Raw genomic sequence first — 72,089 nt, 5'->3', positions numbered from 1 at the left:
AGTCCTTATTTGGGCTAAGCCCCTCTGATATTTCCACTTCCAACAATATTTATATTTTACTTGAATTCATTATGTATTTTTTGGTATTTCTGGAAGGTAAACCTTAGTATTAAAAATTACAAGGTAAAGAAACAAATATTTATAAGAAACTTGAAATGGTGACTCCAAACAACATATAGGGCTCGATACTGGTCAAATTTTGAGGGGAAAAGTTATTATTGGACTGCAACCATGGGAAATGGGAACATTTTTATACTGCTTAATAAGGAAAACAGCAATAGTTGCAAATTCACAAGGAAAGAAGGTAGGAAGCAAAACAGAATTTTCCCACACTAAGATCCAGTCAATTTTCCCCCAAGAATTAAAAGTATCCACTTCAGTGGAGACCTCTTCTTACTTAAATTTAAAATTTAGGTCTGAAAGTACATCTTGCAAAAGCCAAAAATCACTATTCTATCATGCATTTTGAGAGTTGACTAAACTTATATTAAACAATTTCTCCTTTCTTAAGTGTTATGAAACAAGTGTTCTGAATTCATTAAGTTCTTGGGCACAACCAAAAGTATGTGTGATTTAGATCATCCCCTTTCTCTGCTATTAAAGCAATTGAAGTGCTCATATTTCCAGATTTCGGTGACAAAAAGTTATTTGGTTTGGTTAGCAATTTTCCCCACAAATTTGTTCACTTTAATTGCTGGTCCTTGAATTTTCCTAGTAAAGGTTTGGTCAGTGGCTTAGAAATACAGGCATTCATTCACACCTCTATTTAGAAAAGGACTTTCCTAGGGAAAGAAAAGATAGGGATATTCAGACTGGAAAACTCATCAGCAAAAAACCTCCAAAGTCAGCATTTAATTGTAGATTCCCTTATAAAATATGGTGTTCAGAAATTGGTGGTTTTTCTGTGGCCCTAACTAGTTGAAATCTTGTAAAGAAAAGGTGCATGTAGTGATTCTGTCTCCACACAGATTACCTGATTTTGTCAGCTGCTCTTACTCTGCTGGGCTGAAGTAAGCTATAAACTAGAGCTCCTCCCAGTTACCTACTCTCTCAACAGAAAAAGACCTGTTTTTTCATTTAAAAGAAGGTTTATTTTTCTGCAGGTTTATTTATGGGCTGGGGACAGCAATTCTGCTGATATGTGTGTGTCCTTTCTCTAAGCCTACCTCTCTTAAATCACCTGAAGCCTGACAAACACATCCTTCCTGAGGCACCATGAATAAGGACAATTCAGCTAAAATCCCACAGTCCTTCTCATTAAGGAGGGACATCTCCCCCTTCCTTCATACCTAGTCCTCTGTCCTGTGCTCTTAACACCTCTCAATTCCATCAATCTGCCATGGACAGACACCTCAGCTGATATCAAGCTGAAGGTTGTTTTACTGTGTTCATCTCTTGGGAATTGGTATGATTCCTGAAGTATAATAAAAATGACAATTCAAATATAAAATCTCACTTAAAATCAAAAGTCATTAGTGGGGTTTGGGAGACTTATTAGTAACCTCGATTCAAGCATAATTATTCATAGCTGTCACACTGCTTGTCCAAATGCCAAATATCTGCAAGAATTCTAGACAGTGTATATTGCACCATAGTTTCTGAAAATTGAGGTTTTTTGGCTTTCCCATGGAAAAAAACAATGCTGCATTTCCTATTTTCCTGCTTTGTTTCCTTCCCTCCCCTCTACTTAGCCCTGATGCCCTGTCCTATTAAGGGCTTCTTCCAGCTGTATGCCAGCACAGACCATCTGTCTAATGATGATTTTATACATGGATTACTTCCAGCACAGGATTGCTGCCCACGATGGTCCCTCCCAGAACTCTCTTCTCCCTTTTTATGCCCCTGTACTTCATGTTTGTTTACACTGACCACACTCATGCTATTTGTGGCCACAGAGCAATAAAAATGTTCCACCAACATTTATTAATCCATTGATAAATTATGTGAAATCACTCTGCAAAACCCACATACTTTTCAAGCTCAGCTATTTATGCTAAGACATTACTGGTGCTTACTTGTGTTTTTATTCTTCTTCCCCATGGCAGCTGAGCCACTCAAGGAAATTCACTGCAATGCAAAAAGAAAAGACAAGAAATCTACCTACTAGAAATGCTTCATTAGTATTTATTCATTGATTTCCTTTGCTTGAGAGAACAGTGAACTAGAAATATAATCGAGCTTTTTAAAAAAAGTTTAAATTGCACTTTACTCAAACTATTGCTTATGTGTTCCACCACCAATCTCTGCTACTGTTTGCCAGCAAAACAACTGCTCACTTTAAGGGACTTGTTCCAAGTGGGATCTTGGATATAAAAACCAAATATGAAAAATTATGCCATGAAGAACTTTGCTGTCAAAACAGATGGTGAAAGCAAAATGGATCTGAGAGAGCCTGAACGTAAAGTACAAAGTGACACTTGAATACTGGAACAGCCTTGCAGCCAATTTGACAATAAAACTAATTTTAAAAATTTTGAACTAAACAAAAATATTTTTTGCAAAGCATTGAGCTAAAAAGAACCTTTAATTTGTTGATTAATTACATGGCTTCTTACTAGGCAGTAGGTGCCAACCACAGGAAAATAAACAAGTATTTCAAAGCATAGTAAAGGTTTAAAGTGTTCAAATAAATGACCAGTGTGCATATATATTCAAATTGTTAAGTACAAAAAAGTTCAAAAATGCTTGAGTGATTTCTTAACTTGAAATAAAACGTCCCTGGGACTTAGATGTAAAGTATACTGAATAACTTTAAGTTTCTGACTGAAGGGATATTTGAAGAAACTTAGTTTTAATTGACCTTAGTTTAACTTCTTAATGTATTTCTTGCCAAAAAAGCCAGAGCAGAGTTCTATTGAAAAAGAAATTTATTTCTGTATTACAGTTTAACTATTTTAATCTTTATACAATTTCTATTATTTTCTATGTGTTAAAAGAATTCCTTTCAAGTTTTATATTGAATTTCAAGGATTTTAATACTGAATGTTTTGCTTATTCCCCATTTTCTTTTCCCCGATAGGATTATTTGTTTTGAATTTGGCTTGAATTTTGTGAATTATTTAGCCATGGATCCTGAATTTTTCAGCAAACAATAATAAAACCAACCAAACCTAAATCATTTTACATTTACTATTCTCATCAGACACAAAAAATGAATTAGAAACAACTCAGATCAAGAAACTGGTGAGTTGCAGTAGAAGAAATACATTTATTAACCAGGACTAGATTAGCAAACCTGTCTCCTGGTGCACATTTCACATCTACTCTCATTCAAAAATTTTGTTATCATTTGTCCTAAATGATACATATTTCCCAAATTCTCAACTTTTGAAATTACACTTAGCCCCTTTTAAAAAAAATTGAATACATTCTCTACATCTTCCCCTTCAGATCCACTGCAATGAGAAATTTTTCCCGAAAAAGAAGCAACATGAAACATGAAATTTGTAGCAGTTACAAAACTGACTCTGTCTTCTTACGTTCTTTCACCGATTCTCTGTGTTTTCTGTGGGCTTCTTTTGTTTCCATTTGTAGTAGATAAAGACCATTTAAAAGATATAGTTATCTGTTTTGTCCATTCCACCCCCCGGGTATTTGCAGAGACATCTACTCTAACCACGCTTTTCTCTTTTTTAGAATTTGTTAATTATGCAGGTGCACAAGTTCACATGAATTATCTTCTGGGGATTTTTTGTTGTTTTTTTTTTTCTCCTGAATAATAAGAGGTTCTGGCTGCATTAATTGCCCTACACAGAAAAGAGCCCTACTGTTCCTTACCAAAAGGAAGTGCACTGTGAATAAGCTCAGAAGCCTCTTACTCAGCCAGTGGAGACAGTAACACAAAATGTAGCCTCATTGCTTTGTAAAGCCTGGCTACGTTTTCTCATGAATTCCTCTGCCAGAAGACGAAGCCAAGCTTGCACTGTTGTGTCATTTAGCTTATATGTAAAAGGGTCTGGGAGCCCTTCAGTTGAAACTCTCTTCAAACCAGCAGATTACCATTCTTGCCAGTTTAGCTTAAATAAATTAATGATTGTTGCTTTCCCCCCCCCCCCACCTTCTGCATATAAATTCTTTTTAATGCTGCTTGTTCTGAGAGTTTTATACCAGTTACTTTCTGGACAATATAAGTAAATTCTGGGTTTTCCTGACTGCAAAAATATATTTGCAATATAGATGTGTGAGTGTGTATCTACATATTCACATGCAAAATTTGAGATAAGAAATAGATTGTTTTCCAACAGTCTCTATACCATAACAGTTCTACCACAATGCCTGTGGTTAGGAAGCCTGAGGTTGCAGCAACTTCAAGACAATTGTGTTGTTTTTTGCTTGTTTTTGTCAGATTTGCAAGCACTTTAAAGTTGTGCAGGGTTTATAAGCCCAGCTTTCAGTGCCTTCCTTGCATCTGGAAATTTAATTGCCACAACTTAAAAAATTTCTTTTGCAGTATTCAGGCACAACTATTTTTCAAGACTGTTTGCTCTTTAATTTCACAGAAATATATTGAACTGTGTTTTCCTCCTAAATATATAGTGGGTAAAATGTCAGTAAAGCAATAAACAATCTAGAAAGGAGTAACAGAAAATGTCAAAATCCCATTGGAAGTCTTAGATTTGCACAGCACATGAGTAGATGCAGGCTGCTATTAAAACTCAAACAATTACATTGAAGCTCAGCAGCCCATGATCATAATAAAATCTTCTGATATTTAATTCATTAGCAGAAAATGTCTGGATATTACTAAAATTAAATCACATTCTACCTTCTTTATGTTTATATATTTCTACTATTTATTATCTATATAATTTTCTCCATTTTTAAGGTGCATCAAAATATTATTACTCATTCCCTAACAAAGTTCAAACTCTGAATATGATTCTCAAACATATTTCTATCTAAACTAAAAAGGAAAAAAAAATTGTTTTCAGTGAAATCAGCCCATATACTCATCAAACATTGCAGCTGTAATTACAATTTTGTTCCCCACCATTACTGTAAAAGAAGATTATTTACTGCTGTTCCTTGCCTCAAGCATCTGATCAGAAATTAATTTTTTCCTTATCAGATTCTCCAGACAAGAAACTTTTTTCTGAGGAAATATCAGTTCTTTAAATTAAAGCTTATTGTCTTATAAACCTACATAATAAATACTTTGCTGATTGTTCTTACAGAGCACAGATTTTATTGGCTGCATTCATAGAATTGAAATACATCTGCAATAGGTGCTTAAGTACAGCTAAGACATATCCTGAAAGGTTTTGTCTGTGTTTACTTTATATAAATTTATTTCCTCTAGAAAATAACCTGTTAACACCACAGCAAATTATTACAGGTGGAGATTTAATGGAAGTTGCATAATGAAAAAGGAAATATTCCTGGTTTATCCAGGAAAAAATGGAAATTGCCAGATAAGTATTTGTTTCTCTGTCTATTAATAGTATCTATTTCTTAGTAATTAATATAGGAATGTATCTAGGCACTTTGCATGCAAAATTATGAAGAAATGTGTTGTAATTTTAGATGTTATGCTGCTGGGCTGAAAGGAGGAAAAATGACCATTTTTTCCACACATTGTGGAATATAAAGGTGAGTGGGAGGAGAAAAAATCTAAAAGGTGGATGTTCATGCTGTTTATCTGCATTTGTCTCACCCATTGTACTCTGCCATTTGTACAGTTATGACCAATATTTTCTAAAATACATTTTTCAAAGAGTTGAATAGACAGTTTCTTAACAAGTTCATGACAAAATACTTTATTAAAATATTAGAAATAATATTTTCAATTAATAGGAATTTCTGATTCCAGTAGAAGTTAATGAACAAAAATTACGAAAACTGAGGAAAAAATACTATTTTTTAGGAAGGGAGGCATATAGCACATACAGTACTTTCTAAATAAAAAATACAGAGAAGATTAAGACATTTTAAGATGTATGTCTTGCAACATCCATTCCACCACATCCCAAAAATGTCTTTTATATTCTACATATAAATAGGTATAAAAATCTTGTGCAGCAGGCTGGTACAATGGTTTCATTTTAAAGCATCTGGATTACGACCTTTATGACTTAAAAACCAGACTGCAACACCAGGCAAAATTATTAAAATGTGATACAGCTCTGACAAGGTGTTTCTTTAAGCACCATGATAGGAGTCACATGCCAATAGAGGTGACTAAGTCTAACATGAGGCATCATAATTCTTTGCTATGACTTAGTAAAGTGCCTTAATGACTTTCAGAATTAGATCTGCTCATTTGCTGGTCTAAATCACATTGAAAATATCTAGGATTTCTGACCAAAAATTCCTGTTGCAAAGCAAGTCTGCTGTACATGGAAAAAAAGCCCCAACATATTGTGTCAACCACAACAGATTTCCTTTTGTGAAGGCATCCACTGCTTTTCTCAAAAATCAGTCTCCTGTCTCTCAGTTGTCATTTGCAGATTGGGAGCAGAAAGTCAAGCACAGATTGATACATAGGTCCATTTCCATAAACACTGAAGTGAACACTAAATTGATCTTTTTTTCCCTTTCCATTCAAGAGAAAAGGATTGTCATAGTAAAACCTGGAAGTTTTAGAAAGGACAAGTCAATGTAGTATAGCTATGAATCCATGGAGATGTAACATTTCTCTGAGTATGAGAGACTTTTTTTGTTTGAAAGCTTGCTTAAATACAGCAAGAGAGTCCAATTAAATTTGGTACCTTTGGGACTGGAAAAGGATCAGAAATCCCAGTAAAGTTTAGCAGAGTTGAAACAAGGACATGCAGTCAGGTATGGGCTATATGGGTTTTTAGTACTTTTAGCTAAGCCTGAAAGATTGAGTGCACATAAAAACCCAAAGAACAGAAAAAAAGGAGATGTCCCAACTGTGTGATCTTACAGTGCCTAGGTGGCATAAAGTGCCAGTAATATGGAAAACAGGAGCCATGCAGAGAAAATAGGAGGAAGGCACTATGGTGATGACCACAGTGCCAAGTTTTATTTCACATTTATTCACCAAATTAGCACTGCAGGCTCTCCCTGTTCGCTAAGGGCCAAACCAAGACAGTTCCTTGTACAAACTTAAGCAAATGGAAGTCCCTTTTGTTCATTATAGAGTGAATTTGCATAATGACCAAATTCAAAACTTGATAAAGAATTATAGTAATTTAAAAGGTTCTCAATATACAGGTGCTCAGTTTCCACAGATATACCATTTATTGCACAAGCAGCAGCATTCTCAAAAGAATTAATAATTTTTGCCATGTGAAAAATGGAAATAGTAAAGGCAATCATTATGCTGCAGAATGATGCAGAAAAGAGATCAGCTTTGAAAAAACCCACTGCTGAACTATTAGTTATATCAATTGTCATTTCCACCCTCCCTGGAATAAATACAGAAGAAAAAAAAAAAATATCAAGGTGTGTTTCTCTCTAACAACATATTCACATACATGTGAAGTGAAGGAAGAGAATGGCTCGAGATCCCTTGTTCCAAAGACAAGTTCACTTGAATTGGCTGTTCACTGTGGTAATGTTGCACTAGAAATAACAGCTGGGCATCCATGTTTAATTTATAAAAAATCTAATTCATAATGTGTAAACCAAACAAAAATGGGAACCAGTGAAATGTGTCTACTGAATTTGCAGCTCATATTTTGCTTTCAGGTCTCAAATATGAAACATTTCTTGGTCAAGTTTCCAGCTGGGCCCATTTCACAGATGAAGTGTAGCAAGAGATACAAAAGCTATTATATTCTAGAAATTCTGTATTTCTGGTTTCCAGCTCTAATTTGAGGGCCATCTTTGAATTAAATGCATTTTCATTTTACATGTATCAATCTGATGTCTTATTAGACTTTGGGTGGGGGAAAGTCACTTAGAGAATGTCAGCACCCTTCAGTGCAGAAGAGCCAAATCACTGGATTCAAGATTTTCTGAGAGCACAAATCCAAGACGTCGAGCTGACTTTCCAAAAGACTGTCCTTCCATTAAAAATCTGAACAGGAATCTCAGTTTTGATTAGATCTTTTTTTTTCAAATATATTTTCCCCAGTCTGTATTTTTTCAGAAACAGAGGTTTTCATTGTACTCACCCTATCTTTGTTTTCCTGAAGTTACTTAATATAGAATGCAGTGTGTATGTGTAACATAACCTTTCTCAGTGTGCACTAATATATATTTTTAAAGCAGAAACCACCTGTCATGAGAATTCCCCCTGTGCCTGGCTTATATTCGAGATTCTCTCCCAAACCTTCCTTGAGGACATTTATATTCTGATTATTCTGAATAATTCTGCAACTATAACCATTCTCATCCATTCCCTCAGGACATTAAGGATCTAGCTATTGCTAGATTGCTAGATACACATTGCACTTGCTCTCCCCTAAAAATTCTTTAAATAGCCAGGCATGGAAGCCTCAAACCCTAATTTAGCTCTTCCTTCCAGGGGCAGTGGGCCAGTGCTTGGGAGTAGTGACCCAGCTCCACACAGAGACATGTGAGTGACCAAAATCGCCAAGATAAATGTTCAGAGTCATTAATAGCAGGAAAACTACACCAAAAATTGCTGCTGCTCCATCCCACCATCAAGGTAATGGGCTTTGAAATGACACATTTCTCCTACTCCATATGGAGAAACCTCCCACTCCAGGACGAGCACAGCCCTCGTGTGAACTTGCATGTAAATGGTAGGATTTTACACTGAAATGAGGAGACATTCTGCAATAAAAGGAAGACAGAAGAAGAAAGAGGAGCGGATTGTTAACATTTCATTGTCATTTGCCATCTGGCTGAATCTAACAAAGAAGGTTTTAACACAAATCCAAATGTCTAAATTTAGTCAGTAAAAGACAAAACTGAAGACCTCTTCAGCACTGCAACCAACCTCTCACAGTTGCTCATGACAGAAGAAACAAACTTCCATTTCTTCGTGCCAGAGAAGGCAGTAAAAATTGATCATTCCAAAAGTTTGGTAATAGACTGCATATAAATGTTTCCTTTATTTGAAACCAAAAAAATATAAAATGGTTTTATAAAGATAAAAGGGACATAAGAGGAAAGTTTAAAAGTGTCCTTTTTAAACCTTTTTTTCAGTTTAAACTTGTGGATGTATTTTCCATGTTCAGACATTTATGCTGGCAAAAATGTACCAAAAGGAAAGCAGCATAGGAAAAAGAATCAGGGCTTTTTTCTCCAACATTTCACTGCAATAGCCTTAGGAAACAGCAAATAAAAACTCTTAGAAAGAAATAAACTCTCTGAATCACGTGTGTCTGTCCTGTTGCAAGAAACCATGTCACGTATTATTCATGAACTTGAAAAGATCCATCTTCAGCTATTTTGAGTGTTTTGCTGTCTCTGTTTCTCTTTTCAACACTTAACAGCTTTGCTCTGGAAGTAACACTTTCACTTTTAAATTTTGACACCTTACAGTGTAGTTTTTTAAATGTGAAAAGTACAGTTTATCTAAATTTCCTTGTCACTTTAAGCAGAAAGATACTGAGAATTAATCTAAAGGTGTTGGAAGCTGGGGGCTGGAGGCACCGTTTCTTCAAAGTTTGGGATTTTGTCATGAGAAAAAATAGAATTCTTTCGGCATCCATATTCTAAAGGGAGATTTTTTTTTTTCCTCCCATTAAAAAAGAAAAAAAAAGAAGAGGAGTATTTAGGACTGTCCTGGCAATGAATTATTCTCTCTAATCTGCAGAAATACAGACATCTTACCAGAAGTGGGATGTCAGAATTGTATTTCTAATACATTGGAGCAAGATAACCTACTACACAAAACAACACTGCTGTTGAAGTAGCACTGCTAGAGATAGGAAATAGGTATCTCCCATTATTAAAAGAAAAAAAAGAAGAAGAAATGTTATGCCTGCCAACAGAGGCATCAGCAGTGATTTCAGTATACTGGTGCATGCTCTGGGAGTTAAAATTTAAAAATACGTCCTTGGAGTCAAACTTTACCACTCTTTAACCAGGATGGGAAAAGGCTCATTTTAAATTGATCTTTGTGCCAAGCAAGCTTGTAAATACACACTTGAAAGGAAGTGTCCTTCATAGAGAAAAACACATGGAAGTGCACTATGCACCAATAAATTAACAGGCAATGGTAAACTCCTATTACCACCCACAACAAATTATACCATAAGTCCTATACTTCAACAAGATTTGTGATCAGACCATGTGAAAAGGTAAGAGAAGTTCATGAACTGTCCAGCTGTCAATATATCCTGTAACCAACAGCGCTTTCCTGCATAAAAATACAACAGAGGTCTTACTGAAAAGGACTGGGCTGTCCCAAGGAGCAACCTACAAATGCATAATCAATTGCTCATTGACTTCAATAGTGCGTGGAATGAGGTATTAAGAGGAAAATTAGAGAGACATCATAAAGGGACTAAAGTGTTCCTTCCTTTTTCACAAGACTGTCACAGTCTGAGGAAAAACTAAGTCAGTAATGGCTTTGAAACAAAACTGTCTAGAGTTTCAAGAGAGTTTCCCCAAAAAAAGCCTTTGGCTTAAGATCACAAACCCCATGCACTAACTGAAAAGTCATTTAAAAAAAGTTTTTTCACTCTGAAAGGAGAGAAGGTATTGAAAAACTGCTCAGGACATATCTGAATCCCTCCAGTCTCAAACAACAAGTGCAGCAAAGCCATATTAACTGATCTTTGTGACAGCAGAAAGAATTAAGTACAAACAAAGATTGTGTTAAGGACAGAAAGCCCAGCTTCAGAAGCATCTTGAGAGTGAAGGCAGACTGTGCACATGAACTTCTGACAAAGTACAAAAGAAAGTCTTGATTCAAACCAGCCTGCATCTAGAAAAATCTGGGTGCATGCATGAAAAATAGAAAATTTTAGCTCATACTTTCTTGTCTTTGTAGTTGAGCACAAAACCTCAGAAGAAGGGACTATGATTTAGGCATTTTCAAACAGGAATTAGAGTAAAAATGGTGGTACAAAGAAAGGTTGTGTGTCTTACAGCTGTTTAAAGAAAGAATCAAACAGAAAATGTTGCTGAAATTCAGCCTTTCATTTTCTTCTGGGAGCAGATCACTGAAGAGAGAAAAGCTGCAGAATGTTTTATGTTTGCTTCAGCAAAAAGAAAAAGGAACAACTAACCACAGCCTACTGAACACAGTATCAGAAGACTTAGAAAACATACAAGATCCTTTGACACTCTTTTGATTCCCTTAGCTTATGGAGCATTTTTTGTTTATTCAATTATTTCTGACAATCACCAGAATTTAAAATACTAACAATTTTGCATTAATGTATTACCACTAGGGGTAATTTGAACATGTCATAAGACTGTCTTCTAGAATATATTTGAATTTTAGAAGTGGTACCATAATCAATATTTTATTGCTCTTTTTTGCTTAGCACTGGACAAAAAAATAAAGAGAAACCTGACTGTAGCTGAAAAAGTTTTCAAATGTATTCTGCTTCATATTTTTATTTTTGATCAACTATACTCTTAAGACACTTCACCTGGGGTTAATTTCATCTGCACAAACATTTGACCCATAATTCTTGTTTATCAGAATGAAGATTCCATAAATCTGTTTTAACAAGGACAATACTTAGAACAAATTTGTTTGGTCTACATAAATAGATGTGTCTCAAAAATATACATTTCATCTCTGATCATTGCATTTTTTGGAAAGTCTGAGTGCCTGAAAAGTTGAAAGTTTCCTTGTGTTACGTACAAAAACCTCTGAGAACGTAAACAGTTTTCTTGGCAACTATAAATTTTATCCAAAAATTGAGTCAAAATTGCTATTTTTTTTATTCAGGTGATAAAAAAATCAGAACATGGCAGACTCTAGAGAGCAGTCAGATATCCCAAAGTCTATATTCAACACCATTGATGGGGAGCTCCATCTAGACACTCTCCTAAGAGCAACAGTGAGCTGATTGAACATCACATCCACTCAAATCTGCAGAGCAGTTCAGAGACAGCAAATCTGAGAAGCATCAGTCCTGAAGCCTTGAAAAATCAGTACAAAATTAGCAGCCTGATACTGGCAGCAACAGCACTGTATTGCTGGGTTAACAGCAACATTTTGTCAGATCAAAGTGTTTTGTGGATAGATTTTTTCACCACCAAGTCATAATCTTCCCACTGATACTTAAGGTTTAAAAATTCCTCTTTCTAATTACTACAAATATATGCCACAGTATATTTCTAAAGTAGCCAGATCCCAGTTCATATTGATATTCGAAAAATATGCTTCCTCTGCTGAATTCTGTTGTTTGACCTCATTCCTGGAAAAGTGTGCATGTGCTAGTAAGATTTTCACTGTAAACAGACACCAGGAACTGCCAGGGAATTTAGCAAACAATAAATGAGGTCAAATATCCTATGTTATTTCAGGTTTATCTAGGGTCACAGAGATCACTGTACCTGTACTTCCATAACACAGCAATTATTTTATATTCCACTTAGGGATGAGTCAGGGTTCTAATTCTTACCCTTCCAAAACCTGTATTTTGAAGAAATTAGCACCACAAGCAGGTAATGAAGTCTACATACTACATATCAGTAACTGTATCTACCTGGAAGTGAGAGCAGACACTTTTTAGGAGCTTCCCAATGACAGTGCAGCTCTGCATAATTCCAGCAGAAAACTGCCTTCAAGGCACTAAAGGTCCTGTCAGTAAGACAGGAAAAAAATTAAACTCTGCTATAGCTAGAGGATGTAAAAGAGGACTGTAGAAAAAAAAAAAAAAAAGCCCCTGAACATAAGGGTTTTGGTCCTTACCTGAGAATGAAAATGTGAAAGTTTTATGCCAAGTATATTTATATAAAGGGTGATATTGCTAGTGTATAGTAGTAAGCAATAGCTGATGTTTTTTCAAGAGCTTTAGGACTAAAAAAGCCTGAAGCAACATTGAAACTAAAGCTGTTTAAGAGTAGTGTGCTTAAGAAGAAACAGGAATACATGAAGGTTTAGTTTTTACCGAACTTTAATAAAAGTGAACCCATTAAATGACTGCTAGGTGCAATCTGCTGATCCAGAACCAGATGCAGAGTGTGTTGGAGTTTCCTGTCAAGTTAATGAGCTGCAGATAAGACCCACGGGAGATATGGCCTGCAGTGTTGACATTTTCTGTCCACTGAATGGCACGAGTATCTACTGTATGTTTTGTTCTTTGAACCCATTTTCCATGCTTATCTTCCTCTTTGCCTCTATAATAAAATACATTTAGGACATCTTCGTGTTAAGACTCATACTGAGAACCATGCACCTTCCCCATATCCTGGCTAAACATCAGATTTACAGTGACAACAGAGTCACTTCTCACCCACAGAGTCACACATCCCATGAGAAACTCCAGAGCTCTACTGAAATTCTGTAGAGACCACTGGGCTTGTGTTTCATGACTTAAAATACAGTTTCAAGAGAAAAAAGTGTGTTTGCTTGCAGCAAAGTAGACATCTTCCAAAAGATTAAACTTGGTCTATTTGAGTGCCTTCAGGGACTTTGCAAATAACTGGCCTTTCAGTTTGCCAGCAAACCTGAAATATTGGATCCACCCAGATATTGGACAGTGGAATCTGTCTAGCCTTCAACTCACAGACTCCACCATGAAAGTTGTGTTAAGTGAAATTCTTTTCAGATGCATAGTCAAAATTTCTGAGGATTCCTGAATTTTAGATTGAAGAAGGAAAAGAAAATGTGGGTTTGTGGAATACCTTTTAACAGGGGTCCCATTTTTTTCTGCTTGAACACCTTAGTAGACCTGCAAAATATTTCCCCTGCATATCAACAGCATCCTGGAGAATTTCTGTAGTGCCTTCCAAGCTTTATTTCTGTGGAGTAGATCCCTTCTAAACACATAAGATATCTCAAGGGTCCCTAATCCAAACCAGATTGTGGTTGTCTTTGTCATTCACAGAGTGTGGGCAGTGGGCAGAGATATTTCATCACATGGATGCTGATGATTGGCTGACATTTGGGAAGTGCCTGTGGGTAGGAGAAGTTTAGTCTTAAACATCCATGGCATGGCTTAAGAGAGGTTTATGTGAGTCAGTACACTTTGATCTGTAAATATCTGGACCTTTGTCTTTAGGACATTCCTTTCTGAATGAATAAGTTGCCAACATTTTGATCTAAGAATTGTTTAAATTGTCTTGTGTAGTCACACTAACGAAGAAATGTTTGCATAGTGATAATATGGAAATGTGCCATTTTTCTATAGAGAGCTATAGTTATATTTGCTAGACTAGTAGGTAGCAGGGCACAGCAACACTTTAAGCATATTCCTCATCCTTGTAATATGCCTGCTGCTTTTGTGGTGAGGGTTTGGTTTTGGGGGGTTTTCTTGAGGGCTGCGTTTGGCTTCTTTGTTTTCTATTTCTGCAAATGTCCCAGTCACTCTAACAAAAAACAAGGCAGAAATGCAAAACAAACAAATAATACCTTCTACCAATAACTTGCAAAAGGCAACTCAGCTCCAGAAGCTGTAGAAGATGACACCTCTGCCTGTGTGACCAGTGGATGATTTTTAGTGGTACCTCGTCTGCCACCATGCCATTTTTTCATTATAATGATCTCTTCCTTCAAGATCTTTCCTGCTGTATCATTCTGCTTTCACTCTCTCTGCATGCTTGCACACTACCAAAATGCTGACTAACAAAGTTGACTCCTGTTATAAATCACTGCAACCTAAGTTATTTCTATAAATATAGATAAGACCTAATTTGTTAAAAACTTGAATTTCCACAAGCATATGTCACTTTTGACAAAGATCGCAACAAAAGTTAGAATTTCTGGCTAAAATCGAGGCAGAAAATTACTGTTTCCATATCATCCATGGGAGTTCATGCATATCTAGTTATCTTGCAGGATCTGCTGCTGCTTTTTTCACATTTTTAAAATTTCTATCTTGATGTAGAATAGAAAAAGGTTACTAAACCTTCATATCATTGGTGTCAACTATGGAGAATGGATAGCACTCCCTGCCTTAAATTAGCATGTTTGTAGAAACCCAAAGTTTTGCAAATTTAAATAGCAATATGTGAATTTATGCTCATGTTGCTTTACTCCTTAGTAATACAGGCAGAATTTTACTAAGTAGCTTTGGAAAGATGTAAAACATTCATGTATAATTTATTCAACTGTTTATGAGGAAAGCCTGATGGTAGAATAATTTTGAATAAATATTTTACTCATTGATTCAGCTAATTTATAAATAACAAACTTGACTTGTTAATATTTTATTCAATGCAAAATGCCAAAATTCACTGGATACAATTTATGCAACACAATTCATATATATGTAATTGCATATCACTACTCCAGGATTCAAAAGAATATTTTTCTCTGCTGATATTGAATTAGTAATGAATTAATAATTAATATATCTTAGTTTTCTTTGGGTTTTTTTTAACCAAATTGTGTTGGATAGGAGCTTTCACCTTTGTAGTCACTTCTAACAAAGAAATTTCCTGTATAACTATAAAATCATGATTCCATAGTCAAAAATAATATCAGCTTTGTCCAGACCTTACCCCTAACTCAGAGAACAGCAGCTGGAAATGAAAAATTAGCAAACTCTTAGCTAATGGTAAAAATGTACACAATTTTATAAACTATGAGCCAATGAAATGTACAAGTTAATTAAACATTTAAAATATCAAGGAAAAAGGTCTGTCACTTGGTGTTGGGCCAATCAGGGATTTGAGTGTAGCAAAAACATGGCAAAGATGCAAACGTTTGCCAAAATGAGAATAATAAAACTGCCAAAAATAACACAGGAGAAACAAGTGTTAAGCAAACACCTTCTGTATTTGGATGTCTGATATACCCTCATTCCACCAGCTCAGAAAATATTTTCTATTGAAGATAGCTATAAAGCTTATGATATGGATAAACATTAACAAACCAAATGGAGAATAACTCCAACAGCTGAGGATATCTGATGTTATGAGGATTGTAAAATAAATATTGAGAAACTGTTGAAACCTATACCACTTAAATGAATGTTAATATTGTGCCAACTTTCACAACAAAAAAAATAAGATGATGCAATTATCAGTAGAGGCTGAGACGTTTTCAAAAGAAATACTTTCAGCAAAATAATTCACCATTCCATGTTTGGGAAGTTATTTTTTTAAAGCATATATATATATGTATTTGATATATATATATATATATATATGTATGTATATATATGTGTGTGACCTTCTGTATTTGATATAGTAATACCCAATATTTATTCATGTAAAAAAATATGGAAAGATGCAACATCAGTAGAAGACACAAACTACAAACCACCAAATAACTGACTAAGCCTCCAGTGTGGTTGAGTGGAGTGACAGGACAGCTTCAGATTTCAAAGGGACTGAGACAAGGTTTGTCACTATTTAACATTTTCATGGATATCCTGGGCAATCAAACATTGTCTATACCAAAGATAAATGTCATGCACTTCACTTGGTACACAACGTTTTTTGAGATCTTATTAATCAAATGAGCCAAATATTGTAAGGAGCTTTTCAATATTATGGGAGCTTTTTAAAGCAAATAAAGATTTTAAAAAGTGATTTTTATGTTCATTTTGACAAGGTGCCTTGTCAAGAAGGTATCATGGCCATTGGCAACGTGCTATTGAAACTTATCCACCAATTGTCTTTTGAAATCAGATTTTACCAAGCACTAACATTCACATTTTATTTTGAAAAAGACAGATTTTAAAGCTGCAGGTATATTTTACCTTAAAAGATACCCTTGACCCTGTTTAGCCAATCTATAGACATAACATTGGATTAAAGCTTAAAATGTGAATTGAAAAAAAAAATCAAATTCCCCTGTTCTGGGAATTAAAACCTAGTTTAAATCAGACAGAGAAGAAACTGAACCTGGGCTTTACTGGTCTCCTAGAAGTATCCTCTCCTTTACTGAAGCAGTTCTGCAGAAACTTTAACTTAAATGTTGGCACAGAAAAAGAGTTCTAAAATACTGCAAGCTATTTGAAGATTAAATTGTCCTTCTACATTCATGCATATCTTAATAACATTCTTCATTTCGTATTCACGTTCGACTTCATCCTAATGCATAAGCATTAAAGCCTGAGCTGCAGTTCCAGCTCTGCTGTACACAGCTGGGTGCTGCATGTAGATCATAAAGAGGGGTTCCTGCCTCAAGGGATGGAGAGGTCAAGACCTTTACCCTGCAAAGGCTCATTCAGAAGATTAGTTTCATTAGCTGTGAGAAGAGTGACAACAACAGACAAGCCTGCCTAACTCATCCATCCCAAATTTTAGTTAAGGACGTGGTCCCAATGATCTCGGTGGAGCTGCTCAAGGAATATTATAAATTTAAATGCCAGCATATGGATTTGAGAGATCAAGGTCACAGGCATTTTGTTTCTTCCCTTTTCCAGTGCACATGATTTATGCTTTTCCTAATGGTGCGTTGTCAGACAAGAACTGCTGCAAGATGAATTATTGTCCAAACTGTTTGTCTGGTCCCCCAGGTGTGTGGTGTTCTGTGAAATGCTGGCTTGGGATAATTCAACAGTCCATCTCTTACTGGCTTGTTTCTACCCTGAAAAATGAATTTGCACTGCTGTACTTAGATATTGCTGCTATCCTTCCTCTTCCTGACCTTCTTTTATACACTAATGACCCAAATGGAAGGCAGGACACATGCAAAGAAGCTTCTCTTCAGATGACAATTTTTGAATTTTAGTGTTATTTATGGCATGACACCATTTTGAATAATGTTTGAGTCCTAAGCCAGGCTCTGAGAGTTTTACATAAAACCTGGTATTCCTGGATTTATTTCCCATCATATGGTATTATTGTGCTTCAATTTTCTTTTTGTTGTAATACTTTGCAAGCAAAAATTTGGGCAATAAAATACCTTTAGATTAAAAAGTTTTTAATTGTTTTATAAAGGTGTCTATTATTAGCCTTATTAAATGTAAACCCTAGAAATTAATGGTTGACTTTTACCTTAACCTCAAATTATTATCAAATTTCTCACATAAAGAGATTGCCAAGCTTTTTTTTTTAACTAATTGGTAACATTTACCTTCACTATAGAATTTTTTAAAAAAAGAGATGTGCGTGGGAAAAGTGTAAAAAAGGTCAAGATACAACACAAAATATTTTGTGTTGCGGCTGAGGCTTCTACTCATGGAGTGCTATTTCATACCCAAATTTTTCATCTGCATGCAAAAGAGAGTATTTCTTGTAGTGAAAACAATTTGTGCTGTATCAAATAATTGTATGTGAAGTGAGTAACATCCATTTAGGGTTACAGCTGTAAAGAGTAAACTGGAGTTTTGGAATTTCTGAGCAAAAAAGATTTCAGCTTAATGTTCCACTTCAGGGATTATGACAGTGAAATCCCAAACCATATGTTCATATTATGTTATTCTAATACAAGTTTCTGAATTGACTTTTACTACGCTACTTGTGTCTCATCATAAGAGATTCAAAAGAATGCATCACTAAGCTGAAGTCTAAGAACCAGTGAGTAAATATCTGCCAATATGTATTCATGAATCTTTGAAATAATTATTAAAACTTATTTGATATCAGTGACTTGAAAGATCTGTCAGTATCTGCTGTTAGTTGGAGGTAAGAAAAAGCACAAAGAAAAATAATCCAAACTTTTTCATCAGCCTCTGAAACATGTGAAAATTTTGATTAGCAATTATTCACAGAGGTAAATTACTCAAGTGCTCCTTAAAATAAGCTGTCAACAGGAAAGGGATAGATATACTTGGCAGACTCATGAAATAGGGTTAAGACTTTAAATTAGGAGTGCAATTTATTATTCAGATTACTAAGGATGAAACAGTGCAAACAAAATCTCACAAAATTTGGCAGGGAAAGAAAAGGAACAATATAACTGTAGAAAAAAAAATCACATGAGATATTCTATCTTATTTGGTGATGGTACTTGCCTAATTAAAACAGAAAAATTCAGTCTTCTGTGATCTTAAGTAAATACAAGAAAGATAGAAATTTAGATGATCTACATTACTGGTATAAATACAGTGTAGTACTGCAGTGATATGAATAAAATCACACATTCCTACACATACATAGTCTTTATACACTGACACAGAGTTAGGTGCATTGCAGATATATTACCTGGACAATTCTTCAGCACATGTAAGAAAAATTACCTTCATTACAGGACTTGGGCTCATTTATAAGGCTCTTAGTTAGAGTGAAATCGCCAAACCATCCCTCCGCCAAACCATTCCTCTATTTGCAAGAAGATTTTTCTCTCATCAGCTTTCTCATGGCAAATATGACCATGGAATGCCACACCTTATTTCTACAGAACCATTTTTAGTGCAATTGTTGTGTTTTAATAAAAGCATGTTCTCTGTCTGCTGCTCACTTTGTTTTTATTGTCACTGTTGCCATCCCTATCTCTTTGCCATTATTCTGAAGGGATACCAGCATGGGGAAACCACACCATATCCACCTGTAAGCAGCACAGGTCCCTTCTACAGCCTCCAGCTTATCCTTAACTCAGGCAGCTCATCAAGGCAAACATATCAAGTCCAAAGTCTTTCTACTGCTTTCCACAGCCTATTGTACTCACGGGATAGCAGCAGGTGGTTTTCAGCAGGAGATTCAAAACAGTAGAGACAGAAAGTGCTAAGGCCCACATATTCCACATCTTGGTTAGATTTGAAACAAAAAGAGGTTATTTCTTCTTTTCACTTGAAATTTTATTAATTCTCTAGTAAGCAGCTCAAACTTTTAATAAAAACTAAAATCATATATCAGCACAGCCATTTTTCATAGTAACTTCAGAGTCAACCTTTTCTATAGCACAGAAAGCATTCACATGTAAACACACCATGTTGTTTAATCCTATTTTTAAAGGTAGGATGGGAAATGAACAAACATTTCAAAACAAAAATAAATCTCTTACTTCCAATATCAGCAGCAATGTTAAAACACATTGATAATATTGCACAGGATGCACAGGCCAAGAAACAGTACGCTTAAGGAAATAAAACTAAAGATAATTAAACTTTACTGAAAACCCCTTACCTCCAGCAAATCAGCTAAATAATATATCTAATATTATCTCTTGACCACTGTGCTCTGCAAAGAAGAAAGAATTATGAAGAACAAAGCAGAAACATACCTCCTGGCAATAAAATTACCATCTTGTCTTGATACATAGGTTCACTTCTGTCTGCTATGTCACTATAGCCAAAGTCTGGACAAGAAAATCATAAACCACGAGAGAATATTGCAGCCGAAGATATTTTACCTTTCTTTGCAAAAGGGGTGTTTATTAATATTGCTATTTACAGACAACAATGAATTATTTTTTTAATTAATCATAGAGTACTTTGGATTGGCAGGGACCCTAAAGATCATGTCATCCCAACTTTTCTGGCAGGGGCAGGGACACCTTCCAGTAGACCAGGCTGTTCAGAGCCCCATCCAATCCAGCCTTGAGCATTACCAGGAATGGGGCATCCACAGCTTTCTCTGGGCAACCTGTTCCATAATAGCAACATTAAGTGTTTTATGAGGCCTTCCAAAGTCAGAATAACATCTTATTTTAATGGACATTTTCTTCCTATGCTCGAGAGCTTGTAATTAGATCTCGGGAACTTCAATTCATGTAGAGACCCACTGCAGATTCTAGTCAGACACTTAATGACATGTTTTCCCATACAACATTTATTAACTTTCTGTTTAATAGTTTATAACTGGAAGCATCATTGATGAATACTCTAAGTATGTTGCTATGTTTGTTGACAAGCACAGGAATTTTCAGCAGACACACTCAGTTCCTGCAGTTAAAACAACCTACATACATATTTCCAAGACTGGTGTGAATGTATGTACACACACATATATGTATGAGTCAGTGAAATATTTCTGCAGGAAAATGTGTTATAATTTTCTGAAAAAAGGTCAAGCATAACTCTAACTAATTTTTAACTGGAAAAGTACATACATTGCTGAATTCATTGCAGACAGAACAAATGAAATGGCTAAATTAGGATTTTGTAACACTGTCTATCAACGTAAATTATTCACATTAGTTGAGATTTTGGCAAGCTTTTATGACTCAGGATGAAATTTTGCTAAGGCAGCTAGTCAATGTGTCATAAAGAAATGTGTGATCTTTCACCAAGCTAAAGAATCACAAAAATCAAGCACTCTGCCTTGAAATTTCAGGTGAGCTTTGTGCCACTGGTACCAGTTATTACCAAGGAAGAGTTACACCACAAGAAAGACCCACACTGACCAAGCTTTATAGCCCCTGACAATTTTGGCTCTTTTGTCTTAACAGACACAAACATCTTCACAAGCTTCTGGAATAATAATAATAAAAAAAAAAGTTGATGCTTACAAATCCCTCAAAGTTTCACTGACAGTAAAAATAAATGCATAAAAAGTTACCAGATCAATATTTGGACTTAGATGCAATAATGAATTTATTAAATCACAGGAATTCTGAATAAACATACCATGCCACACATCTCCCCCTTGTGGAAGGAATCCCAGCTATTATTAGCTTAGATGAATCACTAGGGCAACTGCTCTTGCAAAAAATACCTTTCCAGAACTAGCCTGAAAATTTTTCTTCTCCTCTTTAAAGGCCTCTATTTCTGGATGATTCCACATACTTGGATATTTGCTTTTGCTGGGATAAGCTACTTGCTCAAAACACTGAGTACTGAAACAAACACCATATGCTTCTTCTCAACTCCAATCCTCTAGCGATCTTTCTGTAAAAGAAAGAGTCTTCCTATGCATTTAAAATAATTCCTCATCTGCCTCACACTGGGGAAACATTTCTTATTTCATTAGGCATAGATACTCAAAGAGAAAAACATGAATAACAATACAGAGAACATTGACTTTGGAGAAATTCCTTTCAGGAAGGAGCTGGAGAACTCACTTTCATGCACATGACAGTCTAGTCCAGTTACTGACACATTTTGGTAGCAAGATACCTGGGTCAAATAATCAAATAGAAAGATGTTTCAGCATTGAGCACACTTAAAGTGGTGTTTCTAAAGAATGCTATATAAGAAAAACAATTTATACCAGAAATTCAACAACTTACTATAGCTTTAAACTTCTGTTCCTAATACCCATGAGATAAACTATAACTCCATTCCACTTTAGAAGCTCCCAAGTTGAGGCTTAACATCCTGAATGACAACTAAGATGACTTGTTCTGGTCAGCCAACTCTTACTGCAGATGGTCCAGCAATAAAAAACACTCAAAACACCTGTTCCTGTCCTCAACAAAAAATTTCCCAGGATTTTTTGGATTCAAAAGAGCCTCTACCCAGTGGTATAGAGACTAGCATCCGTATTTACTCTTCTAAATATAAAATAGAAATTAAGGAGATTTGGACTAAGTCATATCAGAACAAAAACAAAAATAGGAACCACATTTCTTGTGCCTGAGCCCATTAAATTGTACTACATGGCAAAAACATGTACTACAAGTTTTATTCTATAATTTTTATCCACCTAAGTAAAAGGCCATAGGAAGAGAATCCTTTTCTGGAGACAATGTATGTGAATGGATGGATATCCATTATAGCCACCAACAATTTTCAACTTACAGACAAACCCAGAGGAGTGATGGTTTCACAAAGTATTTTTGTAAAGTAGTACCCTGAAAAGAGACAATATTGTGGCAGTCAGAAACAAAACTGATTTCCTTCTCAATGGCCCAGGATTTATATTAAGGAGAATGAGGTATGTCCAAAATGTCTGATAAACCTGACATTTTGACTTCAAGATTTTCGGATTTACCAGGAAAAAGAATGAGATGTTGAGCAATTTCTCATTAATAATTGAAATACCACTTTAGTTATTTCAGACTAGCCAGCTATACAGAGAACCTGCTAGCTGGAACCTCGGTGAACAAAAATTTCCTGTACCATTTCTTCTGATTGCCCTCAGAAAAAAATCTACAGTTTCAAAAACAAGATTTACTGCTTCTGTCTCCCTTTTACCTGGGAGGTTTTACAGTCTTCCCAATGACTTTAAAAACTCTTGATTTATGTGGACGGGTAATTTGCTAGATATTAATTTTAAACATTATTCAAAAATTGTAGAACATGTCTACAAACTAATATAGGTGGTCATAAACCAATGCACTGTCAAGCCTGCTTAGAAAACAAACATTAAAGACTACCCAGTAATGTTTTGCTGTCTCCAAATTCTATGGACAGATAGTAGTAAACATCTAAATAGATTTAATTATTAGCAGCTTTAATTCTTTCCTCCCATATGTTGTTTCCTTCATAACTAATTGTTTAAGAATATCAGACTGAATCACAAAAGGTCAAAAGCCCTTTTGTAATCTTATTTTATCATATGCCATGATTATATTACAACAAAGAAAAGAAGGGGTTTTTTATTACTTAATATTCAAGCTGTTTTATCTCTTGCTGACAGACTGAAATATTTTTATCCTATTCAGGAAGACTTTTATTTGTGAAAAAAACCTCTCTTGAAAAATTACTATCTGGTGTTTTCCTGGATTGCCCATTTCAAACTTTTAGAGGAAAATACTTAAAAGTCAGAAGTTTCTTCTCTATTACTTTTTGTAGGAAAATACATTTACTAGCAGTGGTCAGCATTTCTTTCATCAGTGTGGAATTATACAGCAGCTGACCGACAGTTATGCCCCAGATCACCATTTCAACACAGAATTCTTACTCTGCTTCTGCAAAATGCACACTCTGACAAGCACTACACAAAAAGTTGATAGGCTCTTGATTTAAACTTCCTTCCAGAGCTGCAGTGAGAAATCTTAGTGAACATTGACTTCTTTGGGAATGAAATATGACAGCAAACAGCAGCCCAAAAAAGCTATCACTAAAACAAATGTTTTTATGACATAAAACTGGTTTTATGACTCTTCTATGTTTTCCTTCCCAGACCACTGCCATGCAAGCAATCCAGGAGATGATGGAGAACAGCCCTGCCAGGCAAGCCTGGCAACACACTCATCTTCCTCCATCCCTCTGGACTCTTGTGACAAACCTAGGTTTGGTGGCAAGAGGTAACTTCCTGAGATGGTTAGAGTAATGCTGTGAGGATTAATTAGGCATGTACCCTAAATATTTTTCTTGAAAAAGTATTGCAGTGGAAATAAATTATTTTCATTTCCTGGTTGTTGTGGAGCAATAAGTCAGGGTGCCCCAGAAGGAGGAATATGAGCCAGGAGTCAAGGTGATCCCTCTACCACTTCCTCTACAGACCCAGAGTACCTGAGCAAGACTGGTGAGATCAACAGGTCCAAACATCCAGGGATCAGAAAGCAAGGTGAGATACAAAGTCAGCTCCAGTAAAATTGAAGGAACTCAGGCTGAGCAGAGAACCAGGCTGAATACAACTATTACTGCAGCATCACCCAAAGGAGGAACCAACAGCCCAGGCAGAGCCTAAATAGAGCACCTGGGACCATGGGTAGGGGGTTAGGGGAGTCCCAGGTGAGGCTGGTCAGGACCAATAAACCCTAATAGGGCATTGAGCAAGCTCTTGTCAAGTAAATGTCACCTCAGAGGAAGCTAATAAAGAGTTAAGGGAGGAAACCTTAGGGAGGAAATTGCTTGGAGTTCATGTAACCTGGACTTCAGCTGATCTGAAAGAAGCTATAATAAAACTGAGAATCTACATGCAGAAGATGCCACTTCTGCATTTTCACCTTTTAGAGGTAAACCTCCTGTGAACCAGTCAGACAGTGATTCACTTTCACAAACACACAGGAAACCCAGTATAGTTTCTCTACAGAGTGTTGACTATTCTTCCCAGATTTCAGTTGACAAAGAATTATTAATACAAGTGTATCTTATTTCAAGTACAAATGCTACACCCAAAATCCTGAAAGCTGCATGTGAGATCCAAGGACAGCTATTTCATTGTGCAGGCTATGCAAAGACAATATGCATCTCCTGAGCATGCCAAAAATGAAGAAATGGCTTGACTGCAGGCCCTGTGGGAGATCCTGAGTGGTTTGGAACTCCTAGAAGGCCACTGCAAATTGAAAGTCCCCTTGGATTTCTCTGATTTACAACTCAGGCAAGCGTCACTGCCTTGAAGCCCTAAAAAAAAGTACAAAAAGCTGTTCTGGCCTCTCTCTCCTATGAGGCAAAGTCCCATTGCCCAAGAAAACACAGAGAGGAGCTAGCTTGTAGAAGGATTGATTTTGTTTCAAAAGAATTAGTGGTAATAGAAATGAAAAATACATTTAAAAGTCTCTCAGCTAACTACCTCTCAAAGCTACAGGTTTCCTGAGCTAAGTTTTCAGTTATAATTTAATTCCTTACACCTTCCTCTGGTGATATCAGAGGAATGGAAATATTTATTTTTCTCATTCAAATGGAAGCTTGCAGAGAAGATTCATGTAAGTCACATTTTTTCCCCCTTTTTATCCTGTCAGTTCTGCCTATTAAAAAAAAAAAAACAACTCTCTAAACTGTGATCCTCTTCAGCTGCTATTGGAAATCTTTGACTGAAATCAGCAGTGCTGCAAGTATCTCTGTAGTGAAGTATTAGAAAATCGACCGCAGGCAGAGACAACACTGCTGCTCTAATTCGCAATATTTGACGACCCTGCAGGATCCATCCTGCTGGTCAGAGCCACCAATAGCCATCAACAGGGCAGCACTGGGGGTTTCAGGTGCTATTCCCACTTGGGGAAGGCTTGCTTCTGGGATGCCAGCCTCCCCCTCACTTGCCAAGATCAACATTCATTTCCCAGGTTGTCTGTCAAAGTGTCAGCATTTCGGCTGCCTGAGGCTGTGAGCTGCTGCACACAGTGTGACACTGGGCCAGCAGTTGCCTCTATTTAGAAAAACAAACCCAAACATCCCTAATGTATTGAAATTGAGGTGTTTGGGCTCAGTGCTGAGTTTCTGGAGTTTATGCTTGCAGAATGGCATCCAGGGGCTGCAAGGCCTGGGGATTCCAGGGATGGGAGGGCAGGGTCTGGCAGCCAGGGCAGAACAGGGCAGCAGGGCACATCCTGAGCCCCTCTCTGGGGCATGTCCCTGAAGGAGAATGAAAATTCATAGTTTGGAGGAGGCAGATTTACCACAGTTACCCACACCTGTACAAATAACACCATTAAGCTAACAGACTAACATTGCATATGTTTGACAAGTAAATGCCTCTCTTGTTTTCCTTTTTTCAGCAATTCCTGTAACAGCAGAGACATCAACCCATAGACATCTCTCCTGACATCACTTGTTAAGTAAGATTTTTCTGGAAAATTGAGAAGTTTGAAGAAGCAAGTCCAGGGTAGGATAAACCAGTGATGATGAAATTTTGCCTTAAGCCATTGTATCATTTATTTTTAAAAAATCCAGATAAGACTGCATTTTAGTAACTAAAATATTTTATGTGACATAAAGTCTGTTAAACAAATTCTCCACTACATCTTAGCTGCTTCACTTCACACCTTCCAATAAATTGGAGAAAAATTGCATCCAGCTGCTTTCTGACCTATTCCCCTGTAACATATCTTACCAGGAGTCAAAGAAACTGTTGAAATATGCTAAAGGAAAGAGTGCAATACCTAAGTTCTACCAAATTCACAATATTTTGCTGAATGAACCAAGTATGACCCATAACAGTTTACTCTGAGAAAGAGTATGAGGAACTTCAGGGTGGCCTGAAAATATAATTTAATGCCACATGACATGAGCTATTGATAAACTGAAAGTACTTCACACTCAAGGAAAAGTATGAACGTGCAAAAATTTCTGGGCTCTAAATGATGGTATTTTTTCAAGCTGTAGTATTTAAATGAAAATCTCTGCTTAGTAAAATATTTTGGAAAAGTAAAGACACCAGAAATATCTATAGTTGTCAACAGAAAACATTCTTTATAAATTTGTTTTTAGCCAAGATATCATAGAGTATCCTTCATTCTATCTAAAAAAAAAAAAAATTAAAAAAAACAGGGAAAAAACATCAGTGACTGGCAATAACTATAATTACCAGCCTTGGAAAGTTCCTTTTTGAAAGGATGGCTTAATGGATTTGGATTACTTGCCTCAGAAAGGTAAGGAGTAAGAAGGTTCATGACAAAAGCATATAAAATGATAATTGGTGAAGAGATGATAAGAGAGAAACTCTAGTTCTCTTTTCAACAAAGGAACAAGGAATCACTTAGTGAGACTGAAAAATGGGAAGTCAGGATGAAAAGAAATACTTTTTTACAGAGTGCGATTTCAGGCTTTGGAATTTACTGCCACAGCATGCCTTTGAGGCCAAGAGTTTAACAAAATGTCATAAAAACGTTCCTATTTAATTGGTAAGAAGAGTGTATAGATCTAAATAATGAATGATAATATAGTTTTGGAAAAGTTAAATATATTCTCTAGGGAGAGCACTAAACAGGGGATATGTCCAATCCCATATTCTTATATTTCTACAACAGATTTGGATTAGTATTTTGCAAGAACTCCTGAATAAGTGTAAAAGTTATTGAAGTGTTGTGTTTTTCCCTATTTGCATGAAGATATGATTTTTTTGAGGAGAAAATAGGCACAAAGACATGGTAGAAATGAAAAAGTACTGACTAAACAGTGGTTCCATGACAATTTCAAGAAGCCTAAAAAGATATTTTTGCAAATGATCAAAAGGTTTTTTGTGAATAGGGAAAATTTTAGGAGTTTTTCAGGTGCAGTATGCTCATGGAGCTCTATAGGCTCTCTTATCTTGCAATTTTGATGATGTCATGGTTTAGCATAGCTTGGTTTTAGTTAAGGAGAATATTACATTTTCTTGATTTCAATAAAGTCATGGGCTTCACCACTTGTAGTCATTACCCTTATCTATCAACACAACTTGTAGCACATTGTTTCTGTATCTCTATAACACTTAAGTATGCAGAAGTCAGTCTGACGAGTTCTTTCTGAAATTCTAATAAGTTTTGCGAATTTTTAGACTGGTTGGTTTGAAATTCAAAGGCTTTCTTTGTTGAGTATTATTGAACATTTTTGCAAGAAGAGATTTCATACATGTTTTCTAAAATGCTCCTGAATTCCAACACTGATTTTTGATAAACTATATTCACATGTCAAAATATTGTTCTATGTTCTAGCATATCCACAATACTGGAATCATTCTTTTTTCTTATATTTATCAATTAATTTATGAGAGGTTTTGGCTCTCACCAAAGCTCACAGATGCTTTGACGTCTCAACATGGTTGAAAAACCTCAGGTAACACTATGGAGAATCAGGATGCAATGAGAAATATTTAAGAACTGCAGGTGACCTGCTTTTCTTGACAACTAACAAAGTAAAATGCCTGTAAGAAGAATGTGGTCAAAACAATGCAATCATATATTTTTAAACAAAATAAAATAGTCCAGTGTGATTTCTAATGTGATAGATGTTTTCATACTTGATTTATACGGTTGTATGCCTTATTAATCATTAAATTCTACCTCAACATGGATGCATAAAATATGATTTGATGGAAAAATGAAATATGATCAAATACCAAAATGAATTTAAATTCCTCCCATCAAGATGCTGAATTAGTTTTAGATTTAATCTATGCATTTGATAAATTGATTGAAACTTAAAATTTTTTTGAATGTTGATTTATCTGATTATGATACTGAAACAATTTAACCCAAATCAATTGAGAGTTATATAGAGAATAGAGGGACTCATCAAAATATTGTTGTAGTATTTCCAGTGTATTGGGTATTTAATTATTTTTCTTGAAAGAGCAATAATCATAAGCAAAATGAGACTAGAGACATAGGTGGAATATTTATTATGCTTAAACATTTTTTCCTGACATACATGTATCAGTATCACTCAGTAACAGTATATTTGGAGCACCTTTACTGTGGAATTGCTCACTGGAATTTTCCAGTGTTATTAAATTTTTTGACAGAAATGCTGCATCATGTACAGGGTTGTGTTGTGACAGGTGTGGTACTGACACTTTGGAAATGCACATGTAGGAACTTAATGGTTTAATGAAGAAGCAACAATTTATTCTCGAAATCTAACAAGCAAATGGTCCCTAAATCACTGTTGATGTGCCTTAGGACATGGTTTTGATGACAATTTTACACAGTATTTGCCCTAGGTTCCATATCTCAGTCATTGTTTTATGGTTGGTGAGTTATCACTTAAGCAGAGTGCAAGGACAGAAGAAAAATGAAGCCAACCCTGAGCAATGAAAGATAAGGTTTAATGGCCAAAATGAATATGAACATCAGAAACAAATGGGTTGAAGTTTATGGTACTATCATTTTGATATGAAGACAAACTGTTTTCCATGGATCATTCCCCACTTAGAGTCTACAAGCAATATTGAAACAACATGCACACAAAGTCTATATGAAGTTAAACAATGAGCTGGTATACTTAGAGTTGTGTGTCTGTGGTTCTGGATTTGATTCAAAACAAATTTTCTCTGATGTAACTCTACAACTGATTTTGGAAAAGGATGATTTAATAATGTATGCAACGTGACTTTAAACATTTAGTTTTAAATTTTAAGGTTTTTCCCATTCACAGTGCCGATTTTTTGACCGATTCTGAACTCAGAGTAAAGACTTTCCTTTGCAACTGAAACTAGTATTTTGATCAGAGCTGCACTCAAGCTTGAAATACAGCTTAATTAATTGCAATATCAATATTTTATGTTTTTGGGTTTTTTTTCACTGAGCAGCAGTGTCCATGCTGGATCTCAAAAAAAAAAAATTGAAAAAGATTCTAATTGAGCTAGGTAAGGAAAGCATGGGGAAATCACTAGATTTCAGGAACAAACAGCTAAATTTACTGAGTCTTTAAGTCTTGAAGAGCTGTCTGAGAGATGCACCATGGAAGCAAGCTCATGTAGAGGGGGATTTAGTCCACTTGAGATGGATGGAGTTGTTCTCTGTGAAATTAGAATTCCAGTGCAAGCGACTAATGATTAACTAACTGATGAGAAATTTGAAGGAGGACTACTCTCTCTTTAGAATTAAGCTGGAAAATATTAGTTAGCCAGGTGCATCATGAAGAGTTATAATCTACTGGTAATGAGGGGATATTCAGTGTGGAGGGGGCGTTAACGGATACACAGTGGGATTTCTAATCCTGTGGGAAAGAAGTCCATTAACTCATCTTTATAATTCATCTCCCATTAAGCTTTATTCATAATACCATAAATTATATGTAAGTATATCCCACTAACAGCACAAAAACTATATCAAAACTGTAATTTAATGACAGATCTTAAACATTTGAATAATCTTACTGAACTTCCTGAGTTTATGAGGATTCTCAAATTTAAGCATATGGGCGAAAATGTACAAATCTCTTCCCACATAAGCACTTTCATTTGCCTTTGTGTTTCCAGGTATTAACTTTTTTTTTTTTTAGTTTTGGTCCTCTCCCCCCAGAGTGTTTTTGTTCCTTAAAATTTTTTTTGATGCCTTCTTCTTTTTATTCTTTGTCACAGACAAAGGAAGAAGCTGACTTTTCCTCTTTCTTTTCAGAAATCTTTTCCAGCTCTTAGAACAGCTGAAAAGAAGCAGGAGTACTATTTTACCACCATGCTCTCCCCAGCCAGCCAGAAACTGCTCTGTAAGCCTTTACAGAACACAAAAAATAGCAAAGAACTATGAAAATGATGTTAAATATTTTTGAGTGACCTAGAAGATATGCATCTATTTCAAATGGCAAGTGTTAAACTGCTGCATGAAAACCAAACCAACCAACCAACCAACAACCCAACCAAAGTTGCATCTCTTTAGTCAGTAAGCTCTCAGTGTTTTAAATGTTTTTCCAGATGAATTTGAAAAGCCAAAGTGCTCAAAGTCCCATGGCTATTGGCTCTTAAAATGTAAAAGAAAACAAACCTACTGTCTTCAATCAAATGACTTATCCACTAATATCAGACTTAAAGTCATATGGTTATACTGTTTTTCTATATGTAAGAAAAAACAAAGAAATTATTTACATATACCTTGGTATAAAAGATTAAGTATTAGAATAAAAGTAATGAAAAAAAGTACTTGAAAACCAGTGTTTATAGTAAAAATATTTACTCTTCCTTAGTATTAGTTTTGTTAAGCAGAGAAATGGTCCCTTTGAAACTATTCTTTGGCCTCTCTAATTAATTTTGCTATTCCCATTGTTTAGAAGGAAAAAGTTAACTGCTGTTCAGTAACCAAATGTAGCTAGTCAGATGATTTTAATTTGCTTTATACACAGAAGAAATACATGCACCAGATTTACAGACAAATGAGGGGACTAAATTAAATCTTGTTTTACAGGACTATGTATCAGAGTGAATCTAAAGTGGAAGAGGGAGGGTTAGGATCCCTGTTCATAGGAAACAGAAAGTTTTTACTGCTTTGAACCAGGAAATTATTCTGCTTCTGGAGGGTCTCCCAACAGGACCCAGAGCTACAGGAATGAGTCAGGGAAAGGAGGCACAGGGTGTGATTTAGCAAGTGTGAATGAGCTATGGACCCTGCTGGGAAATGTAACTACATCTTCAGACGTGTTGTTTTTCCTCCCTGTCTTTTTTCTTCATCTGACAGACATGCCTGAGCCAAGCAGTTCTGTCATTGTGAAAAGGAGCTCCTTGTGCAGTTCCTTGTGTTGACAGTGTTGCCTTGAGCTTAAAGTGCTTGTGAAACTCCGCTTTTAGATGAATGTCGCTTATCTCTGTGGTCTATGAATATTCGATAAGACTGATTTTTACAGTTTTTTCTGACCTCTCTTCTAAATAGCTGCAGAGAGAGAGGAGACAGTGATTCATATAGCTGTATGTGATTGTTGTAGATATCAGCTTCCTAGATCATGGATTTCATGTACAGTCTATAGGAAGAGGCAACATGCTCCAAGGGAGATGATCAAGAGGCTGGATGAGTTCTGGAGAGCACAACATATGAGAAGCTTTCATGCTGGTCTCTTTTACTGAATGTCTTTTCTGATCTACCCTGATGGCTCCAGATTCCATGGGACAGTCTCACTCAATTCCCACTGTCTAGTAGCTGAAAACAGCTATTTTATTATTATATATTATTTTATTATTATTATATTATATATTATTAATAGAAACAGACAATTTTATTAACTGATAATCTTATCAAATCAGGATGCAGTCTATTCTCTGGGATACCTGGGTAATACCTGGGCCTCCTTGTGGCATTTAGGCACTGTATTTTGCTGCTATATTCCCATGCAACAAGATTTCTCCTGTAGAATAGTCAGCAAATCAAATTCAGTTTATCCAGCTGATCCAGCTTCCTTCATGTGGAAATATGAGAAGGAGTTGATTTATATGTTTGTTATTCTGATCTTGTATTGAGGTATTTCCTGCATGTATTCTTTACTTTTCTGAAGAATTCTTCTCGTTCTTAAACTTGCCAGCCTTTTCAGTGCTATTAGTAGTAGCAGCAATGATATCTCTAGAAAAAAAAAATGTTAAAGCTCTAAGGCTGCTTTCCCATTCAGGTCAAAAAAAAGGTGAGGTCCCTGAAATATGACTCAAGGCATTTCTTCCCCTTGTCTGAGCAAACACCTGCATGGCACCTTATTTCCAATGATTTTTAACTATGAGGCTGTCAGGCAAGAATTTTTATAGTTAATGACTTCGAAATTCTTATGCCTTTTCATTTTGCCGTGCACAAGTCAACACCATCCTTGATTTTTTTTTTTTTTTTTTGTCCCCAGATATCTTCATTAGAACTGGAGATAGATGGACTAGTCTACCGTAGTACAGACAAAAGGTTTTCCTGTAAAAGTTCTGTCCCAATACTCTGCCAGAGTCCATACAGGGCTGGCTAGGGACAGATGGTGGAGGAGTGCCATGTAAATGCACCCCAGTCCATACATGGTTGTGGTCTAGGAACAAGGCAAAAATATGTGATACCTTTTCCCCAGGCTCTGGAAGCCACTTCAATTTAACATTCCCCCTCATCAATGTGTTATAGAACTCTCTAAAGATTTCTTTTCCATGAGCTCACTCACTCTTTACTGAAACCTGTACAAATCCGTGACTCAAAGTGTTACATGGTCACACAAGTACATCAATGCTACTCCTCTCCATGATGTTTTCACCACCAGGTCAAACCTATATTTTCTATCACTCATGTGGGCTGAGAAACTGTTTAATGCACATGTTGGTATTCAAAACTGAATAACCAAGCAGGTGCCAGAGAGCATTTCGCAGAAACAGGTAATAGCTTAGGCCATGCTGCCCACCTCAGAAGAACCTCCAATTCAAATCTCTTTTTTGCTTTTGACAGATTAAGTGGGCATTTTCCTGAAGCACCATGGTGGGTGTGCTGGCTATTCTATACAAAGGTACAGAAATCGTATTTCTTTTTACTTTGAAGTGATTTACTTCACAACTTCTTAAATTATTTACTTTAAGATTTCAAAATCTTGTTCACCATCTTTTTAGTTGGTCAAAAATTGGATAGGAATATGAACACAACCTGTGTTTCCTGAACTACTTCACCAAAAGCCCTGCCCAAATACATTATGCCTTACTCTTTATCATAGCATTGGACTGTGGCTAGCCATCCCTGTTTAATGACTTATTTGTCCCTTTCTTTTCTCATTTGTTAGCCTGTCCTTGTTTTATCAGTTCTTGCCCACAACTTTCTGTCTGTTAAAGAGTTGGGTCTTCCATTTTGATAAATATTCTACACTTTAACTTGTGTGCATTCCTTTTTCAGGTAGTATTTCTTTACATTATATTATCAATCACCAGGAACTGATTTTTTTTCAGGACTCCATTTCTTTTACCTAATAAAAACTGAAGTAATTTTTTAAAAGGCAGATTTTTATTAAATCCTCCACTTTTTAAATCCCAGTGCAGTCAGTCAGCAGGGGCAATCTGCAACAACATCTGCTGCAGAAAGGGCAAACTGTTCTGTCTAGTATAGGGCAAAATGGCCTTTGTAATGCATTTTAGCAAAGTCTTTACTACTAATGCACCAGTTTACTGAGGCATGCAAAAGTCATTTCCACATTAATCTACGCCCGAAAAGGCTGCTCTGATAAGGTTTGGCCTCAGTCAGTAAATCCTTCTCAGCTCATCTTAGTACTACTGCAAGGCTAATTGCACAAGCAACAAGCACATATCTAACCAGGGGATTGACTTAATTTTAAGCTCTTGTTGGAGCTATGCTCTTGCACAATTCACTGCTGATTTTCTGTGTCTAGAGCATTACATACAAACTCCTGTGCTCAGTGTTTGCTGACTATATTTCTAATAAAATGAAGCATTTTCCCCCCTTCCACATCCACACACATGCATCTCCAGTTGTTAATGCTAAACCCTTGTCCTTCTGCCTATGTTAGCAAAGTTAAACTCTTTCTAGCAATTCTCTTCTAAATCATTTCACCATATTCACTCTGTGCATGAGAAGAGCAGCAGATTAAAATGACTTCTCAAACTGGTGCTAGACACAAATGAGAAAGGTTTGACTAAAGTCAATCGACATTTTTAGCTGCAGTTCACAGAAATGAGGCTTTGCAATTTTTTGTGGATGACTTTTATTTCTGACACTGAGTGCTGCATGTTCTGTGTTACAAGAAGAGACAAAATGAGATGTGTTTTATTCTGAAACTAGAAGTCAGTAGGAAGAAAAGTATTTTTGTGTAATAAAGAGAGTACTGGGTTAAACCCCACAATAATCAAAACATTGAGACCACTGGATTCAGGACAATGCACCTTTTCCCCTTCATGGAGCATTGCAGTCTTCTAATATCAGAAAATACAACCATTTAACATGATAGCTCTCCCAAAATATTGTGAACAATAAACACAAAACATTTTTTCTCTTTTTTTTTTTTCTTAATCTCTAGGTCATACCTTTCATCTTTCCTCCACAAGCAAGACGACTTTTTTATTTTTCTTGAAACAGTGGAAATTTACTGATAATCATTCAACTCTGTGTAGGGGATTAAGGAAAAATATTAAATATATCAAGATCAAGACAAAATTGCAAAGGCTGGCAACAATGATTCCTCTCCAGCTTGCCAACTCTGCCAGTTGGTGTGTGGGTGGGATCCAGAGACCCCCACCTTCCTGTTCTAGAGGATGTGCCTGCAGGGACTACCACCACAGCCAGGACAGAACACAACTCTTGCACTCCTTGAGTCCATGTGCAAATAGAAAGCTGTCATTATGTCCCCAGAGCCTTTTCTAACAAAGGAATAAAAAAAATACAGCTTGTGCCTGCCACGCATTCAGATGACAACCCACTTGATCTGTGCCATCACAAAATTTTCCATCAGTCTGAAAGCCTGTCTGATTTTCTTATTGGATCTGAGGTCCTGTTTTAAAGCTTGCCTGAGAAGAATGATAGCAAGCCAGCATTTTATTATTCCTCTGTACTTTCACAGCACCTGACGCAAAAGATTTAGACAAGAATACCATAATAGAGAGGGTAGTCTGGCATATCCTGACAGGCTGCTCAAAAATTGGGTGGAATGTCCACTCCTTGAGCATTGGAAGAGTCTCAGATGCTAATGTGGATGGGCAAGAGACTTGTCAGACTAGGCCAGTTCTGAGTAACAGAGCTATTGGTTTGTAGAACAGAAGATATTCCTCATCACTACAATTTTCTGCTTAATGTTGTTACCAAATGGTTGATGCTTGTGAAATACTACCCAGTTAAACGGGACTCAAATCTGACACTGTTATATCATCTAATGAATAATATGGGAGCAGGAAGGAAAGAACACACAAAGTAAGCAACTGTTGCCTACTCCTGTCATTTCAGAGCAAAAATTGTTATACTGCCTTTTTTTGTGCAGTTCTACAGTGGGCCCACAGCTATAACTGAAATACAGCTTAGAAATAAACAGATGCACTGAAGTCAGAACTGATAGAAAATTAATGTGATTAACACAAACCTAGAAGAAATACTAATAGAAAAAATATCAGGGCTTAAGATTTCATGCTTTAGCCTCAGGCGATGAAATATTTAACTGGTTTATTTTCTTCACCTTAACTAATATTTTCTCATCTACTGCTCAAAGGAGTGCTGAAAATTAATTAATGTCTGCTTTGACCTATAGATTGCTTTCAAATGCCAAGTTTTATGAATAGTTCTGGATTATGGATTTTTCATAGGGCCATGCCTTCCTTGTTTTTCTTTCCTGTATGAAAAGTGCATGTTTTTGCAGGTTTAGCTTTACTGTTTAAAAGTGTGTTTCACAGGTTGCATCTACTACAACTACTACAGTATTTTTAGTACATAAGGCTCACTGAGCACATCATGGAGAAACTACCTGCACACCTGGATCTCGTATCTGGTTGACCCTGCCTCCACCATTTGCAACTGGTTTTGCTTTGTTATGGGGTGCAGAATTGCACAGAACAACAGAGTGGTTAAGAGTGAAAGGGAACCCAAGGTCATCTTGTCCAACCCCTCAGCTCAAGCAGTGCCATCTAAAACAGGCTGCCCTGGACCATGTTCAGATGGCTTTTGAATATCTCCAGTACTGGAAACTCCACAATCTTTCTGGAAAAACTGTGCCAGTGCTTGGTCACTCTCCCAGCAAGGAAGTGTTTCCTTATGTTCACATGGAGCTTCCTGTCTTTCAGTTTGTGTTTTGTTCCCCTTGGTCCTGTCTCTGGAGACCACTGAAAAGAGCCTCTCTGTCCTCTACACTGTTCCATCAACTATTTTTATACATTAATAAAAACATCCCTGAGTCTTCTCTAGGATAAGCAGTCCCAGCTCTCTCAGTCTTTTGTCAGGGGAGAGATTACTTAGTCCCTTCATCATCTTATGACCCTTGATTGGGCTCTCTTCATTATATCCATGTCTCTCCTGTACTGATGAATTCAGAACTGGATACAGAATTCCAGGTATGACCTTACTAGTGCTGAGTAGAGGGGAAGGATCACCTCCCTCATATCTCATCTTTTTCTGGGGAAGATTTCTTAAAATAGAACAAGAAGTAGGAATAATAGTAAAGGTGCAAAAGAGCACTTCAAATGTGCAGTTGTAAATGCAAAGACTTGAGCTGTTTCCTTCTCTTTTGACTGTAGCTGATAAGCTGTGAAAAGCAGCTTCCGAGCTAAAATAAGGCTTGATAGAGCACTTGTAACTGAAAATGGAATTTTAAGGCAAAATAAGAGGAAAGTTGCAAGCTCCCAGTAAATATGAGCTGAGATAAAATTTTCTATTCTGTTGTTAACTGCACCTTGCAAATAGAACGGAGTATTAGTTCAGATGAAGTATCCTCTAAGAGCAGAAGAAAGATTTGGCACACAGCACACACTGTTTTAATACACAAAAAAAGCCAGGAGTCTCACTAAAACAAGAGAAGTTTCATATCAAGCAACAGACTGGATAAACAAACATTGTAGACTGCTGCATAACTGTGTAAGCATATTAAAATATAGATTTACTCCATAAAAATTGTATGATGGAACTCCATTTCCATCTCCCAGGGCTCTGTGCATGAAGCATCCCCTTAGAGAGCACAGCCAGTGGCAGCTCAAGGAGACCTGACCCTTTCAAATGGCACTCCTTCCAGGACAGAAGTTTTTTTAGGTCTCTAAAACCAGTAGTAAGAATATTGTCACCTACTACCCATTTCCCCCCAGCCTTCCTCTTTTCCCAGATTTTTGTCTCTTTGTTCTTATCTGTTCTTCTGATCTTGATGCTCAGCAATGAGACCACAAACAGATACTGGAAACAGTCAGTCGTGGAAGCTGGAAGTAGAGGAAGGCACATGAACTGGTGGCAATATAGGCAGGGGGACCTGGGATGGGTGTGAGATCTTAAGTTTGCACAGCCTCTTAATACTTTATAAATATTTATATATCTTAATAATTTCTACAGTGCATAACATAATTGCCCGGTTTTGATGCCACACCATACATATCAGTGATTTTAACTTTGCACTTCAAAGCAACTGTATTTTACAAGGTTTTTCTTTGTTTTTAAAGTGGAGCATGTCTTCAGACTAGCAGGCATCCACATGAAAACCCAAAACGTTTTCAGGAGGTCTGAAAAGCCCGATGGAGAAAAATTTGCTGTGATTTTGACATTTTCCTTTGTGTTCAATTTTATTCCTTTCTTAGGGGTTGTATCAAAAAACTTTCTCCTTTGCCATGTTTATCCCCTGGACAAACAGTATCTAATTGAGATGTTTCATGTGTTCTCCTTTCTAGTTATAATAACTCTTTGTACTCCTGTGATGATTAATCCCCTGGAGTCTTCTCAGTGACCCCAGAAATGCTGGCATTACTTAGCATTACCTTGCCAATCAAAGTAATTCCATTTAGTAACCTCAACATAGTTTTAAGACCTTGGCTTCAGACACTCAGTCTTGAGATTTATTAAAATGCAAACTAAAAAATAAAGTTTTACTCCTATTTCATTGATGCCTGACAAGTTTCTTCTATTAACCAATGGCTGGATGATGTTTATTTTGAACGTGTTTTGTTAACAGGCTAGAGAGAAATCCATTTATCACTGACAAATGTCCATAAGCACAAGAGTTTTGTTTCATTACAGTCTCACATTTTAAAAATTTACAATCAAAACACCCTGGGAAAAACAACTTTACACTGATTCCCTCTTATTTCAATATAGCTGGCTGCACATTCAGAAACAGGCTGAATAGTAATCCCAGCTGAAATTAGAAGTATAAAAAGCAATGGGGCTTGTACCTACTTAAAGTATCTCTACCCAGAACTCCAAAAGTATGTCAGAACCCACTCTGAATTACCTGTGCCTAGTAAAGTATATGAACTATCTAATGATGTCTTTCTGTAGGTTAATTCCAGAACCTAAGCCCCAAGATGCCCTCACTGATGCATAAAGGCCTCCAGTCCATGGAATTGTTAAATGAAACACATCAGCTTCAAGTGACTACAGTGGATTATGAGCCTTCCCACTGTTACCAAATTTTAGCATAGGAAAACTCAGAAACAACACTTCAAATCATGCCTTATACCCCTCAGCTGGATTTGCAAGACCGTGTCTGTCAAAGTGCTGAGTTCCTTTATATGCAGAAGTGGTGAACAGGGCCTTGGGGGGATGATCACAACTAAACCCTGTTTTAGGAAAAACTGCCTCTAGAGAATAGGGTTTGTCTGGCATAGGTAACTGTGTAGTTGTCATACTCTGTATAAACACTGTGAAAGCAGCCCAGGTATTTTGAAATTGTGTTTGCAATCAGCTAGAGAGCAGAAGTACTCTGCTTGTTCATGTTGGGTCATCTCCTACCATTGTTATACATCATCATTTGGTTAAAGTTTCTCATTAGAAAAAGCAGGCAAAGCATAGATTTCTAATCCTTACGTCCTGAATGTATTAATGGACATGCACATGTTTCTAAATGTGCCAGCTCTACAGACAAAAGCTCTTAGAACCAGAAAGAAACCTTCACTGATGCCTATTGACCCCAGTGGAACTATTTGAAAAAAAACTTTCTACCAAGATCTACAGTCTTATTAGCTGGAAGGGTTTTCCATTCTGTTAATAAAGACTCAAAGAGAGATATGTAGAGATGGCTCTTCTGTGATTACACTGCTGTTGGCACTACAAAGGAAAGTCCTGCTTGACAGATTAAATATATAGGCTGCCTCCAACAGCTAATACAAAGTATATTATTTAATATTTCTCTTTGGTATTGTTTTGAGACTCTGATCTGGATTGCCTTAAAAATTACTTTTTTCAAAAGTGCGTGTACACCTGAAGGGAATGTATCTGTGCTTTAAGACTACAATCAAAATACATAGAATATGCAAAAAGAACCTGGAGGCAGAAAGAGTTGTGCAACATCACATAGAAGATCAGTTTTAAATTTTCAAAACACCATGAAGATATTCAGAGTATTTGCAGAGCTCCAGTTCAGGAGTGAACGTTCCAAAGCTTGAAACATCCATTTAACACTGTTTTAACATCAAATATATTTGATTGGCCCAGAGGTAAAGATATATGAGTTCTGTACCAGATATTTATTTTTCTGGAGATGTTTACAGTATGTACAGAATGTGCTATATGAGATATTTCACATAGAAGACATTATAGGAATGGGGAAAAATGTAGTGATGCCACCCCAGAACCACACATTAGTTAAAGTATGTCCCCAGATTAATGATTTGGGTTTGGTTTGGCCTTTTTTTTTTGTAACAAGGCTAGTTAGAACAGATGCAATCCTTCTCCTCAGATATGACAACGCAGAGTAAAAGTCTGAGGAATTTGATTGCTTTTTATGTACAGTACATACAGATTAGTACTTTTCTTTTTCTTCCCTGCCTAAAGGAGAATGTGTGTAGCCAGTAAGCATATTTTTGCTTACCTGGCACTGAGGATTAGAACCTCTTAAGAGGTGAAGTTATGCCCAGGCCATTATAGAATAACAAAGCTACACCTGTGGTACATCTGAGAAGGTCCTGTCCCTTAATCTATGGATGCACATAATAATTGTGAAATAATGTGGCCAATATCATTAGTTAACACTCTTGTCCCAAACACTGATTAGTCCTCTTGAAAGGCGCCAGATACTTCACCCTGCTAAATATTCTCCAAAAATTCTTCACAGTCTAAACCAGAGCACAAATATTCATGAGAGAGGAGGAGATGGAAAATAAATTTCTTTTCCTCTTGCTTGTACACTTTGCATTAACCCAGTCTTTTTTCAAACTAGATCAGAAGGATAAAAAACCCCATTTTATCAGACTGAGGAGTCAATAACAGTCTTTTCTTTTTCCTTATATATTATTTTTATTTTAACTGGGTCACACTCCTAATTAGCAATATTTTCATTATGTGTCTTAATCATTACTATAACAGAAAAATGAGGCCAAAACCAGAGGATCAATTTTTATGACTAAGTTAAAAGAAATTTTATTAAGTTGTGTGTTTTCACTGAATTACAGGATACTCTGAGATGGAAGGGACCCACAAGGATCAAGTCCAGCTCTTAAGAGAATGGCCCACATAGGGATTGAACTCACAGTCTTAGTGTTTTTAACACCGTGCTCTGGCCAACTGAACGAATTTTGTTTTAATTTTTGTAACATGAGAAAATAATCTGTGGGTGTTAATGAAGAATACCAGAGCTACACTACAAAAATAATAATAAAATTACTATGTGAATCATCACCAAATTAGTGGCACATTAAAAATAAGTTCATAGCTCTGAAGAAAGCAAACTTTACTCACAGTGATCCAAATAAACAGAGACACATTTGTTGAGTGTGCTTATTTCTTGATGTTTCTGGTAGTTATTGTACTGGTTTTGTGATTTTAAGCCCAGCTGGAAATTAAGCACCACCCAGCTGCTTGCTCAATCCCCGCCTCTCTCTCCTCTCACCTTGGTGGAATGGGGAGGAGAATCAAAGTAAAACTGGTAAGTTAAGACCAGTTTACTAATTTAAAATATAGTATAATACGCTGATAATGGTAAATTATAACAATAATGAAAATAAAAAGATAAAAAAAAGTGATGCACAATTCAGCTGCTCACCACCCACAGATCAATGCCAGACCTGCCTTTCTGAACTCAAATTGTCTCCTCTCATGGGTAACTCCCCCCAGTTTATATACTGGGCATGATATTCTACAGTGTGGAATATCCCTTTGGTCATCTGTCCCACCTATGCTCCCTCTCAGGGTTTTTGGGGTACCTCCTCACTGGCAGAACGTGAGACAAGAAAAAAAGTCCTTGCCTTAGGACAAACACAACTTAGCAAAACCCAAAACATCAGTGTGTTATCAACACCGTTCTCATTCTGAATCCAAACCACAGCACTGTGACAGCTACTGAGATGTTAACTCTGCCCTAGCTGAAACCAGGACAACTATCAGTGTATTTTTTATGTTATTCTGCATCACTGCCTTCTTCATCTCTGATTATAGAAGGTTGAGAGGGCTGCTCATGAGTGAGCACAGAATAACATTTAATCTGTTTATTCCAAATTTGCTATTTGGTTTTCAAGTATGCGAGCCATTCTGACCGCCAGACTGTAAAGTGAACAAACCCTGTGTGTGCAACAGGAACACCCAACCTTCTGAATCTGGGCTGCATCCAGTCAGTCATCCTCTCAGCAATGTACCAACAACGAACCAGCATCCTCCCAACTCAGTACCCACATTTCCAGAAGTGGTTTAGGTGTCCCAGAGTGCTGAGTTAGAGCCACAGAGTGAAGGTAGGACTGTAATGGGCAGCTGGGATCCTGCACACTTAAGGGGTGACAGCAAGGGAGACATGGCATCACAGGCATCATCATCATCATCAAGAGCAAAGGACTTCACTCAGGTATGGGTAGATCTTAGCATTTATCTGCCTCAATGACACGAAGAGATATTGTCACTGAACAGCTTCCTAGCTCATGTGAAAAGAGCAGCATCGATGAACTGAATAAATGGAGTTACAGAAGTGCAAAAAGAACCCAAAAGGGTAAGTGCAGAATCCCAATAACGTTTTCTTTTTTTATATAAAGATTCACTTGAGGCCATTGAGATAATTTTAAAGTACAATATTAAGAATCTCTTAATCTATCCTGAAGTTCTTTAGAGTGGAAAAGGTTGGTTCAATAATCAAATCCCAAGTCATCTGCTGTGATTACTGTGATTCCCTTTCTGGTTTTGATAAAATAGACCATTTTCCCTTTGGGGGTTGTACAAGCCCAAATCAATGAGCCAAAATTGGTTCCAACATACAATTTTGGTTCATTGATTTTGAGGCCAACATTCCTTTTATTTACTAGATGAAATCTCAGCACTTTGTCAGTAATATTTGTTGGCCTTTTTGTTTGAACTTATTTCAAGTGCTTGTCTTCTTTTCATTGTTCTCCTATCATCAGCAAGTGTTTCAGGGTACTTTAATATTTTCTAGAAGCCACTTCTCACAGCTGAACACCCACATAAAATGTATTTTGGGGTACACCTGCTGAAAATCATACACTATATTGAACCTGAATTTGTGTTAGAAGCAAGAGCTTCTACTGCCTAGGCAAAAATATAAAAAATACTCTAAATAGGTCATCGTGGTAGGTTTTTATCTTTTATGAACAAAATTGAACAGTTCTATGCTCAACCAAGAGAGATAAAAACTACTATTCCAATACTACCGTTGGAAAAGGTACCTTTGTAACGTTGGTGTGTTCCAGATTTGCAGCACCATACTTAACTCAATATTGCTTTAACTGAAAGGCTTAATTGGTGCTAAGTCATACAGTTCACTGGGTATTTTGCTGAGATTGCTCCTTATTAATGTCATGGCAAGGTAAGTGAAAAATAACACTTTTCTCAGGCACCAAAAGGTTTCTTTTTTTCCCGTTACAATGGCACATATGAAATTTTCACAGTGGTAAAGATGAACAGTCACAATTGCTTGACCTATTTGAATTTTAGTATGATTTTAGTCTTTCCTGTTTAAAAAAACCCTAATATTCCCTTGCACTACCATGGCAAATGCAATATTTATTTGAAAAAAGGTCTTGTAGCTTGCATTCCAAATAGGTGATTTATATCAGAAATACCATTCATTTTTTGGCCTGAATGTTCATTTCTAAAACCTGAAAGACAGAAAAGAAATCTAAGAAATCAGAAATTATCTCAAATTCCATTTTAAATCACCACATGTAGCTGAATTTAGTTCCTAAATGTTATCTGGTTTGAAATGTCTTTGTCTTTTGTTGTTTCAAAAGAATTTCAGAAGAAATGCCTATTTTGGTTTAGTTATTGCTTAAGGGGAATATGGAATTAACAAAAGGCAAGTGATCATACACTGATGAACTTAAAAATACATGTTTCAAACTATAACAGAAAGCTATAAGCATTTGATATTTTCAGTGTGTTGTTCTTTCAAGAAGAAATAAAAGCCTCAATTCATTGTACGTTAATGTGACTGGTAAGCCAGGAATGCTACACAAAATGGAAGAATGCCTTTTCTGGTTGTTATTCCTGTTTGTTTAATGAATATTATTTCACATCCTGGCTTTAGTCCTTATCAGTTCTATTGCATATGTACTTTGCATTTTGAAAAACTTTGGTTTTGGGGCTTTTGTGCACACTTATTAAAATGGATGTTTTAATAGAGACGCTTCATGTGAATCTCCAATATATTCTCTTGGACTTATTTTAGTTCCATTCCATTCCATTCCATTCCATTCCATTCCATTCCATTTCTTTCCTCCTTCTACCTTGCCTTTTCATTTTCCCATCCTGGCCTTATCCAAATCTAGGAGCAACCCATTGAGTGAGCTCAATGGTTTCAATGAACTTCAGAATAGGACCCTTTAATTAAGTGTTAATGAAGAACCAAATGTCTGCTTTTACTTCATGTACATTGCAGATATGATTTTACTTTAGTAATTCTGACTGTGGATTTTGCTTAGCACCCCTGGCTAAGGCACTCTAAACTTTTAAATAGTACAAAAAACAATTTATGGAAATAAGCACGATGAAAGAAGTAGGCAAGAAAAGGGAATACAAATAAGGCTTATGACAGGCCAGGTGAAATAGAAATAATAATAGAGAAGAGACAACTGTTTGGTTAATGAGATGCTGAGAATAAATGAGCTTTTAGAACAGATTTGAAAGAGCACACTGATGTAAGAGAATGAATTGAAAACAGGAGCTCATTCCACAACAGAAAGGCAAGAAAGGAAAGAGTGTTTGAAATCAGTAAGGATGAGAGAATTATAATTGCCTTTATGTTCTTGCTTTTTGCATCTCAACAAACAACATTCAGCAATCAAAGGTTAATAGCAAACAACTTGTCATAATTGGATAGCTCTCCTCCCAAAATGGCACAGCAGCAGCAAGGTGAAACATTCACACTTGCCAGCCATGACATGCCTTGATAATCCCAAAGCAGTGCTGAGAAAGCTAAAAATGTATTAATAGAGAGCAGAGAATATGGAAGGCATGATAAACAAGCAGACCACAGACTAACCCAAACCTACCCAGGAAGAGTGACAGGAAAGGAAAGGTTCACTGCTTTTACACGATCTCTGACAGCATATTTAAAGGCTGTTAATATGTGTGAGACAGTGCCTATAAACACTGAAATTCTTTAGAGAATTTGTTTAGTTACTGCAAAAACTACAGCAGCCTGGTTTCCTGAAAACAGCACATTTGCCATTTTAGTCACTGTGGCAGGGCAACGATGAGGGCAGTTCCAGTGTCTCATGTGGCATCAACAGAACTGTCCCCCACTTGTTGATTACAAAATAATTATTAATGCCAGTGATTGGTGAAACAGAAATAACACTGTGATGTTTCTGATATGGACCAGGACTTGCTATGAATAGCATAACAAATACTATGTGCATCTTTTATGAAAGTTTCATGCATCTTGTATGAAAATCAATAATGAAGCATAAATGTCATCAGGATATTTTTGGCTTCCGTGTTGCTTTTCTTTTTGCTTTTAGTGTTGGTCTTCCCAACCTGCTTGAAATCTGAGGTGAAAAAAATCGAGTAAACGTGGTAAGCAAAGACAGATGAACTGATAAAGACTCAGTTTGCAACACCCTGCACCAAACACAAGATGTATAAGATGCAGATCATACAATTTCTGCAGAGGGAGAAAAATAACCTAAGCTTCACTGTGCTTACACTTGGGGTTTTTTCAAGATAAATGTAGCCCAAAGATCTCTGGGTAAATGAAGTGTTTGGGGCAAATGGTGAAGTGTTTAGGGCAAGATAAAATCTACATAGTATTGATAAACTGTGAAAAACTGTAATAAAGTCCTTATTTTAACACTGGATCTTGTTAGAAAGACGGACTTCTTCTAAAAGTTGTCAAATACATGAATTTTTGTAAGTCACTTCTATGAATATTGTAAATGAGTTTCCAAATAGCTGTGTGTAGTATTTCAGTTTCCCCTGGCAAAAGCATTTTTATTTTCTTGATGCAGTGATGAATTATCTGGATTGTTGCCTTACAAATACTAAAAAGAGAACAGAAGAGAGTAAGCAGGTCTTTATAGTAGAATTATTATTTTCTAGGCCAAAAGTATTATTTCTTAGGCCCCATTAAGACATCAATAGGGGCACAGTAGCTCAAGAATCAAATCCTGACAGTGCAATAAAGCAAATTGATGCATTCTTTTTCCTTCTCTCTTCTTAAAGCAAGAATGCTATGAGATATCAAATATTGCAGAAATTCCCTAGATCAGTCCTGCCTGGAGAAAGGAGAGAAGCTGTGCATCATGAGTCATTCTTAGCCAATCCCTCTTCATAACATCTTCTCCCCTTTGTGCCCCACCAGAACACGTCTATTATTTCAGATCTGTTCTCTCAGACACAGCAGCGTCGAGAGTTCCTTGCCTGTGAATCTGGAGGATGAGAATTAAGAATCCTCCCATAGGAAACTGCTCATATATTTTCAGAAGACTTCATACCCTGCACACTGATAAGGCCAAGAGTTGGAATTTTCCAAGCAGAAGAAAGAATTTTCTAACCAAAAATCACACAACACAGTCCTTGCTCCACTGGTGTCATGGCTAAAAAACCCAGTATCTCAAACAGAGACAATTCCACTCCTCGTCCCACTGTCACAGAAAATCCAGAAAGGACACACTATCAACCACTGTCAACTCTTGTCCACCCACAGCAAAGTGTGATTTTCATGTGACTGGCATAGTCAAGCAGGTAAAAAGGCACATTTATCCTGCAGAGGTTCAATTTTAATGCAGAGTTTCATCCAGAGCAAAGAAAACTCAGGCTGCATATGCTTATATATTTTTCATAAGGACCATATTTCATCATGAAATTTTCCTCTAGAATGTAAGAGACTGCACTAATTCACTCAAGAGCATGATAAATGCTTTTTTTTTTTTGGTGTGTGTGTGTGATTCTGTGCACCAATGTCACAATATCAGCATGGGAACAGAAAAATGCAGTGGCATCCTGCAGATCCATTTCAAAATTGTCTAGGAAGTCTCCCTGCTTTCCTCTTATTTATTGATAAAGAAATACAATTAATCATAATGTTCTACTGATTTAATTGCTGTTCTTTTATTTAGTTTCTGTAGAGATGTTTTTGCTCTACATATGGCTTACATGTCTTTTCATTAAACAAGGATGTGAAAATGGTGACTTTCAGAGCTATGCTTGTCCAAATTGTTGCTTTTTTGCTCAAATAAAACATATATAGAATACAGAGTGTACAATTAGATACCTGGATAAGAATATCTGGTTTGGTGATTAGTTTTCTGGGGTTTGGTGCATTATTTTTCCTTTCCCCATAGTTTTTTTGGGGGGGTTTTTGGGGTGGGGTTTTTTGGTTTTTTTGTTTGTTTTTTGTTTTTTCCTAAATATATAGAAAAAGGACTTGAAGCTGTTAATGACAGAGCTCAGCATCGTGTGTCACAGTTAGGAAAAAGTGTTCTGATCCACTGTCATTTCCAGATGGAAAAGAAGAACTATCAGATTAACAGATGTAGGGCAATACAGTGTTATTCCACATCATGTCGGTGTATTTTGTCCATAAAATGTGCTGAAATCAGCTTTCAGCTCAAAAGAAAATCCAAAGATCATTTGAAACAACCACGGTATGTGAACAAACTATCATTCAAAGACCAAAATGTATTGTTCCCCAGTTAGGTCACCCTAATGCTTAAGGGAGAGCTCTTGTGCTGCTCAACTCACATTCTGTAAAACATGCTTTTAGGAGTTATGTCAGACTCTATATAATGACATTATGTCACTGATTTGAAAAGATGTCCCCTTCCATCTGTGATGTAAGATCAGGAAATAAAGCACAGATGTGTAAGTGCAGCACTGGACTTACAGTAAGTGTAAGTACAAGCAACAAGACAGTAAAATAAGGCCATGAAATGTAGAACATCTCTGTGTGGTTCCTGGCTAAAATCACTGGGTTTTAGCAAAATTTAAGGCTCAGTAACACAAGGGAAAGCCCTTCAGAGGTTCTGCCAGCATTCCTTGCACCAGGGGACGTGGTGGGGGATGAATGGAGCCTGATCCAGGAAATGGTAAGTGGTCCTCAGACACACAGGACCTCTCTGCATGAAGAAAGCTTCACTGTTTAAGTGAACTGGATTTAAGAGCACTTCATTTTGCAGAGGCAGCTGTAGCTGGCCCTGGGCTTTGCTCCAAGATATCCATTTTGTATCCAATACATAGTGAATGAGCAGTGTTTTAAGGAGTTTGTAGTCCCTTAAGGCATTGTTTTGCCAAGAAGAAATGGAATAAACAGGTTTTCCAGTCCAATTAGTGAGGGCACCTTAGCAATCCCCTTTCCAAGTTTTCATATATATAAATATATGTAGAAATAAAGGACTGAGGGTGAATTGCAGGAAAGTGGCTGAGACCAAGGAATGGCTTAGGAACAGGTCAGCAGAGGGGGAGGGGATGAAAGTGTAGCTGTAGGAGGAGGGGGGAAAGAGGGCATTTTACCTGTAATTGGTTATAATTTATTATATCTCAATTAACGAAAGGAAACTCTAGACAGATTATTAAATATGCAGACAATATGCCCAGATCTGGTTAGGGACAATAAGCTTCTCACAAACAATATTGAATAAAAATAATTCTTTCTTGACATTTTCTCCCCTTCTTCAAATGTCAACTTAATTTTTTCCAGACTTTTACTTATTAACATGGCAGATCCTATCCATCATGTCATGCTTATTCTTATTTTGTCAGCAATTCAATCCAGAGATATAATTCAAAGTAATCACATTAAATGGTCAAAGCAAGGTAGATTCTATAATATCTTTGCTCAAAGTTTTTTTAAAAAAAACATTTTATTTTATTTTATTTTATTTTTATTTTATTTCGTTTTATTGTAGTATTTTTTGAGGGACACAGCTATTTACCTGATGATCTTGAGATTTATTATTATAATAATTTCAAGAGTAATTTTCATATCTGGCATTAAACACACAAATCATCCATGAAAAGTAAATTTCAGTAAGACATTGTCTATTTATTATTCGTGTGGATCTCAATTATTTATGGTATTTTTTCATATAATATTTATGTGTGTTAATCACAATTAATCATAAGGTTTTACTCCTGACTACAGCTAATGCTTTTGCATACCTCTTTCTTATGCAGACTGTGCACTCTTCTCATGAGACTGCTGTATGATGTGACTTCAAGTCACACTACATGTCCTTTGCCAAATATTCACTTGTTTGCTTTGTTGGATTAAATAGATTAAACAGGAAAGTCAGTAACTAGATTTTCTAATGCTGACTTTCTCACTTGGATGCATTGGGAGCCATGGGAAAGTCATTACAGCTGTAGATATCCTGCTCCTTCTATTTCTAAACCAGGTCTGTGCAGAAGATGACTGAGCACTGCAATCACATTTTAATGTGGTAAGTAAAATGCGTGGAGGGCTGCATTTTCTTGAAATACTGGCAAAATTAAAGTGAAAAGTGTTGTGGAGCTGTTTACTCACCTCTGACACTCCACCTTAGAGGTACTTTTCTGGTTTCATAGCAGCCTAAGGGAAGTGCTTAAACCTGTGTACAGAGAAATAGAAAAACACAGTTAGCATTTAGAAGTTGGAGAAAGTCCAGGGGATGTCTGAGAATCTGTTAGACCACTTATTTGACATATGCAGGCAAAAAGAATCCTTGACCAATGAAAAAACCCAAAATCATATCTCTCTCCAGACAGAAACTGAAGCAGAATAAAAGAAAAATTACCCTCACATTAAACCAATGTAATGCCACATATTTAATCATGAGCTGCTCACATGTCACCTTATGTAAATTATATATAGGACAATGAATGTTCAAGAGATATATAGGGACTAAAAATAGCACTCAGACACCCTAGATTTGCCTGTGTAAAATCCAGCACTTTGCAATACAAAATTAAATGTGACAATAAATAGTTCAGACACATAAATCAAAATCTCAACGGAACAGCCGATTCTTATTCAGTCCAGCTTGCTACAGCAATTTCTTTATCCCCAGCAAGACAATGTCTTGTAAGGTACAGTTATCTTAGTCCTCAACCAGCTCTTCTATGGGATGGGAAAAATTCTGGGAAAAGAGAGCAAGTGCTGTCAGCAGAAATGCAGGAACATTGATCTAAGTAGGCAGTATAATTCAGAGAGGTCAGGAATGCCAATTGTGGCATCTGGAAAATAGGGTATTTATAAAAAAAAAAAAAAAGATTTCTCACTTGTCTATTTTGTGTTCATGTGTAGCTACATTTGGGTTCCCTTGCAATGATATTTATGTTTGGGTAAGGACATTAACCATAGACATCTGCAGGATGCAGTTCTCTTATCTCTACTATGATGTTCAGAGTCTTTGGAAGAAAACTGTGAATGGAACGTGTAACTATGAGATGTTTGTATATTTTGGAATATGAAGCATACTGAGAGAAATGATCCCAAAATGCATATGGATTTCTCTGTACAGCTGTTTCTGACAGCTAATTGATGAACGTTTAGAATCCCAGAAACTTTCAAATGCATTTACTGTTCAGATTTCTTTTTTAATTTCTTCAGTGAATGATTCTTGTCTATCAATAAGTTCATTATCATACAGTGATCTGTGAATAACATTAATTTCTAGTTTGTTTCTTGCTAGTCAATTAAAGAACTAACATGCAACTATGCAAAGAAAATTATACTTGCATCCTGGTTGGATACTAATAACTAAGATTACGTATATAGTGATTTTCTTTTTCTTCTGGTGGTTGAGAGAATTCAAACTTTCACACTGAAAGCTCACCTCTAACAAGTCTCCATGTAAAGTTGGCTCAATGTTTTGAATGTTCATAACAAGAAAGTTTTAATGAATAACAAGCATAAGAGCTTGTGGCACCAAGTGGACATCCATTCCCTCTTCTGTATTGCCCAGCATCATTAATTGCTACCTACTATTAAATGCATGTTTAGAAAACAGTAAATTTTATCTTAAATGTCTTTGTGCCCCAAAAGCTGGAATCAAGCATGCTCAGATTTACAATATCACAGACTTGGTTTATTCTTTGCTTTTGCAATTTATCTGGATTGCAGAATAGCTCTTCCTCTGAGTTGATTAAAGCCTAGGGCAGCCCAATCTCCTTCCTTTTGCTGTTATGAGGACACTTTTGTACCAAGAAGCCTTCTTCCCAAGATGTCATAATTGCTGCAACCAGTTTCTTTTTATGATGCAGCATTTCCCCTCCACGAATGTATCGCCTCAATGAATTCACAAACCAACTCTCTCTGGTTCAAATCCACGAACCTACACTTATCATAAGATAATGAATGCACACTCATCAAGCAGAACCACACTGGAAGTGCTGTGGGCAAGCATACAGTACAATAAATTTGGTTAAACGAGGATGATGCATTTTTAGAGGCATATCACTCCTCAGAGGTGTTTGTTCACTCCTCTGGCCCCACTACTCACCACAGAAGGAGGCTTTTGGCCACTGCATGTTCAGGGAGATAAAGTACAGCAGCAAAAGTAAATAAGGAAGCATTAATGAATATATATAGATATATTGGCATAGAATTTAATTACTTGCTGTTGGGAAAGGGCATAGCAACATACAAAACTGATTCGAGCTGCTTCATATGTTGTCGTAAAAATTTAATCTGTTAGCCATATAATGCCAGGCTAAAATACAGATGGTTAAAACAGCACAAAACACTAGTTTATACATGTGGTAAAGAAACATATCTTCAAGCTTTAATGTCTTAATCCACATAAGTCAGAAGGATTTGTTTCCCTGTTAATAAAATATAGGAGAAAAGTAGAACTCCCTCCTTAGACCAGTGGATAAAAAGTGCTTTATGTACAAAAGCTTCCATATCATTATCACTAATATTGAACAGCAGTGAGATCTCCAAGCAGCTTTATTAAATATGCAGTGCTTCATATTTAGGGTAGATTGAGACTGACTTTAAGGAAAGAAATTTTTTTTTATGAGGGTGGTGAGGCACTTTTATAGGCTGCCCAGAGAAGTGGGGGATTCCTCACCATTGGAAATGTTCGAGTCAGGTTGGATGGGGCTTTGAGCACCTGGTCTAGGGAAAGATGTCCCAGCCCATGTCTGAGAAGCTGAGTCAGATCATCTTTAATAATCACTTCATACCAAACTATTTGATGTTTCTGTGTGATTATTACCTTAAACAAACATCAAGATTTTTGCAAGGATTGGGTGGGGAGAAGGAATTGTCTCATACAGGCTTTTCAGGATCAACTTGGGCTCTAGTTTGATCACTCACTATACTGGCAAATATGCAGACTCAGGATCTTGGCAGAACAACTTTAAAAGGGGATGTTGAGATCAAAAAAGACTGAATGTCCACAATTTAACTTTCTGAGAACCTAAAGACAGCTCCAAAAATGTGTCTTCTTCAGTATATGTGCAAGATACTTAGCATTTCTAGGATCTGGTGAAAAACAAATCCCTTGACATTTTTCAACCTCTTGGCGTAGCTTTTATCCATGGGTTCTATTCCAAAATGCTATTAAGGCTTCCATAACACATGAGTTTTACAATCCAAGTGGAATGATGGATGTTTGCCATGAGATTTATAAAGCATAAGATCTGCTCTATAATCTACCATGCCTGGAGAAGTTTGTAGCCAAGCACCAGATCTCTCAGGAAGACAGTGCTCTGCTTTTGCTCTCACTGAAGGTTTGTCCTGAGCAGGAGTGTCAGCAAATTGCAGGCACGATGATATATTGTCTAACAGAGGAGGATTCATTTGGGAGCAAACAATAAACTGAGTTCAAAACTTCATTGTGCTGCACAATTCAGATCTGTTATGTAAGGCTATCTCTCTCAACAGGAACAAGCCTGAACCAGTTGCTAAACTGATTAGTTTAGACATACAGAAAATCTACTTGTTTTTTTAAATCTTATGGTTGCTAATGAAGGAGCAAGAACACTTTTTCATACTTATCATGTAGAGAGAATGTTAAATCTACAGATTAAGACAGAGCAATTCTCTGTGTAACTTTAAATTTTATTTCATAGACCAAATCTGCTGTTATTTTTTTTTGTTCATGTTTTTCCTTCTGTGCCAATCTATATTTTTTTCTTCCATGTTTCTCCTAGCATTTCCTGCCATAGAGCTCTCTGACTCACTTAAGACTCTAGAGAAACATGAAAGGCTCCTTCAGGCATCTTGGGCAAATTAATAATCTTCTTCAAGGGTCACAGGGTCATCTAATGCCAGACTCACAAGGGCCTGTACATACATATATAAAAATACAGAATACTGAAAGTATTCAAAAAATGCTCCAGCAATATCAAGAGCATATTTTAATTGTTCAGTAAAATTCCCATAGCTTGACCACACCCGAGAGGTGTTTGATGAATATAGATCTGAATATATTAAATGAGAAATTTGTTCTATAAGAATAAAACAGTAGCTTCTTACAAAAGAGGCTCAAAGTGCAAAGCACCCTTGCACTTTCCTTCCCTAAAAATCTACAGATGTCTCTAAGCCAACCTGTTTATCTCAGCTTATGGTTGAAAACCGTATTCTACAAAGTTGACAAATGCCAACACATTCCCACCTGAATTCCCAAAAGTACCTTATCAGCTGTTCATGCTTTTAGTCAGTCACAATACTCCACTTTTGAATACAACACCCTTTTTTCCTCTTATAATCAGATCCTAATGATCCTTCAGTGTGGGAAGGACACCTGTAACTATAGGGATGGGAGTTATGAATCTTACTTTATTCTGTTCAGTGTTCCTAAACCTAAGCAGCTGAGAAGTCAGAGCTTTGACCTGAAAAAACTCTGATTACAAGTATGCTAAGTGTATATTGAACACAGATATAAATGTGAGCACACAGGAGAAAATATTACAGATGAATTTAAAAGCCTCCATAACTCATAACAGCATTTGGCATTAATAACATGGTGCCATTCTTCCTGTACCATTTTCTTCTGCTCTTATGAATAATCAAAGCCAGTTTACATCTAGAGAGTGTAAATAGCAGGCACTTTCATCATGAAGACCCTCAAACTTTATACTTCCTACTGCTTTCTGCTATCAGGGAAAAAGAGCTACATAACTTTAGGTCAAAATTATGAACATCTTTTCCAAAGGGGAAAAGCCCTGGATAGTTGTTTCTATTTTGTAGCAAACACAGCATAAATTCATCTTTTATAATATCACAAAATTGTAAGTAATCTTGAATTTCCAGACTAGTGACCTTGAGTACTTAAAATTATTACTCACATTGGATCAAATACCAGCCATTGTTATTGCAACAAAGAACATATAACAGAAGAGACAACGTGCACTTTTTAGATCAGCAAATCTTTTCCACACCACAGTATAAAAAGCTTTCTCTGCTTACTTGATGCATATTGAGTCAGTTGTCAGGTCAATTGTTCTTAACTCGCATTAATCAAAAGCAGGGAGTGTAATGAGCTACCAAGAACATATTTAGGAACTTAGCTAACAGTCAGACTATAATGATTCTGGATTTGGGGGATGATTTCTCATTTCAAGTATAAAAAAATATAAAACAAGAAAACGATGAAGCAACAAAGGCTGAACTAGAAGATCAGGGGGAAAGGAAGTTTTGGTTTTAAAAGCAACTTTGCTCTTTACCAAGTGTTTCTGGAATTGCAGAGGACAGCAGAATTAATATCTATTCACCTACCTGGTCATTCTGCAGTTGCTTGAGACCCTTTGCTGTGATATCCAACACAGCTTTTAGAACACTTTTTTTGGCAAGGCAGGTTATGACATTAACAGCAAGGAAAGAAAACACCAACCATTACAGCTCTTTCTATGTTCTGCATGTGTCATTCCTTGGGAGGACATTTAAAAATCAGCAAACATAAAGTGCCTGTGAAAACTGTAATTCCTCATTCTTTCAAGTATTGACTGAGCTAACCTCAGTTCAGCCTCCGCAGAGAAAATTTCAACTTTCCTATGGCCCACTCCTACTTTTGTCACATGCTGCCGGTGATTTTGATAAAAACAAAACTGAGTCCAGGGATTTACAATCTTTCATTACTGAAATTTGCAGTCTTGACTCTATATTTATTCCTTTTCATAACGTTAATCACTTACTTTTCCTTCCTTTCTTGAAGAATGAGCTAATTAATTGATTAATGAAACTTGCGCTCCAGTTTCTCCATTTGTGCTCCACTTTCTCGAGGGGTGAGTTTACACACCTGTTGCTAATTACAGTCTGATTAATTAACTCAGAAACTTGATCAACCTCCTCAGAGAAGAAAGGTTATGAAAGGCCAGTTACTCTTGGCCTTCCAAAAGGAAATCTCACCTGCTACCTTTGCTGTCAAATTTCCCGCCCTTTCACGTGTTGGAGGAAATAACTTTAAGGGATGGGACTGTGCAATTACACAAATTTATTGTTTAAAATAACAAACACATCAGTCGAGGTGTGAGATTTTACCATACCTCTGAATAATGGTGACTAGTCACAAGATTTAGGGTTACATCGTAATTTATAGCTTTCTAATCCAATAGGCACTTAAAATGACACTTTGTTTTGGATTAATGACCTATCACCTGTGGCACTTCTCACTGCAATGCAGCTCTGTCTTGACCAATAACTTCTCATGTCACATACACACAGATGTCTCTCTTATACCATCTACATTCTTAACTTAAACTAGATAAAATCACTCTATTATATTTTAAAACCCTCCACCAAAACACCCAGTGTACAATTTTACTTATAATGATAGGAACACAAGTTTGTAATCCTTTTGCTTAAAGTCTATAAATCTCTGTCAATTAAGCCAGGCCTAGTCTCTTCCAGGGTTGTAAATCAAAGCCTCCTTTAATTGCAGGAGTTTCTATTCCTCTGGTTCCCACACTTTGCTCTAGCCAGTCCTAACACAAGCAGTCAAGGAAAACATGTTGCATCTTTATGTTATCTTGTGATCTAGGTGTAAGGTGATTCATGAGATTTTTAGGTCTTGTTTAATTCCATTTTATCCCTGGTAATTTGCATATTCAGCATATTTGAGTGGGGAAAGCAATATTCTTGAGCTATTCTCATGCTTTTATAAAGTCAAAAATGAACTCAGTTTGTTCACAGTGATCGTGCTCAGCTGTTTCTTATTTTAGCTTTCCTGCCATGAACTTTCATAACATGGGAACTGCAGGAAGTTCCTACTGGCATTGGATATGTTTGTCTGGGAACAACATAGAGGATACCACCTGCTGTAATCAGTGCTTCAGTACTGATTTCAGCCAGATACTATTTGATTAAAGTTTTTTATGCTTGAATTATTTGCCTTCAAAATTGTGCTGAAGGAAAAAAGCCTTGTGTATGCATTTTAGATGGCAAAACAGACAAAATAACGCTACTGCACTGATGCAATTTTAAAAAATACATTCACTTAAATCATTTGCCAGTAGGAGAAGGCAATTATGAGTGACACAAAAGCCCAGAAATAATAACTTTTGTAATATCAAACGTGTTATTATATTAACAGTAATAATGAAATTAGACTTCTAATCGATGTTTTTGAAGAAGCCTTTGTCAAAAAAAAAGGTTTACATATAATGCTGTCCGTGCATGTCAGTGCCCTCTGCTGGATAGAGAAAGATCCATACTGGTGTTTGTGATCGGGTCTTCACCCAACAGCTGCTTGTAAGAAGACATAAACTGTTGTCATTCAGTACAAAAGGTGAAAGAAACCATACTTGTGTGGCATGTGATGGAAAAAATTTGTTTGGGATCTAATGTTCCTAGATTTTGACCCTGAGGTCCATTGCAAGGGGTTGAGATAGGCAGCTTTGATCTTTCTATCTTTCATTATCTGCAATTACGAATTCATTTCTTTCTATGTCCATGAGCAAGAGTGACCACTGTCCAAAAGGTTTCATTGTGCAGTATTTCATTCTGGAATTGTATTTTCCTTTTTTCCTCAGCTACAGCCTTCTATTTTAACACTATACTTTACAGGAGGCCCCCAAGTGGCCTTCAGGAATGTTTATTAGCTGTTTAACAGAACATGCTTTACTGCTGCTGAACTAATTTTTACAGAAATGACATAAACGCTGTCCCTACTTCACCTGCCCTAGGAAAAACAACATTCTCTATTTTCAGGGCTCTTAATCTAACCAGTTCTAAATCCTTTAAAAACTACAGCCCAGTCTCAACTTCATTCCAAATGAGCTGCTGTCTTCAGGTTTATTTATAGAGGACACCTGTGAAAAAGGTTTCACTATCCTATTCCCAAAATGTTGGCCTGGGGAAACCAAATGGGTTATCAAGGAAGAAGGGCATTAATTAACCTCATGCTTGAGGTTAGATGCTGATTTGGTGTTGCTACAAATCTTTTCCTTATGAGTACTAAGTTATTCTTTTTTATCCTTGAAAGAAATGCTCTTCATCGTGGGTGCCCTGTTGACTCTCATAGTAGTACTCAGTTGTTCTATTTTGCATGGATACAAATAACCATTTATCAGCTGCTTATCAGTAACCACCCATAGCACAAGGCAACATCTTCCTCAGAGATCAAAAATTAATCAAAACCTGGTAACCACAGCGTTGTCAGAGTTTTGCTGCATCCTTGGGTGCAGCAGTTCACAGCTTCAAATGCATCCTGTGCTCCACTCAGCATTGCTCCATTTCACTCAGTGAAGCACAATTATGGTCAAAAAAGGGCTAGAAAAAAGCATTTCACATCAGGAGCAGGAGGATTGTGCCAACAGGTAGAGGTGTACAGTGCCAGTGCTTTTCTTGTTTCTTTGTTGGGTTTTTTTAGTATTTATTATTCCTGTCTTCTTTTTAGCCATAATATTTAGAAACATTATAGTTAATTTTGTGGGATAGCAACATGTAACTCAGTTGTCAAAAAAAGAAATCAATAAAACATCTGCCCTTTTGTGTGGACAAAATTGCATTTTTGTTTCTGCTGAAGGTCACCTGGGATAAGTAAATCTTGTCACCCTGGAAATGTTTGTCAGCTAGACATGCCTCAACTAGTGATGATCATCCATGAAAGTACTTGCAATTGAGCCTAATTAGTCTTTGAAGTTTAATCTTATTAAGCATCAGATTTTGCCAATCTGCAACCAAGCCTCCCACTGAAATCAGCAGGAAAATTAAAACAGGAAATATTTTGTAGTCGGACCCAAGAGGACTTTGGAACGTTTGTAGTTTTCTCACAGAATCAAAACCACACCACTGCAGCAGCTCAGCATCATGATTTTGTGTAGAACAGTGCCACATGTGCTATAAATGACCACACAGAGCTTTCTGTCTATTAACAGCTGTTCAAAAATAAAAGGGATTGGAAGTGACAGTAAATGATCAGAAATCAATGAGAAATCTGTGGTGGTCTTTCCCTGATTTCCAGCATGTCCTCAAAAGTAGGGATGTCTAGACTCTAGAACAAAATTTTGGGAGTGATCCTTAGTCTGGAGTAAGCATGTGTGGGTACTGGGCTGAAATTATGGCAAATGTAGCCAATTTCCTTTATATGGCATTATATTTCCAGATTGGTCATTACTTGAGAACTAATATTTAAATATTCAGTAGAGTAATAATCTGAAAACAGCTCGAGTACAAATATAACAACAAAATGAAGCTCCTAGAATCTGTATGCAGGACCCAGTGAACAGTGAGTAATCACCTCTAAAGTAAATATCTGTTGATAATACAAAAAAAATTTGGCAGTTTCTCATGAAATCGCAACCTATTTTCTACATCTTATGAAAAGTTAATGAAAATTAAAGTTTAAGCTTATTTATAAGTAATCCATAAGCATTGCTTTTATTGACAAGTATCTTAATAAAATACGATTTATTAAATATTTGAAATATAAAACATGTCAACACCTTAATTTCAATTAATTCATTAATGTAAAAGTTATTAGAAATATAGTGTTATTAGAAACTTAACAAACTATTTTCTGTGACTTTACCACATTAAAAGCAATGTTGCAGTTTATTTCTTTCAGTGTCATATACTTACCAATAAAAAGCATCCAAAAGAAACAATAGGAGATACACACACTATGGAAATGAACAGAGTAATCTCCTTCTTTAGTACTGTGAGCATATTATTTTTATTAGTTAGCTATTACATGCAAATGAAGAGTTTTCATGAATATGCAGAAGAAACATAATATCCATGAATAGGCCTCAAACAGTAGTTTCAACACTGGGGTTGAGAGTTTTAGTCCTAAATTAGCTGTAAACATTTTGGAAATTTCTAGTTTATTAATAAATATATTTTTAAGCTCCAGAACTTTCACAGACTTGAGCCCTACAGGTTTATTCCTTTTTATACCTGCATGACATACAGGTACAGAAGTTCTTAAATAACCAACTCAGTCCAGCACAAGTTTTTTTGTACCTGGCATTTGAGCCTTTCACAGAAAAAATAGAAGCTGAACATCAGCATGAACTGTCTTCCTGATGTGATTAGGCTCAGAAATGAACTGAATCAGAAATGAACAATTCATGAACACAACTCAATTCAACATTTGTTCCCAGTGAAAATGATCTCTGAGCAAATGGCCCACATAAAGCCCATGGATCTCCTGAATCCCCCCCAAATCCCCAGCACTGGTGATGTAATGATTACAGAGCACATGTGGGGTCAGCACACTGCACTTCTGAGTCCAGATCCTGTATCTTGTCCATTGGGCTGTTGCTTGTCCTCTCAATTTCAAGGGCACATCAGCTTTTTCAGATGAGATCTTCGACAACAGTGACAAAATGCAGTAAGAACCTGAGAGGTGATCGGCAGATCTCATGATGTCATTGTCACCTCATCTCACCACGCTCACAACTGTCCCTGTCACACAGGGGCACTGGCCCTGGCTCTGCCCTGACAAGAGAGCCCAATGAAATCCTGGTGAGCCCAATGAAATCCTGGTGATCCCTGCATCCACAGCCCACAGCTCCTCTTTTCAGAGCTTCTGGAGCTGCCTGCCTGATACACTTCACAAGCACTACACTGATTTAAAAGTAATTAAAAAAAAGAAACCCACATTAATTTTGTTCATGTAACAGTATTACTATAATTTTCTATAGCCATAAATAAAACATTTTAATTATATAATTTTATATGCCATGACTACAGAAATAACTGGAAGTCAAGGAATGCACTTTATATCATCTGAAAGTGAATTCATTAGTATCAACTATATGCTAGATAAAATTTAAAGTGGGTGGAATCTGCACCTGCTATGCAAAAGTCTGCATTGTATTAATGAGTCAACATGCATACATTATATATTAATGGTCTATTTCTTAACCACAAGAGACGTGTTTGTAGCATATGTTTTTAGGAAAACTTCCTAGACATTTTGCAGAGGAAGAATATTAGTGATACACTGCAATTGTATCTAAAAGTATCACTCAGGATTGAAAGCTGATATCACTAGGCATTGTAGAATCAAGCAAGACAGCCAAACATATGAATTAATGGCATTTGGTCCAGCATAACTGTGTGAACAGGTCCAAGCTAGAAAAAGAGATCATTGTTATATTCTGAAATATGGTTTGTTTGTTTTTTCAGGCAGGAAAATATTTCTTTTTCTTTTTTTAAAGATAAATTACATATGTGAAACAGTGTCTCAGTGAGGTCCTTCAGATTAAGGAAATGCTGCACTGCACATGTGCTACAGACCCATTAGCAAATAGTAAAGTGGCAGCTTCCAAAGGAAGATGGTCTCATGCTAATGCTGTGTGGCAGAGATGATGCAGGCAAAACTGCAACAACTGCTCACACTCATCCATCAGGATCATCCTCACAGCTGGAAAGATTTCTACTCTACAGCCCATTAAAGGAAGAGTGAGCGAGGGAACGTAAAACAAGGGCTGCCACTCTTTGCAGTAACCAAACACACCCTTGCCAGAAAGTCATTCCATGGAACCCCTTTCAGTAGGACAACTCCTAGAGCACTGCTGTCACAAGTGTTTCTCTTTCTGGTAAACTATACTCAGCGGCAAAAGCTAGGGGAAGACCTGCAGGCAAAAGCTGAGGTCTGCTGTGCGCATATACAAAATGCTTATGTACAAAATAGTCATACAAAATGCAGGGAAAAGTGCTGTATTTTGTTTCTTTTTCAGATGACTTGAGAGTCTTTTAATTGTTACTGTTAGATTTTAAGATGTTTGAGCATTCAGCTGAACCCAATATTGGGATTATATTGGTATTTTGTACATTTGACTCTCACATTCTGGAGTCAAAGAGCCCATTCTTTTTCCTACCGCAGATCTGAAGCTTTTACAAATGCTTTCTCTACTGTACACTTTATTCGTTGTACACACTTCAATTTGTGTGTGTAAAATAACTGCAAAGCAAATCATAAACAAATATACAAAACTGGTAAAATTTGTCAATAAGTGTAAGCATTTGTTTTGGAGCAAAAATAGATCTAATTTTTTTTTTAAAAAAATATGTATTCAGCAAACTGTAGTGATCCTAAAAGTCATGAACATTGGCAAAAATTAAGAAAGGCTGTCAGGCATACAGACTTCAGCCTTGACATTGTATCAGGATCCAGGCTTGCAGTCCAAATACAAATATATAAGGAGTCTTGCAAGAGTACAAAATCTAGCAGTTCTTAATATTAATGAGGATTTTTTACTATAGGATTAGATGTTCCTCCTTTTTATTATAGAATTTACAACACAAGCAAAAAAAGTCGCCTACTATAGTACTGAAAAATAAAGGGAAAAAAAGTATTATATTTTCAAAATGCTGACACTTCTGGATTTATTTTATTTACAATGAATTAATGTGTCTTGTTTGAGGTGCTCATCCTGACTTATTTCCCCTGACCAATACAGACAGATAGACACCTGCTGAAGGATTGTTTCACCACATTATTTTTACTAAAGGTGAGATGAATACCATCCTATGTTTTCACAGTCCTTTTCCAATTACAGTTATAGAATCTTTTTTCCCCCTCGGTTGATTTCCTTACTTCAGTGAAGAGAAATGCACTTGTTTTACAACATTTTCCCCAAGCTGCCACACGATGTGGTTTGACACATGCTTTGATTGACCTCCATATTTAATTTAACAAAGGAAAAGAATGTTTTGCCACTCTAGATTGACCGATCTTTTGGTCTTCTAAGAGGAACACTTGTGTCTTGGGGTGACTTTATGATGTGTATCCCATATTGCTCCCCTATGCCCAGAAATTAACTTTGTGCCTTTCTATGCCTCTAAACTGAGCCTGAGAGGGGGAAAGAAAAACTGAGCAAAACTTTTTCAAAGCAGTTTGCAGCTTGTTCAAGGTCACACAGAGATAGCAACTTGTTTTTCCCCAGCTGCAGCAGGGGAGGGAAGAAGCACCTGGTTTGCTGCTCCCAGGTCAGTTTCTGGCCGGTTTTTCAGTTTCTTTTTCTCCAGAGAGAGACTGAGAGTTGAATTTTTATTTTTCCTTCCCTGGAATTTCAGATTTTCTCCCTTTTCTACTGGACTGCTTCAATATCAGAACACATGGGAGGAGGACTCTAACACTTTGCCCGGGTTTTTCCTCCACAGTGAGAGATTTTTATTATTTAGCATTATTTTCCTTTTCCCGTGTGTTTGTTAATAAATAGTTTTTATCTCTTTCACTTTCCTTTGAGGAAAATTTTTTTTCCCCGAACCTGGTGGGGGAGGGGTGGTTGTGCCTTCCCTCAGAGGATGTATTTCTAAATTTGGCCAAACCGGTACAACTTGCAAAAGGTGATAACACTAAATCAGACCTCACCAAAACTTCCTCTGACTACACAGAAATTCTACATCTAGATATGTGAGTAACTCCTCTAAGGACAACTGTGATGTCCTGATCTACTCACACTTTGCTCTTGTAGATAATATTAATCGATAATATAAACAATTTACAGCCAGCTACCCTCGGCTGTGCTGACACTGACTTGCCTAGAAACACTCTACAAGCAGAGCTTTCTACCACCTTTAGTTGGCTGAGAGTCTTTTCTGATAGCTGAGCCCCAGTTTAGACAAGAGCCCAATTTGTCTTGTCATCAAGAGAACTCACAGAAAACATGTTGGTTTCCATAAGTTTTAGTACATAAAAACTCCCTCCCAACTCAGAATGAGCTGGTGGCTTCCCACAAAACAATGAAATAAAATCAACATTGCAGTATTTCCACTGGCTGTCCTTACAGTTTCCTGAAGCCCTGTGGTTCTGGAGTGGATGGTGATGCTGCTGCAGTGCCACAGTGGTGTGCCTGCCATGGGGATAAAGGTCATTTGTCCAGGAAACTGAACTTTCTCAGGTTCACAGTGCTGTGGTGCTGCTAGTGCAGCTAGGAAGAAAAACAATTGATCCAGGCAGATTGTTACTAAATTACTTGGAAGCACTTGCCATAACTGATAAGAATGTACATTTTACTTGCAGTTTTTAAGTAAAAATTTATGATTAATGTAAAACTGCCTGGTGTTCAGCTTTTGCTGCAGTATGTGCAATGCTCAGCTTGCTAAAATGAATGACCCCATGAAAAACCTTAGCATTTGGCAATTTTGGGAATGTAATGAAGCATAATTAAAATGATTAAGAAATAAATTGAAAGAAAATAGTTAAATGGCCTAGGAGTGAACTCCAGCAGTGCCACAGTAAGCCTGCACAAGGTCTCAGTTATCATATTATTCCAGCCATTTCTGCAGCTCCCTGAAGCTGGGGAATAGAAACACATAAGAACACATATGGCAGGAATGAATGAAGCAAAGATTTAAACTCAACATCATTAGTGATGAAAGGATCTATAAGATGTATATGGATCTATTTGGTTCAGAAAGGCTCAGATAAGAGTGCAGTTATTTTATATCTCACCAAAGCACAGAAGCAATACTAAAAACCCATACTCACATGTTGTCAAGTCATTTCCTACATGTAAAATTGTTCCAGGTATAACCCTGTAATGACTCTCTAAATAATGTTTGGGGAAGGAAAATATTGTCCTTCAAGCAGAACTATAGACATCTGTTCTCATTTATAGTAAACTACTTTCATTTAATTTTATTTATATCTGTATTAGGAAAATTCCACGTATTTGGAAAATGTAGAGAAATAATAGCCTGACACCAGAGTCAAACCTTTCTGCAGTATCATCAGCTGAGAATGCAAAGGTCATTCTCTTCTGGTATTGAGGCAGGTTCCTTATTGATTGTTTCTATGCCAGGAAAAAAAAATCAGATTAAAATAAAAGGAGTTTCTTAGTCCCAAGCAGAAATGAAAAATAGCTCTTGGGGGAACAAAAGAAAAGCAATCAAAATTACTGTATTGTGCCAAATGCAGGCAGTTTCAGCTTGTTTTGAAAGATCCATTCACATAATCATAAAAGAAGACTTTACAGGAGAGGTACTATAATAATCAGTGTTTTGTCTAAAAATAGGTCATTAATGTGAGTATTAGATGAGATTAATTTTGCCACATAATTGTTTCATTCTGCTTTAGATTATTTTGTGAAAATGTATGCTAAAAAAAAAAAATCAAACAAAAAAAGCTAGTCTGAATGCACAGAAAATCAGAGGGAAGCCAGAACTCTCTCTCCCTGTATTTAGATAACACATGGTCTGTGTACCTGGAGTGCTCCTCTACTTGTTAATTGATAAAGTGCCTTGAAAGGGAATCTCTATCAACAATAAGGGCATAATAATTTTCGGGATATCAATATTCCTGGTAAAAAAACATCTTCCAAGAGTACTATTCTTCTGGAAATAGGGGTACTGCAGCACTACAAACTGTAGTGAGGTCCTTTGTACTGGTTTTTCCTCACCACAGTCCCCATTTTCAGCCAAATGATGTGAAAAGAGCCTCTCTCTGTCCTTAACAGTCATAGCATGCAACCTCTATGCACACCTATGCATAAGGTCTAAAGGATAAAATTATCTTTTATTTGGCAATGCTTAAAATGCCCTGATTCTTTCAGCTGAGATAACCTGTGCCCTCGTTTAGATACATTTTCAAAGCAAACATGACTTTGATAATTGGTGCCACTTCCAGTACAGGAGAATTTTACCTAAGTCCCATCTCACAGTGAACAAGGGATACCCAGTGTGTGAGTTCACCCCTATTCAGAGGACATCCAGAAAGCCTGAAAAGTGCTACCTATAATTCTGAAAACAGGGTATATGTGAAAATTAAGTGCTGCACTGATTTAGGGCTGTCTGTCTGCCCAAAGATAAATAACAAACACACTTGCACTGAAATTTATATTTTCAGGCATTTACCAAAATCCAGCTCAGAAAGGATACAGCAATATTTCCTCTTTATTTGTTTGGGATCTAGTGAGTAGTACCCAAGCTGTGTGTAAAATGTTGTCAATTTAAGTTCACTTAAATCCTTTTTTTGTCTCAGGCTAAGATTTTTCAGGTGTAATTAGACCATGAAAATTACTTCATTAACAACACCACATCCTGAGGATTCCAAATAATAACTACAATGGATGTCCTGAATTTTAAATTGTCTGAAATTACAAATTGGCAGCTAGTGAGTTTTTCAAAGTCTTAATTACCTCACCTAACTCTGTATGAATTAGGTAGCCAGGGCTTTTCAGTGTCACCCATTTTTTAGTGTCACAGGTTAGATTTCTGTATATTTATCCAGTCAAAATTTTTCCTTTTTTTCCCCCCCAAGGTCTACACAAAGGTCTTGCTTGCACAAGTTTACATTAATTTCATCATTTAAAAATTTAATATACATAAGCAAGTCAGCACCTAGCATTCATACATTGCAGAAGAATACTGAGTTGGAAAAACTGTCTGCTTCTTCACTCCCCCAGATCTCCTAAATATATATATTTTTTTATATTTTAATTGCATGCACACGCATTTTATGTGCATACCCATGTTTTGTTACTTGGGTTCTTTTCGAAAGAAAAATTGAACTGTACTACTCATTCCTAGACTTTAAATTCTTGTTTTTGTTTTGGTATTTTTTTATTTTTTTACAGATATCATTTAATTAGTTAAAAAGAATTAATAAGTTGGTGGTAATCAAGGTAATTTTCTCATTACTATGTCTCCAGTGAATTTCAAAAGAATTACACCAATTTATTGATAAGTTGAAGTGTGGCCTTGCAGGTTGTCTTTTATTGACTTGTTAAGCATGGATTATTCATGCTGTCCAACCAGCTGCCCTGGTTTCTTGTGTTCACAGGGAGGAAACACGAAAACTGCTTTGTAATCAAACTATTAATGCTGCAGCACTTGGATGTCAGCTGCAAAGCCCCTTCCTGCTAGGTGATGGCAGGAGGGAGATTGCAATCTCTTCCACCAAGATTTGCAACCAAACCTTGTCACTGGGAACAGGCGAGGGGGGATAAAAATAAGATGGAAGGGGCACTGTTGTTGAACAGCCAAAGTTAGTGCTTATAAATGTTCTCCTTCTATGTTGTTAACAAACTACAAGTGTGTTCAAGTCTTAGAAGAGGAGGGACTAAGGAACTGATTTACCTATACTTATAAAGTGCACATCTATTCTGTTTGAGAAAATCATTCAGTAACTCTTTTGAAGGGTGCTGACAATGTGTAGCTCAGTGTGAAAATGGAAGGGAGGCTTCTACTATGCCATATCTCCACAACAAAGTCACTGCTCAAATAGCCCTGTTCCTTAGCTTTACATAATGATACAATAATCAATAATATCTGATTAAATGCAATAACATATTGAGCTTCATGAAGCATCTAGAAATTTCAGAGCTTGCTTTACTTACAATTTGATTTCATTCTGAATTCTCTGAAACAAAAGGGCTATGGGCTTGCAAACTCTTGGCTTCTTTCCTTTGAAGAAATTGCCAAGGGAGAGCAGAGCAGAAACCACACAGGTCCCACGAGTCTTGCATGGGTCCCACCATAAACTTGCCGTAACCCAACCACCAGAATGAAACCTGCTCCTTGCCTATGAAAAATAACTTTTCTTCTGATTGTGTTTTATAATATTATGCACATAATTTTAGAGGGCTGAGTTGTTGCTTATTGTACTTCAGCCTGATGTTTGTTGGTATTATAAACACCTGATAAACCATCTTCTGTGATACTTGTGGACATCACTACTGTAATTAAGCACTTATATCTGCCAAAGCTGGGTAACAAGCTGGAATGGTAGCTGAACAAATTAGTGTTCTAGTGTGTTTATCCTGCTGCATTCAAATGACTGCAGGTTTTTATCCCTGACAGCACCAGCTGGGTTGGGAATCATAACAATTGTTTATATTGCAACTTAGAATTTCTAAGCTTCGATGTGCCTGACAAAATGATCACTCTTTTGGGAGGAGCAGAGAGGCTGCCTTCCTTCAGTGAGCTGACACAGACTCCTGTGCTATTGTAGGCTGTGCTTTAGTATTTTTTTTGTATGGAAGATATATAGGATTAAAGATGTTAGGATAAGCACAGCCAACATGGAGTCAGGGAGAAATTGTATCTTCCTCTTTATAGGTTGTTCTTACCTTATGAATCAAGGTGTTATAATGCAATGAATCTTTTCTGGTGAGCTGTCTGGACATTTAACACTATCAGGCCTGTGCTCCACAGTAGATATTGTTACTACACCTGGGAAAAACTGTGAAAATCTGACATTCCTAGTTCAGTTACCTCTGACTCTGCATGGTTTTATTCACTGTAGAGAACTCAATGAAAAATGAGCCTCTCTTCTATGGAAATGTCAGTTACCACTATGTACCATGTATTCTCTACAAGCTGATCTACGTAGTCCTTTGAAGATGTTTGTTTGTTTGTTTGTTTGTTTGTTTTTAAAAAGAGTGTAATTCTAAGGGAAAAAATGAAAGTCTCTGTTGTGAGCACACTGCTGCTAAGAAAGGTTGGCTGTGAAGTTGGCATCTGCTTCAGAACAAGGAGCAGCTAAATGAAGGCTTGTATTTTTCATGCTCCAAGATTAAAGGACAGCAACTAGAGCCTTTTATACCATCAGAAGCAAAGGCCTGGCCAGGGAGCAGAGGAAGTTTTTGTTTTCTTATCAGATGAGAAACACCCCAGAGGATGCACTGAAGCTGCTCTCTGTCTCACCAAACCCCAATGTTTTTCTTGTGTGCATCTATCTGCCCCTTGGCATGGTAACTGAGGAGCCATAATACAGCAATAAACCCAGTTGTCTGGCTTCATCAAGAGGAGGTACCCATACTATATCAGATATGGCTATAAAACTGCATTCTGAAGCCCAGGTAAATCTACTGAACTTAATAAGTTCATGAAAAAATAATAACACCAATATAACTTCAGAGTTAAGCCTTGAACCAGAGTAAGAATTAAATTTGAATATTTCCAAATAACTTCTTAGACAGACTCCTTTTGCACTCTGTAGTATCTTTTTTTCCAGAGAGAAAGAGTAAGTATTTATCAGTCCAGCTTTATAAGTTAGGTATGGAAATTATAATATGTTTCTTTATGGAAATAATCCCTTATCTTTCGAATGAACAAATGTAAGAACTGTATTTAAAATTTAATATTCATGTGCATTTTGGAGTTGAAATAGGCAAAGTTCAAATAAATCAGGGGCACAACAAACTAATTTTCTTAGCTGACTAGACATTCAGGCAGCTGAGGCAAGAGACAGTCACTCCTGCTATTGCTGTAGCCATCTGTTACCCTGTGTCTCGGAGCAACAATGATTCCTGACTAATGCACTTCGTGCAAAAGCACAGACTTTACAAGAAGTGACCTGTAATTATTTATGAGTAGTCTAATGAAGAAATTAGTCAGTCTACTAATGTGGCAAAAGTATCACCAACAACACTGCTCAGACCAAAAGCGAAGGCTGGGTGCACTTTTTTCTAACCCTTAAGACTTAGGGTAGTGTGGAACATCCATGCTCCAGTGAGCTTAACATTTTTTGTACAAAAAACTTGGAGGGTACTTTCCAGACCTATGGTCATAGGCAGCATTACATAAATAGTGAACTTTCTTTTTTGTGGACAACACTGCTTTGAAGCAGTTGATCTCCCAGTGCAAACTGATACACAGACCCCTTCAGAGAGACCAGTACTGATGAAGAGAAGAGCAGTGAAAAGCAACCCTTTCCTTCCTGCAGCACCAGCAGCAGTCATTGCCTGTATAATCCTGTGTCAGGCATAGCCTTGGAATTATTCCTGTGTGTACTTTGGTGAAACAGCATACCAATGGACACATGGAGAAGTAAGGAAAGAGAACAAGATATATCTGTATTGCTGTGAGGCTTCATCTTTTCAGTTACTGAGTGTTCTTGTGGCGACAAGGAGATTCAAGGAGATGGACAACAAATGCAGGGTCAGCAAGGAGGTGGGAGAGGAAAATAGGACAAAATGAAAGGGAATGTGATGCAGTGATCATGCAGTAATTTCAATGGCCTGAAAAACTTAATCAAGCCAATATCTGCAGCTACTGTGATAAATTGTCACAGTATTTGTGGCATTACCCAATCAAATGTTCACAAGTTATCAATGTAGCTGATCAATGGTGGTGCATTTTGCCTGTTACTTTGACTGTTTATGTGTCAGGGTTTCTTACATTAATTCTCTTGCACTCTACCTGGGCCTTCCTAGCCATGGTAGTCAAGAACCACCCCATGTGTCCAGAAATGATTGTCAGAGTGCAGCAGCAAGAACTATATCTGCACCAATGTGCAGACTAACCTGGAATATTACATAAATGTTTTGAAGCTGAAATAGTCATGCATCCTTACTGTTACCTGTTAGAAGTTTCCTTAGAGATTGTGTTTGAAGGGAAAAGTCAGGGTTATCCTACAGGAGATGTTGTACTGAGTAGTAGGTGCAAAACGAGCTATCAGACACGCTCTCGTTTCTTGTGGGGTGATAGCAGGTAGGAAAAGAAACATGTGGAAATAAATTGGAAGAATGGAAACAGATTCCTTTCACAGGAGATTTCAGCATGGTGCAGACAGCCAGAGTTGGTGGTGCTTGGAGAGAGAGTCTGGATTCCAGCTGAAAGGAGAGTACTATGAGAACAAAAGCTAACAGAATTTTTACAGTAATCCAAGTATACTCAAGGTAACAAAATCATAATCTCATTTTTCTACCCTTGTTTCCTTACCACCAATGGGCCATTAGGCAACAACTGGGCCTTTTCTAATTGCTGGGTTTAAGGAATAGCTAATTTTCTTCACAATTTTGGCCAGCCTGCCAAAACTTCCAATTAATTCTAAATACAGCATTCTCTGGTGTCACATGAAAACTTGATAGTGGTTGGAGTGTGTTAAGTTGTCGTACACAAGTCAAAGAGCCCACAGACAGCAATATTTTTCCAATGCAATCAAGCTGGGTGAGAATTGAATTGGCAAACTGGAATCCAGGTGGTCCATATCCTCCCATCTCTGACCCACTGAGCCATCATTTTTCCCTACCAACTGTTACTGGAAGTCAGAACTTCACTAAAGTTTTGCTGTTGTTGTCTAAAAGTGCTGCAAAGTGGTATGAAGCAAAAAAAGCAGCAAAAAGCAGCACAATCAGTAAGAGTTAAGAAAGACTCTATGGAAATACTACAGGCACACAGAATTGAACTGATGACATTCTCCTGCCTGTTCTCAAAGGATACTCTAGAGGGCAAGTCTCTGTTGCATCCATTTGAACATTGGCATAAGATTCTTCACACAAGATGAGCTAGAAAACGCTCATAAATTATTGGCTAGGATGAAAAATGGACTCCCCCAAACACCCCAGATTCTGGGGACAGACCATCCAGAGAATTTCGACAGCGATCACAAGTAATACATTATCATCCAGACATTCCAAGGCATATATTTCTTTAAGGCATTTAATGCATCTTTCAGCATTTGTCACCACTTTTTGCAACTATTGCCTTTTTTTTAACTCCTTCTCCTACAATTCATATGGGTAAATCATTGTTTTATCAGAGTATAAAAGTGAAAATGTTGCTTTTACTGCCAGATACAAAAAATATTATATACAAAATAATGCTTTCCCAGTTCACTCATATTTCCCCCACTGTATTATCTCAATTCTTCTGCTTTTATGCTTTATGAAAATTGCAAAAAGAAATCAGCATATCCTGCAAGCTAGTGTTATGCTCTCTTGTTTTACTGAGTTTCAGCAAGCAGAAATCAAAGTCTTTCAGTCAAGAGGTGGCCCTTATGTTTAATTTCAAGCTGATCACAAGACTAGTAGGGTTGCAGAGGTGTTTTAAAACCTTTACCTGTAAAAACTGGAGAAGAACAGCTCTTCCACAACTAATGGCAAAGCAAAAATATTATTCAAAAATCATATAAAACTCAGAGGTTTAATTTACTTTCAGACATCATGGGCCCTGAAGGGCTCATTTGCTAACTAGCTCATGGAAATAATTAATGCTAGAGGTCATGTGATCTTTACATTAAAATGTCAAGAAAATAATTTCCTGGGAACCTCACTGGCACAAAGCAAAATAGTACACAATGTAAACACCCACATTTTCCAGTCCAGGCTTTCATTATTTTTTCACTTATTTATTTAAATTGGATAGGTTTAGTACATATAAAAATGCAAATTAATATTTAGTTTCACAAGGGATTTTATCACCATACCTACAGACTATTTAATAGAAAAACAAGTAGATAATTCAAATGGCTGCTAATCTGCTAAGTCTTGCTGACCAGCTCAAAAGATGGGAAACAAAACATGAGAGGCTCCTTATTATATCTAGAACTGGGCCGATTTATTTCAGCCTCACAAGACTTTTGAAACTAATTCCGTAGCTTATGCAGTCCTTTAAGGAGAAGCCATAAGGCATCTCCTTATAGATAGAGAACCTCACCAGGCATTCAGGTGCTTCACTGTGTGCAGTGCAGACTGTTAGAAATGGCCATTTTTAGAGCTGTAGAGTCAAGAACTGCAAAGTTATGAAATACCAGAGTGAAGTCTGGAGTGTAATTTTTATCTGAACCCTTTGTTTGGGTGTATTGTGAGATACTCTTTAATTACATGAGCACACACTGCTTTTTCCAACAGAATGCCTGCCTTAGGGCACAATATGGATGTGGCTCACTTACTGAGCAAGTAGTCAATATTTTGTGCTCGCCTTGCTTGAAGTGCTTTATTTACTACATCAAATCCAGCCCTGAAACTGGCATTGCTTTTGCCACAGTTATTTCTGTGGTGCTTTTCAGTATAACATTTTAGAATCACAAAAGTCAGACTCACAGAATATTCTGATGGATTCATAAATATTAATTAATCATTTTCACAATGTGTCTGAAAAAAGAGCAGATAGTATTTACAGACACAC

The 72,089-nt window shown here is 36.7% G+C and overlaps 1 long non-coding RNA gene across 3 annotated transcripts; it reads right to left on the bottom strand.

Annotated features, from left to right (window-relative positions):
* Nucleotides 1-32,119: 32,119 nt before the first annotated feature.
* LOC138107165 (uncharacterized) lies at nucleotides 32,120-55,060 on the bottom strand. 3 transcript variants are annotated; one of them, XR_011149270.1, is made up of 4 exons: nucleotides 54,977-55,060; nucleotides 49,377-49,440; nucleotides 34,831-34,909; nucleotides 32,120-32,413 (listed from the first exon to the last, which is right to left on the bottom strand). It is a non-coding gene; the product is annotated as an uncharacterized lncRNA (long non-coding RNA). The 3 variants fall into 3 exon arrangements; XR_011149271.1 differs by lacking the exon at nucleotides 54,977-55,060 and adding an exon at nucleotides 54,561-54,893; XR_011149272.1 differs by lacking the exon at nucleotides 34,831-34,909.
* Nucleotides 55,061-72,089: the final 17,029 nt, after the last annotated feature.

This window comes from Aphelocoma coerulescens, chromosome 3 (genome assembly GCF_041296385.1).
Source record: "Aphelocoma coerulescens isolate FSJ_1873_10779 chromosome 3, UR_Acoe_1.0, whole genome shotgun sequence".
In the NCBI taxonomy this organism is placed as follows: domain Eukaryota; kingdom Metazoa; phylum Chordata; class Aves; order Passeriformes; family Corvidae; genus Aphelocoma; species Aphelocoma coerulescens.
Note: the sequence above shows the minus strand (reverse complement) of the source record. Positions and strands in the feature narration are given on the sequence as shown.